The sequence below is a fragment of the Spermophilus citellus genome, assembly GCF_964194105.1.
Source record: "Spermophilus citellus genome assembly, chromosome: 5".
In the NCBI taxonomy this organism is placed as follows: Eukaryota; Metazoa; Chordata; class Mammalia; order Rodentia; family Sciuridae; genus Spermophilus; species Spermophilus citellus.
This window is the reverse complement of record NC_138186.1, coordinates 52566983-52637933: the sequence shown is the minus strand read 5'-3', so window position 1 is coordinate 52637933 and position 70951 is coordinate 52566983. Positions and strand designations below refer to the sequence as shown.

The following is a 70951-nucleotide window of genomic DNA, read 5'->3' as shown; positions in this document are numbered from 1 at the left end:
CTCATTAATCTAAATAATGTTTAGAATATTATTTAAGATAAACTTTTTTTTGGGTCATAGAATAGAAATATCTCGCTGTCTAGTTTTTGAAATTTCCTTCAGGGTGGCGCCGTATAGAAATTGACAAACATTTTCATTTGAACCTATTGATGTGGTTCCCTGATAGTGACAGGGATGAAAACCAGCAATGAAAAAAAATGTGATTTTCTACAATATGGTCTTCTGGTTTGTGCTGGCTGAATCATTTGATGTACTTTCAAGTTTAATTTCCTGCATAACATTAATAAATAGTGTGTACTACTACTTTCAGTGATCCTATTGTATCCTTGAGAATGGCCTAGAGAACCTCATCATAGCTCAGTATTAATCAGGGTCATAAAACTATAATTCCTCACCTGTTTTTGTTTTTTTTTTTTGTATAGCCTGTAAGCCTTTTAGAATGGCATTTGCTGGGCATGGTGGTGCATACCTGTAATCTCAGCAGCATGGGAGGCTGAGGCAGGAGGATCACAAGTTTGAGGCCCACCTCAGCAATTTAGCGAGGCTCTAAACAACTTAGTGAGAACTTGTCTTAAAAAAAAAAAAGAAAAGAAAGAAAGAAAGAAAGAAGAAATGGCTTGTATGTTTTTAGATGGTTAAAAAATGTTTTTTAGAGGAATAATATTTCAAGATGTGAAATTCATATGAAATTCAAATTTCAGACCCACACACAGTTTTCCTGGAATATGGCCATGCTCATTTGTTCCGTGTTATCTGTGGCTGCGTTCTGGCTCCACCGCAGACTGGGACAGTTCTACAAGAGCTCACTCAGGCTGGGAATATTATCTGGCCCTTGACAGTAAAGCTTTGCCAACTTCTTGGTATAAATGATTCAATCAACAAATGTTTACAGAGAAGGACGGGCTGCTCTGGTCCCCAGGGGCACCCAGTTCTGCAGGGGGACAGTCACACACGGGGTGACAAGCGCTGGCTGGCTGAGGCCTTGAGCGGCCCTGGGAGATCTGGGAAGGAGCTGGCCAGGGAGAGGGGTGGGGAGGCCAGAGTGGCAGGAGGAGAGTTCTGGGCAGAAAGCAGCATGTCAAGGCCAAGAGGGTCAGGGCTGGTTGGAGGGCCCAGGGGGCGTGTTTGCATTATATTTGCATCTTGGGCTCATTTGTAGTTGGACCGAGTTTAATTTGCATAGGAATGAAATGGTCCATTGTAGGCAGGGTCAGGGGAGGCCAGGTCATTGACTGTTCAATAGCATCCACTGGGCACCTCTAAGGGTTGAGCGCAGGCAAAGATACAGATCTGTGTCCTATTGTGCTGGTGGGCTGGGGAGGAAGGCAACAGAGGAAACCGATTTCCACTAGAATGAGTAGCTGCACTGCCACTCCTTTCCAATCACCTCCCTCCCAGCTACCTGGTCATTTTCCCAGCCTCCCTTGCAGCAGAGACTGGCCACATAGCTCACTTTTGGCCAGTAAAACAGGAGAGATCTACTGAGAAGCATCTAGGAAAGCTCTTCAGATTAAAGGTCCACACACACACACACACACACACACACTCACACACACACAAAAAAGGTGTCCTCATAGGACACCATCACTTTCCCTCTCTTGACTGTCTTTGAATAGGATTGTGTTGGTGGCCCAGCAAGATCTGTGGCAGCCATGTTGAGATCATGAGGTCATGAGTATCTGGACAAAATTGGTCCTTGTTGGCATTGCTGAACTGCTGTACCAAACCTGGAATTACCTACCCTCAGGGTCTCCTAGCTACACCAAGTCCTTATGTGTTGTTACTGCTTAAGCCAGGAGTTCTCGCCTTCACTTGACTTTTACCCTCTGGGGGACATTTGGCAATGCTTTGAGACACTTTGGGTTTTGTACTAGCATTTAGTGAGTAGAGGCCAGAGATGCTGAATATCCTTTAACACACAGGACTGTTCCCCCCCCCCAACAAATAATTACCGAAATGTCAATAAAGTGGAGGGGTACAAACTCTGAATTCTTTGTGGACTCAGAGTGTGAGAGCTTGACCAGAGACATGGGAAGGTGAGCAGGACAGTGTCCGCCTCACAGGAAGCAGGAGTTAGAAACTTGTAGGCTTTACCTGTGCGAGACAAGCTCCAGGAGAACTTGCACTTTATCTGTACACACCCCATCCCAAGGCGAGACCTCACCGTGGGTGCCTCTAAAGCTCCCAGTACCGGAGTGCCCCCGGCTCGGTGCCCACAGGAGTCACCTCATCGAAGCTTCCTAGCGATCGCACAAAGAGGGCACCATTTATTCCCGTTCAGAAGAACAGTGGCGCGTTGAGAGGGTGGGATGCCTTGTAAAGACGGTCAGGTCTCATTTATTATTATTAATTATTAATTATTATTTATTAGCAGAGGCGCCTAAACACTCTCCCCCTGTACATCCGCATCCTTCCCTCTCCAGCTTTATATTGAAGGGGTTGAACAGAACCCGCGTTTGCAGCTGTGCGTGGCCCCTCCACGCGGGGCCGGAGACACCGCAGATTTCGCACCGCTTCTCGTTACGGTGCCTGGCGCGCCCCCTGGGGGTGGAGGCGGGTGGCGCGCCGCTTCTCCACTCGGAGACGCCCCTGGAGCCGGGCTCCACGTGTAGCCGAGGGAGGGGAGATTCGGGGAGCCACCGGCTGCACAGGCGGGGACAATCCCGGGACACGAGGCCCTGGATCGAAGTGGGGACTCATTGAACGCTTCGGTCATGGGACCTACGTTAGGTCACTTTGTTTGGCAACCGAAAGGCCAAGGTCCCAGCGTCCCAGGCTCCCCGCGCCCCTTTCCGGAAAGCTGCGCGGGTTGGGGCGCGCGTCCCAGGCGCGGGCTGCACGTCGCCGGGAGGATTCCGGGCAGGGACTGTGGCCAGGCAGGGAGGGCGTGGCCGCCGACCTGCTCTTTGCTCTGGAGTCGCCAAGAGCCACAGCCTGATTTCTGTGTGTACATTCCTTTGCGTGGATGGGGACAGATCTCTGGGAGGCGGAGAGTGTCCCTTGTGAAATCCCCAGAACTGCTCCTGAGAGGCCCCCTCCCCCGGGCCTGTCCTCTTACCCCAGACCTTCATTTCCACTCAAGGCCAAGGTTATCGCCTGCCTGCTTGTCGCACACCCAGGACAGGCAGAGGGCAAATAGTGTGTCTCAACAAAACCACAGACCTGGGCAGGGAGGCGGGGGCAGTGGGTGACACGGAGAATAGACCACTGTTGATTTCCGTGTCACTGGGCCCTTGGCAAGTTTCGGGTTGACTGTTACAAAGAGCACGGAGGCCAACACTAGGAAGTGTGGCCTGGGGACAGGTGTGGGTCTTTCTGGGTCCTAGGGGTGGACTTGCTGAGTCACCGTGTGGGTGTCTATCTGGGGGCTTTTGCCACTCAATTTTTCCTAGTAAGGGTATCACTTTCCATCCCCAGCATCGTGGAGCTAGGCCGCCTGCTCCTCCCGGAGGCTGGCTCTGTCAGTCTCAGAGTGAAGACATAGTCCCCAGCCCTTTAGTGCATTTTAATTTAAATATTATTATTTTTATGATTTCATGGTGCTGAGGATCTAAACCAAGGACTCACAGTAGCTAGGCAAGTGCTCTACCAAGGAACTATCCCCCCATAGATTCTTTTTAATAAAATATTTTGTTTTTAGTTGTAGATGGACACAATATTTTATTTATTTATTTTTGTGTGGTGCCGAGGAGCGAACCCAGGGCCTCACCCATGGGAGGCAAGCGCTCTACCACTGAGTCACAACCCCGGCCCTATATATTCTAATTAAATGAAATTACACAAAATATTCCTCTCTCAGTCTCTCCTCCCTCCCTCTGCATCTTTCCTCAGAGAACTAGGTTGGGAACTGCCCCCATTAGAGGCCCCTCTGTGTCCAGCAACCTGCCCCAGGACTGCACACAGAAGGACCGGGTGCTTGCTCCAGGGCTCTGCTGTGACCGGGTTGGGATTCTTCATACTTTTTGAACAAGGGGTCCTTGGTGCTCGTTTTGCACAGGGTCTTGCACATCATGTAGCTGGCTCTAGCCCCAGGGATAGGCAGCTGCCAGGTCTGTCTCTAGATCCCCCAACCAAGACTTGTCTTTGACAGGCGTGGAGGACAGGTCTGTGAAGCCCCTGTAGACCCGGATGAGAGAGGGTGCAGAAGTGGGTGCAGAAGGCCTCTGAGGCCCTGACGCTCCTCCCCCTGTGCATTGAGGGGGGGGCAGAGGGGGGTGCTCACGGGAGGGGGGGTGCGGCTTTTGCCTGGAGGTGGAACTGCTGGGTCACAGGGAAGGTGCTGCACAACCTCCCTCAAGGTTTTGGGCCTCTGCACTTCCATCTGCTTCATTTTTATTTATTTATTTGTTTTTGTAATAAAATACATAGGACATAAAATCGACCGTCCAGCGGCGTTAGGAACATTCACATTGTGTACAACCATCTTCATCGACTTCTTCAGAACTTGTCCAGGCTGGAGCTTGGCGCAGTAGTGCACGAATGTAATCCCAGCGGCTCAGGAGGCTGAGACAGAAGGATCAAGAGTTCAAAGCCAGCCTCAGCAAAAGGAAGGCGCTAAGCAACTCTATGAGACCCTACAGGGTCTCATTAAATAAATAAAATAGGCCTGGGGATGTGGCTCAGTGGTGGAGGGCCCCAGAGTTCAACCCCCAGTATCCACCCCCCCCAAAAAAAAGAACTTTCCCAGGCTCCTACACTGAAAAATGCTGCCCTCATTAACCGTGAACACCTGTTCTCTTCACCTGGTTCTGGGATTTTCTCAGCGTGGTTCTGTGGACTCCATAAGGGCAGGGCCGGGCCAGGCCTATTCCCCTCTGAATAAGACCCAGCACACAGAGCTTGGAAGAAGTGGCCAACACAATACAGTTTCACTGAACAAATAAGGTATGGAATACTTCTTAACCCTGTTTGAAGCCTGGGTCAATACTCTAAATTCCGTGCTCAGATGGTGTCCAGCACACAGCTGGATCTAAAACCTGTTTGTTGACAGAATGAATGAAGCGTTAGTAATTCTTCTACCAATAATGAAATATTGGCCCTTTATTGAGAACTTACCCAGTATTTATTACTTTTTATTTATTCATTAATTTTTACACTATCTCCAAGACCTGAAACTGAAAGCCACTGGTCAGTCATTCATGTGTTGCTGGAGATGCTGTGGCCCTGGAATGGAACCCCCCAGCTACAGCCAGGCTGACGGGTTAGATTTCTAATAGTTTTAACTTTTATGTAAATATGAACTGTGTGTTTGTTTGTTTGTTTTGTACCAGGTATTGAACCCAGAGACACTGAGCCACAACCTCAGCGGTTTCTATTTTTTATTTAGAGGCAGGGTCTGGCTAAGCTGCTTAGGGCCTTGCTAAGTCGCTGTGGCTGGTTTTGAACTCTTGATCCTCCTGCCTCAGCCTCCTGAGCCACTGGGATTACAGGTGTGCTCCACCGTGACTAGCTGTGAACTGTTAATACGTAGAAAGGATTAGAAAAGTGTCTGGCAGTCAATACAATTTCTTTTTTTTTTTTCTGTCTGCATTATCGTTGTCTATAATGATAGGATTTGCAGTTTCATATTGGTACATGCACAAGATGTACCAAAAGATATAATTTCATTTTCTTCTTTTTCTTTCTTTTTTTTTTAAGAGAGAGGAGAGAGGAGAGAGGAGAGAGGAGAGAGGAGAGAGGAGAGAGAGGAGAGAGAGAGAGAGAGAGAGAGAGAGAGAGAGAGAGAGAGAATTTTTAATATTTATTTTTCAGTTTTCGGTGGACACAACATCTTTATCTTATTTTTATGTGGTGCTGAGGATCGAACCCAGTGCCCCGTGCATGCCAGGCGAGCGCGTTATCGCTTGAGCCACATCCCCAGCCCTCTTTTTTTTTTTAATATTTAGTTTTTAGTTGTAGTTGGACACAATACCTTTGTTTTATTCATTCACTTCTTTTTATGTGGTGTTGAGGATCGAACCCAGGGTCTCTTGCACTTTCGAGGCGAGCACTCTACCGCTGAGCCACAACCCCAGCCCTCAATTTCTTCTTTTTCTTAAAAGAATTTCACATCTGGCTGTGCCTCAGTTATCTGCTGAGGCAATTATTTGTTTTATAAGAAAAGCTCAGAGATGTAGTGTTCTCTGCCTGAGGTCACACAGCTGGCAGATGGTTCCAGGTTTGGGCCACCCCAAAGCTTGGTGCCTCCATACTCATTTTGCAATGAATGCCTCCCCAGGATAATTAACCGGAAGGGAATTCCTAATAGTTATCTTTTAAATTTATTTTTTACACTGTTTCCAAGACCTGAAACTGAAAGCCACTGGTCAGTCATTCATGTGTTGCTGGAGATGCTGTGGCACTGGAATGGAACCCACCAACTACAGCCAGGGTGACGGGTTAGATTTCTAATAGTTTTAACTTTTATGTAAGTAAAACTAGTTTTTCTCTTCTGATTTTCTGAAACCTGTATGCACTCTCCTCAAAAAAAAAAAAAAAAAAGACACTACAGAAGGTGGATATTTAACTTTTTAAGACTTCTTCTTAGACTGTTCTATCAAGATTCCTGGCAGAAACATGCCCAGGGGTAGCAGGGTTTGGAAATCAGCTTCCAAGTCCAGGTTTTTGCCTCCAGGGTAAGACATATATGCCCTGTGTCAGTGACCTTTCCTTCTAGATCCTTCATCCCCATTGGTCTGCAGAGCAAACCCAGGTAGCAATGCCACCTCCACCTGATCCCCACCTGTGTGCCCAAGGAGGGCTCGTTCCCAACTCCGCAGACTGGCTGCCTCCAGCCAGGTCAGTTGTTTCCTGGGCACTGGCTTCTCACAGGGACTTGGGTGCAATAAGGAAGTTGTCAACTGAAACTGTTTTTTTCCAGGGTAGCTGAGCTAAGCCTCCAATCACTGGAGATCGGGAAGGAGCCCTGGGATGGGCGGTAACAGGTGGAGGCAGGTGGGCTGGCCCTTGGCTCTTGGGATTGGCTGGGCATGAGCTCAGCTCCCAGGAGATAGTATATATAATATATATATTTATATGCCCAAAGCACCTTGGAAAAGTTGCCAGCCGCAAGAGCAGCATCTTCTCCCTGGAAGAGCTGAACTTGACCCTCATAGGATACAACTCCCAGCTAACAGGGAGCTTTGCCAACACAGAGCCCCTGGTCTGCAGATCCCAGCTCAGGGTGTCTCAGCAGAGGAGAGACTTCCGTGGTTCAAGGTTGGTTGAACAATGCAGTTTCCTCGGGGGGCCAGGGTACTGGGTCCTGAAAGGAGGATATACTAGGAATTCAGAAGCAGAATTGGGTCTCACTCAGGGTCTGACTTCTTGGGTTTCTTTGTCCTTCTTGGCCCTCAGTTTCTTCTTTGTATAAATGATGGAGCAGAGTTTAATGATGTGATGCCTATGGGCTATCACTCAAAGAGCTCTGAACTAACTTGAACTTGAAATCTCTGAGCTCAAGGCCCTGAGCAAGGAATTTCACTTTCTTGGGCCTCAGTTTTCTCCTCTGAAGAATGGGGACAGCACAGAATCCCTCTCTGGCTGGCGTCCCCGAGAGTGGTGTGGAGGTGGAGCTACAGACGGTGTGAAGGGACCTCATGTACATGGGCGGGGCCCTTAGTACCTACAGCTGCATTGAGGTTCTGTGGTCTCTTTGGTTCTTGGAAGTCAGGCAAGGACAGGGAGGCCTTAGAAAAAGAACTCTGGGACCTGCTGTTCTCTGTCAGGGTCTGGGGCCAGAGGTGGTTATAAACCATCACCTTGGCGCACCCCTCAGGCAGCCTGGCACCACCATGACTTAGAGGACGTGATGGCATGGGAGGGGGTGGATGGAAGAGCCAACCTGTAGGCTGGATGGAGGGGCAGAGGGATTGTTTTGGAGTTCCTGGCTTTTTGAATGACACCCCCAGCCCTACCCCAGGGGTGCCCCACAGTGCCCAGAGACTCTTGCTGGTAAGACATTCATTCTCTGGAGCATCACAGGGTCCTGAAGAGATGGAAATCTTTTGGAAAACAAGCACTGGGTGATGAGTGTGTTTGGTGGTGACAACCAGGAGCAGGCAGATGGCCAAAGTCCAATCCCTCCCCCTGACAGTCCCCCGGGGCTGCTCTGAGGCCTCCTGCACCCTGAGGCTGTGCGCAGGGAGGTGCTGTCTGCAGGTCCCACTGGTCCTGCCGAGGCTGGGTGATGGCGGGAGCCTCCGTCCACCCGTGCCGGGGCCCCAGGTGCTTCAGTGGACAGGGACAAGCTGGAAGTCTCTAGGAGAAGGAATGCAGATGCCCGAGGGGCCTGGTAACGATTAAGGACTCACCAAGAGATCGGGGCCATCAGGTTGATGGGTTGGCACAGAGGACTCCAGGGAGTCAGCCACCACTGACAGCCTAAGGGGAATGTACCTTGAAACCAGGTGGGCCGCCCGTGGGCCGCTCTGTCTGGAAGGGCCGCAGGTCCCAGGGCAGGAAGTACTCCAGGAATGTGGCAGGAATGTGGCATGGAGGACACCCGCCGCCGCCGCCGTATGGGTGGTGGGCTGGATGCTGCACAGGTCCCTTTCAACTCTGGGAGCCTATGAGGGGCCCACAAAAGAGAGGGGGTCTCCTCAGTTGTCATCATCTAACACCTGGGAGGCAGGCGTGGAGGGAAGGGATGACGGCCTGTCACCATCCAGGTCTGCCATGGAGCCTGAGGGGTCCCCTGGGAGCCCCTGCACATGTGGAGGGTGAGAGCTGCAGATGGGGGCACCCTCGCAGGAGCCCAGGTTGAAGGCCTTGTGCTTGGACCAGCCCAGCTGTCACCCTGGGGGTTCTGAGCACGAACAGTGAGGGCGGCTTGTGGCCCTGAGAAGGAGCCCGTGAGTGCCAGGTGTTTGCCGGGGCTTTGTGAAGCTCCCCTGGGCCCGGAGTCTTTTTCTTTGGGGTGCAGGTGTCTGGCCCTGGGCACATGTGGACAGGTAACTGTGTGCACAGGTTCCACAGGACACATGTGAGGATGTGGTTCTCCATGAAATAGAAGATTTGCTCCCATTAAGTCTGTGTGTGCACAAGGGTGTGTGTGTGTGCACACAGGAGGCCCCTTAATGTACAAGGGACTAAGATGGGACTTAGAATTGGGAGAACTGCACTTGGGTCCCAGCTCTCTGCTTCCAGCTATGGTCTTGGGCACATCTCCGTCACTCGGGGCCTCAGTTTCCCACTGCAGCCAGCCGTTGTCACAATGTTGACAGATTAAATAAGAAAACGGAGCTGAAAGGGCTCCTGGGCAGAGCTGGTTTGTTTGCACACGTCTGTGCGCGGTTTATTCATTCTATAAACGTGGGGGCCTCCCCAGCCCGGGGACACAGCAGGGAACCCGGCTGGCGTGGGGCCTCTCTGGTGGAACTCGGGGCGGTGACAGATGGCAAGCTTGGTCCTGTGATTATTCCATCACACTTGGGGCAGAGAAAATCCGAGATGCTCTGAGTCCATGCACGTGTGTGGAGGGTAGACTCTGGCCCACACGTGGCGTGTGTGCCGCACGCAGTCCTCTGGAGCAGCTGTGTGGGTGTGTGGCAGGTCGGCTGCTGCCCCATGTCTTTGTGTCAAAGGACAGGGTGGAGGGAGAGTGATAAAATGACTTTCAGTTGTTCTAGAGTGGCTGGGCTGGCGCTGCAGCAGCCAACAGTGTGTGGATGAGGTCAGCGCTTAAGATAGAAAATCAATGAAACCCAGCTGTGTGTTTGAAAAAAAAAAAAAGAAAAATAGGTGAACTTCCTGCTGCAGGTCGGCCGTTTCTCTGTTGGTCTGTTGTTGTTGTTGTTGAACGTGTCACTGGTGTGATGTCATGTCTTAGGAGTCCTGTGATCTGCGGATCACTCGGGTATTTCTGAGCTGATTTGGACTTTGCTCTGAAATCCACTCCCTGCCAAGGCAATAAACATGTTTACAAGAGCAGCCGGGTTTCCACACGAGGAGGGTGTGCTGCTGTCTCGGGGTTACAGGTCTGGGCCAGGGTGGCCTTCCCCCACCGTCAGGCCGAACATGAGCCCCTTGGACACAGAAGAGAGGTCTCAGAGGAGGAGCAGTTAGAGAGGCAAGGGAGACCTGAGCTGAGCTTGGTCACAGTCACCTGGGGAGAAGAAAGTGGATGTGAACCCCCCCTTGAGGGAGGATGAGGAAGGGGAAGGAGTCACTGGGTCTGGATGGAGGAGGCCTTGGGAGATCCTGGGACACCTCATCACCAGGGAACTTGCATAGCTCAGGCTGCAGGTGATCCCCCTGCGTCTGGGGCTGCAGCAGCTCCTGCTCGGCTCTCTCCTCATCTTCTCTCACCTCCCTCTGAATTTAGGACATTAGGGAGCAGTAGCCGAATTAAGGCGGTTTTCTTGCAAAAACATCAAGAAGGAAAACCGTTTGCGGGTGGAATTTTACTGATGCTCAGATTAGAAGTAGCATCATGTGCTCTGAAGGAAGTGGGAGGATTCTGCCCTCACCAGCAAGGGGGAAAACGTTTCCATGGTGATGACAGCCTTTTTCAAAGAGCGCTGCGCCTCTCCTCCCCTTAGCAGGGTAAGGATGCTCTGGCCCCCTGTGGGATGGGCCCCCTTGAGCCAAGTTAGCGCAGGGAAAAGAGGGGCTGAGCCGAGCACGGACATCCCGTGTGTTTGGCTGGTTTTATAATCTCATTATTGAACAGCTCCTCGGCCAACCCTGTGCAATTTGCCCTGATCATAGGAACATGCAGAAAAAGCCGAGAGAACCTGACACTGTTTAGTAAATATTCCTGACTTCAGCTTATTTGAACTTAAAATCAAATGGCCCTTCAAACGAAATTTACTTTCATTTAAGACCATGTGTTACCAAAGAGGAGGACAGGAGGGGACAGAGCATGGCCTTCTGCAGTGCTTATCTCCCCAGTACCACCTACTGGAAGATCAGAACATTCTCTTTAAGGCCTTATGCTGCACCCTGACCAGGATTGTATCCCTAGCTCCAAGCAAATTCCCAGTGCATTGTGGGTGCCCAGGACATGTTTGCTGAAAGAAATAAATGGGAACAAAGACAAATATTTTCCTCTCCTTATCCCACCTGAACTGTATTATGGAAGACTAGAAGGAAGCCAGCCTCTAAGGTGTTCAAGAACATTAGTCAATTTCCATGTAAGCAGAGGCCTGTGTCTCTAAAGTCTTGCATGGATCCCAGATGCTCCTTTTATTAAAAAAAAAATTTTTTTTAGTTGTTGAGAGACCTTTATTTATTTATTTATTTATATGCAGTGCTGAGAATCGAACCCAGTGCCTCACACATGTGAGGCAAGTGCTTTACCACTGAGCCACAACCCCTGCCCCCAGATATTCCTTTTAAGGAACATTAAACAACAAATACAGCCTTCCAAATTGCCTGCCTCATCCCTGGCCCGAGTTCTCATTTTCTCCAAGGTAAACCACTTTTTTTGGGAGAATGGGCGGGTACCAGGGATTGAACTCAGGGGCACCTGACCATTGAGCCACATCCCAGGCCTATTTTGTATTTTATTTAGAGACAGGGTCTCACTGAGTTGCTTAACGCCTCACTTTTGCTGAAGTTGGCTTTGAACTTGCGATCCTCATGCCTCAGCCTCCCCAGACACTGGAATTATCACCCACTTTTTATGGCCAGCAATGTTGGGACACCCAGTGGCCTCTGACTGCGGCAGTCTGGGGCTGCAGCAATGTCCAGTCCTTGCTCCCCAGACCGGGGCTGGAAAGAGGGAAGCCACCCTGAATGTCACTGTCACCTTCCAGTCTCCCTGTGCTTCCCTGGTTCTTTCCTACCCTTTGTGCCCTCCTCACATTCCCCTGGATCCTGCGCAGATGAGATCGAAATTGTAGAAGCCTATTTTTTGCTCCTGTGCTTGCTGGACGCGTACATAGAAGGCATTTTAGAGTAAATGAATCAGTTGGTCAAGGCAGGGGATGTGGCATAAATGCACGATTTATATCTCATGCTGCTAAATAGTCCTTAGTCCGTGGTAAAGCCACAGTCCCAAAGCAGAGGAGGCAACCTGGGGACCTAACTCCACGGGCATCCCTGGCAGCTCAGGTTCGGGACTCAGAACCATATTTTCTTTTTCTTTTTACTTCACCAAAGGGCAAAAGAGGTTCTGGGCAACTTTGGAAAAATTGGGAAGCCCCAGGAATTTCATATTAAAGACACCTAAATGAGGTTCAGTGGGCTCAGCCCACCTGCCCAGGGTGCTTCCAGGAAGAGGGGTCTCTCAGCTTTCCAGTGGTAGCTGCTTTGTCCCAGGGTGGAAGGAGGCCCCTTGGGGGCAGGGGAGGGACATGTTCGGACATGTTTCTAAAGCCCCGTTGGCTGCAGAGGGCAAGTGGCTGAGAGGACAGTCCAGAGTTGGAGGCTACCGTCCAGGTCAGCACAGATGGGGGGCTGGACAGATGTGCTTTGAAAGTGAGGCCTACAGGCTTTGCTGATGGGCCCAATGTGGGAATGAGAGAGAGAGAGAGAGAGATAGAGAGAGAGAGAGAGAGAGAGAGAGAGAGCAGTCAGGGACAATTTCACATTTTGGGCCTGAGCAGTTGGAAGCACAGAGATACCATTGACTGAGCTGAGATAATCCTGACAGCAGGCGGCAAGTCTGGGGCATGTTTCAGATGAGGACATGAGTCAGCCGTGGCACGAGGCACACGTGAGCTGCCTAAGCAGCCGGACTTGGCCGGACTCCAGCGGCATTTGTTCCCTGTTGCTGCTGTAACAAAATTCCACTAACCCAGTGGCTTTGGGACAACCCGGATTGTCTGCAGAGTCCAAATCCGGGGTCCAAAGTCAGTGGACTGAATGAAGGCGAGGGTGGGGCCCTGTCCTCCGGGGAGGCCCTCCAGGTGCCCCTGACCAGCCGTGAGGTCTGGTTGTGTCTTTCTCCTAGAGGTTGTTGAGGACTTTAAACAGGATAGCAGCTTTGGGAAAGTGTCACCTGGAGGGGCTGACATGGGCCACAGGAGCGGCAGGTTGCGTGGGTCTTCAGCACTGTTAGCTCACCTTGCCATCTCCCTCTGGCCTTTCCTAAAGGGACTGTTTGTTTTGGTTGTAGCCCGATGGAGACCCCAGGGGGACCACAGAAGCCCTTGGCATGCAGGAGAGTCCAGTCTCTGGACAGGCCTCAGGCGCCCAGGAAGGACTCTGGGTCGGGGAACTGCCAGTGCCTCTCCTTTTCCACCACTCCCTGCCGGAGGCCCCTTCGCCGCACGTCCAGCGACGGGGCCAGACACTCCGGGATCCCAGCTCAGTCTGCAGAGGCCCAGGGCACCGTCACCACAGCCCTCACCCTGGAGGGGATGAGGGGGCTTCTCCCCAGTGAGCAGAGGCCCCAGCAAGATGTCAAGAAGCACAAGGCCCAGAGGCGGGCCCAGCAGGGGTGGCTGAAGGCCGTGCTGAACTTCTTCTTCCTGAGGGCAGGCCCAGAGGAGCCCAGAGAAAAGGCCAGCAAGAGGCCCAAGGGGAAGGAGGAGCCCACAGAACTCCCAGACAGCCCAGGAGAGCCGGCCCTCAGGACGAGAGCCCGCCACAAGAAAGCCAGTCGCAAGAGACACAGTCATAGGAAGCACGATGCTGAGGACCCGGAGGCAGGGCTGCCCAGGACAGAGGCTGCCTCCGTGGAGGAGGCTGACCCAGGCCCAGCTGGCAGTGGTGAGCTGACCGCCTCTTCCTAGTGACCCCTGCTCCACCCCAGGGGGCTCTCAGCTCTGTGGCCGAGGGCCTGAGGTCAAATCCCTGGAGGGACGTCTGTTCCCCCACCGGGTGGCCTGGGGCTGGTGACTCTCCCCTCTGAGCCTCCCTTTTTTTTTTTTTTTAATTCACAAAATGGAGGTAAAATATACTAGCTGTGGTCCCCACAAAAGTGCTAGTGAGCGGAGTCATTATTAAGCACTATTGAGTTTGAGGATCACAGATGAGGACAAATGGGAAGGTGGGGGCGGGGAGCGTGTCTCTCCCCCCTGGTCCCTATCTGGCCACCAGGGTGCTCCTTCTAGACTTTGGTTCTTGGATGGGCTTGAGCCAGTGGCTGTCCCCTCCAGAGCCTTTTCTTCCTCTTGTGTGAAATCAGAGCTCTGGTCTCTGAGGTGACTTCCTAGCCCGACTCCTAGGACGCGGGGGTTGATTGTCACCCATACCTGGAGGGAAATGGTGCTTTGCCTTTTTTTTTTAATGGGGAGAAGAGCCTCCAGGGAGATCCCAGATCAGAGGGGGACAATTGAGAGGGACGACTGGGTGGAGGTGGCCTCTTGGGAGATTTCAGAGTCTTGGGTTCAGCTCCCAGATGGCAGCCACAGGGCCTCATGTGCAGCCAATTCTGCGCTGTTTTCTCAGATGGATTCAGAAAGTCACAGGAACGTCACCCACGTGTCCACTCCCACGCTCACGCCCACCGGCTTTCATCTCTATTCCAGGCGGACACGCACACGATTCTAATCTGCACCCATCCTTGCCCATCGAAGTGGGTGGTGCCGGCTTCTCAGGCGTTTCTCCCCAAGCCCCGGTTTCCCAGCCAGAAGAGCACCTCAGGAAGCCTGACCGTGAGTCCATCTATAGTGTCCTTTCGGTCTGTGGTGGGGGGGGGGGGCTGTCACCAAGTGAGGTGGAAGGCTCTGCGTGGTCACTGAGACCTCAGATCTCCGTGGCTGATTTCTCTTGCCTCTTCTGCGGCTTCTGGCCACATTGGCTTATTTTAAGAGTCTCACAGAAGGGAGTCTGGGGATTTGGAAAGGCTGTTGGCAGAAGCTCCTGCCTTATGTGTTAACGAGAGTGGGACTTTGTTTTTAGTCTCAGAGTTTACTTTATTTTAAAAATACATAGAACAGTAGGGACCGGGGGGGGGGGGGTGCAGCTGGGTGGCAGAGACCTCGCCCTGCATGCAAGGGGCCCTGGGTTCAGTTCCCAGCACCTCACACAAAAATAAAAATGAACTAAACAGAGAAATAAATAAATAAAATAAAAATATATTGAAGCGTGGTAGGAATGTGTGTCAATGCACGCTTGTATTCCCACAGTTGTCTGGCTGTGGGCTTCGGAGGTGTAGGTATGTGTAATTTTGTTGTGGAACCATTTTAGAACAAAATGATCCTTCATCTCTAAAGACTTAAACCCGCACCGTTAAGAAATAAGGGTGGCGTCCTAGGCACCTACAATATCATTATTGCTTCTTATAAATCAAAAATGACCCCCTGTTCATCTAATTCCCTGTTAAAAATGGCCATATTTTAAAAAGCTAGAAAATGGAGCCAAATCTGTGCTGTTTTCTCAAATGGATTAAGAAAGTCACAGGAACAGTCACCCACGTGTCATCTGTCAAAGAATAGCTAGCAGACACTGAGCTAGTTATTGTGTAGGGTATTTAGTTATTTCACAGCAAATTATTTTCTCACCCTAGAGGGAATCAGCTGATTGATTGAGGAAATGAACTAGAAGCCAAATGGGATTCATGAGTGAGAGGGAAGTGACTGAGGGGTGAGAGAAATCCGCAGGTGGCCCAGGGGGACCTGTTTTCATCTCCTGTATAAACCCCTCGGCTGGCAGCCAGCAGAGGACAGTCTGGGCACACTGCCCTTGAACAAGGTCACCAAAGGAAATAATTTCCATCGTTTTTGGCTCCTCCTTAATGATTTGGGCCTTGGGCCGAGACCTGGACACAGTGGCACACGCATACCTGCAATCCTAGCGGCTCTGGAGGCTGAGGCAGGAGGATTGAAAGTTCAAGGCCAGCCTCAGCAATTCACTGAGACCCTGGCTCAAGATAAAAAATAACATAAAAAGGCTGGAGATGAGGCTCAGTGGTTAAGCGCCCCTAGGTTCCATCCCTGGTACCAAAAAAGAAAGAAAGAAAGAAAGAAAATGGGGGCTGAGATATAGTGGAGGCATCCATAGGTCTGTGCCACACATCCTGATGTCCTTCTCTCCTTCTCCTTGGTTAGAATAGGGAATTATCATTTTCCCCACTTGAATTTTGCAGGGTGGAGGAAGGTCAGTATTAGGCTTGCAAAGTGTTTCCAAGCCCTGCCCCTCATTGGATGGCCTCTAATGGAGGCAGAACAGGGATTATGTCAACCTTACACAAGGAAAGAGAAGAAGGCCCAGGGAGGGTAAGAGACAGCCAAGGTCACACAGCTCGCTGAACTCAAAGTAGATGTTCACAGATTTGTTAGTAGGGCACAAGTGGAATGCCTGGAAGGCTGAAATTTCCTGCATATAATATCATGCTTTGGGGCAGAATCCTTCCCTTGGGGATCCTCCCACTCTCTCTCAGGACAGCTCCTGGAATGTGGTGCTTTCCCCCTTCCAACCCGAGGAGCTGTTTTGAGAGGCCCCTCCCCTGATCCAGAAGGCCCGAGCTGGTCTCATGTCCAAGAGGGTCGTGGAAAGTGCTCTTTGTGCATTTGGAGAAGGTGACAGGGCATGTGCTCTCTTCCAGAAGATGCTGTCATCCAGAGGATCGTGGAATTGCTCAAAAAAGTGGGAGACCAGTGGGAGGAGGAGGTGAGGGGCGAGCATCTGTGCACAGCCCAGGATGCTGCTGCTTCTCCTGGTTCCAGCCCCACCTGTCCTTCCCGCCTGCCCTTGCACTGTCTGAAGCCTCCATCTGCTTCTCCGGCTCAGCGCTTCCCCCAGCCCCCTAAGTGCTTGGCTGCTCCCCAGTTTTCCCGGGAAGCTCTCCCTCTCTTGGTACTTAGGGATCTGACTCAGTTTCTGTTTTCTTTCCAGCAGCAACTTCAAGTCCCTCAGCTAGAGGTGGCTCTTCAAAACCCCTCCCCGGTCTGCAAGAGGAAGTCCCAGGAGAGAAAGTCCAGCCTCAAGAGAGCCTTTTCTCTTAAGAAGTACGGCCCCGGCCCCGAGGAGTCCAGGAGAGCAGGGGCTGCCGATGTCCCCAGTGCAGAGGCCCGGCCACCCAAGAAGTCCAGCTTTCTGCCCATGTGTGTCGGTAGCCACCGGTCCTCCATCTCTAGCAGCCCTGGTGAGCAACTCTGGCAGTTGCCATAGCAACACTGCAGTTGCCTCCAGCTCTGGAACCTTCCCAGGGCTGGGATTGGCTGCTGGAGGGCCATGGTCTGTCCTGAACTGTGTGGGACGGGCTGCAGAGGACAGGGGGAACCCCAGCAGGCCGCCGCTCCTCTCTCAGGCCCGGAGCCCACTCAGCCCTCCAGGGCACTGTGTTTGGAGGACCCACCATTCATGTCTCACAGCCTCCGCCTCCTCCTGCTGGGGGGGTGGTGGGGGGGCGCACAGGATGTTCAGGAAGGAGATGGAGCAGAGATGCAGGGCGCCTGAGCGGTGCTTTCCTTGTCCTCCCATGTCTCTGTCCTCACAGCCATCTTAGGAATTGAGGTTATTGTCCCCATCTTACAGATGACAGAATGGGGTTTAGGGAGGCAAGGTCATGTTCAAGGTCACCTGACTCATTAGCACAGAGCTAGCAGGAGAAAGGATCAGATAGATTGGTCCTTCCTGGGGGTCGGAGAGGACCAGCTTCATAGGGGGTGCTGGACCAGGGGGATTACTGCCCAGAGAGGAACGGGTGGTGCTCAACACCAAGGAGTGGTCCAGAGGTGGGCACCTGGCCTCGGGGAGGGAGCTTCAGGCACAGTGATTCTGACTGTGATCCTTGATTCATGCCATAGAATTAGGCCCCTTCTCTCTGGGGATCAAGTGAACATGGTGGAGGGGTGGAGCCCAGGGAGGGAGGCAGGGCCCCCAAACCAGGAAGGCCCGCTCTCTGAAGGCATAAAGGCTTGGAGCTTGGTCTGGGCCAGCAACCCTGGGACACAGCCCAGCGCCCAACTCACCTGAGTGGCAGCAGGGCCTCAGTGCCAGCTGCCAAGGTACCACCTCAGAGTCAGGGCCAGGTCCTGGCCTCTCCGATCCCTGAGACCATTCCATTCTGCTTCCCAGGCTTGGAAGGACCCGAGGTCCACGAGGCCCTGTCTGCAGATGGGGAGGGCCTAAGTCCCTCTGAACCGCCCACCCACGCCAGATGCCAGGGACCTGTAGAGGAGCTGCCGCTGGACAGGGCCTCAGAGTCCAGTCAGTATCCTGCCCCTTTCCACAAAGACCCTCGGGAAAATGCTGGTCTGACTCTTTCACTTGCAGAAGAGAAACTGAGGCAGAGAGAGGCAGTGGCATGTTCAGACTTCCCATAGAGCCACCTTGGGGCCCAGGGCCCAGGGCCCAGGCCTGGATCAGGCTCCTGTTACATGCTCTCTTAAGCATCCCAACCATCGACAGTTGCAGTGAGGACACGCATGTGGCCGAGGCAGCCAGTGGGCAATGGAGGAAAGCGCTGTCCCTGGCAAGGGCTCCACAGATGGTGTGAGCTTTAGGCCCCGCTTTCAACCTGAGTTCTGACCCCTTCTAGTTCTATGAAGTGGACAGATTGCTTTGTCTCTGACTCAGTTTTCTCACCTGTGAGATGGGCTGATCACAGAATCTTCTTCCTGGGGTTTCTAGAAGTTCTAAATGAATTCAGGCCCACGAGGTCTTCAGGGCAGCCCCTGCTCACAGCCAATTCATATCAGTGGGGTCCATTGTTATTAGGTGGGCCAGCTTGGGAACAGAAAAGGATAGGGAGTGGGTGGGACGGGAGGGGGGCTGTTGTGACTTTACTGTTGGCAGCCAGGCCTGGGCTTGTATCATGGTCCGTTCTGAGCAGCTGAAGATGCTGAAAATATCTTTAGGATCTCTACTTTTGCTGCCCAGCCTGCCTGGAAGGGAATTAAGAAGGCCTGGCTCTTCCGAGATGAGGGGTGCAGGGTGAGGGGTGTGGGGAGCAGGCTCAGGTGCCTTCTCAAGAGTCCAGAGTCCCTAGTTGGTGAAGGAGAAGGGAACTTGTTCCCAGGAAGCCAGCTCTGCCTTCTGAGGATCTCATGAGCACCCCGAGGGGCTGGGGTGTGAAGAGGTTCACCCAGGGAGCCCTGGTGTTGGGCGACATGGAGGCTGAGCTCAGAAGACTTCTCTAAGCACTTTGGTCTTTTTTTTTTTTTTTAGACAAATTCATCCAGAAGATCCTTGCCCTACTCCAAGATGCCGAGGAGCAGGAGGGACAGCAGGTGAGGACCCCAAGCTGCCCCTCTGGCTCCTTTCAGCCCCCTGCCCGCTCCAGACCACCCTCACTGCTCTTCTGGGGGTCCCCCCCTCCAGCCCGAGGGCCTCTTTCCCCAGCTCACCTGCGGTCTCCTCCAGGTCAAGGCCCACTCACTTTCCCTCACCTCCCCCACAGCAACCCCAAGTGCAGGAGGTGGAGGTGGCTGTGGAGAACCCGGCCCCAGTCTGCAGGAAGAAATCCCAGGAGAAGAAGTCCAGCCTCCGGAGAGCCTTTTCCCACAAGAAGCACAGCTCCAAGGAGCCCAGGAGGGAAGGGACCGTCCCAGAGGCCGGGACACCCAAGAGGCCCAGCTACCTGCCCTTGTGTGTGGGTGGCCACCGGTCCTCCATCTCCAGCAGCTCGGGTGAGCAGGCCTGGCGTTGCCATAGTAACAGAGGCTTCCTGGAGGGCAGGGGGTGGCCTCTGTGTGGCCACGGCCATCTTGCCTTCTGCTCTCTGCTCTGGGCAGAGGAGGGGTGTGGGGTGGAGAGGAGTGAGGACCACTGATAGGTAGAAAGGGGTTCCTTGGCATTTATGGAGTGCCTACTATATGCCACTGTCATGCATATCTCATGTAACCAGCTCACAGCCCAGGGGGATCCGGCTTAGGACCCCCATTTGACAAAAAGTGAAAGTGCAGTTTGGACAGAAACTCAGGCTTCTTTCCTCAATTGCTTCATTCCAGACGGAGGCCGAGGGCTTGGTGTGTGGAAGGAGTTAGTTCTCTGGAGAGAGCAAAGGGAGCTCTGTGAACTCCTGCTCGCAGGGCGGGGTGGTCAGGGGACTTCCCGAGGACCTGGGAAGCAGGGCCCAATGACCATAGCTTCTGGTGGGCCTAGATGCAACTCTATGGGGGAGTCTGATTTGGGTGCAAAACACTCACCCCGATTCTTTCGCCCTCAGATCCAGAACATTCTGAGTTCCAGGAGCCTTTGGCTGCCGAAGGATTCCCAGCAGCATCCTCCCAGACCAGAAGCCACACACCAGAAGGAGGACCCCCGCCGGAGGACACGTGTGAATCTAGTTAGTACCACCTGCTCTCACCTGGGCCGGCTTCCTGGGTGCTTCTCCTCTGCATGGACTCACAGGCTGAATAGGAAGCAGTTCCCAGGAGGGAGCAGAGGGTCAGCTGGGAACCACCCCAGGAGATCCCGGAGCAGGGCAAGGGCAGGGCTCAGGTCGAGAGACCCGGCTGTTCTGCGAGCTGGAACTTGACCTCCTCACGTGATCACGTGAAATCCTTGCTTGCCATGGTCTCCGGGGGTGATATCCTGGCAGTCAGGCTCTCCACGGGGGGGGGGGGGGAGCCCTGATTTGTGGCCTTTGAAGATTTTAGTTGTATCAATAATCCCTGTGGCCGATTTCCAGCTGCCAACAGTTTGCAGTGACTGCTCCATCAGTTTCTGCACAGTTTCAGTGACCTCCGTGTGAGGCGCCCAGGCCACCACGCCACTAACCGGGTGGGTGGGGGCGTTCCTGCTGCCACAGGAACCGTGGTGTGTCTCCTGCTTGCATTCTGATCAGCTGCTTTTATTTTTATTTATTTCTTTGTTTTGGGCACCAGGGATTGAACCCAGGGACACTTAACTACTGAGCCACATCCCCAGCTCTTAAAATTTTATTTTATTTTTTTTTTAATTTAAGACAGTGTCTCTCTGAGTTGTTTAGGGCCTTGCTCAGTTGGTGAGGCTGCCCTTGAACTTTCAATCCTCCAGCCCCCTGAGCTGCTGGGACTACAGGCATGTGCCACTGTGCCCTGCTGATTAGCTGCTTTTAGTCCAAGCTTCCATTCCTGACATTGGGAGGCCTCGGTTTTCCCATCTGTCAAATGGAGCTGGATATGGTGATAGGGGAGGCAGCACAGGTCAGAGACCCTTCTATTTCTCTGGAGCAAGCCCAAATAAAGCTCCCACACGCCAGTGCTGGTTTAAGGAAAGATTTTCTTTGCCTGTCATAACTCATCTGTGCGCCACGTTTTAAGATAATGTACTATTTATATTGGAGGACGGTTGCTGCAGCGTTTGATTGTGGGGACCGGGGTGTCAGCCCACATGCAGTTCCTCACCCTCCCTTCCTTTCCCTAGAGGAGGGCATCATCTGCACCCTAGTGGAGCTGCTCCAGGAAGTGGATGGCGAGCTGGGGGACCAGGTGAGCACCCCTCAGCCCTCCCCAGGTCTCATCTACCCACTCTGGGACCTGGGTTCAGTCCCCATCTCTGGGTGGTCTTAGACATGTCTCTTAACCTCTCTGAGCCTCAGTGTCCTCTTTTGTAAAATGGGGGATAATTATCTACTTGACCAAGTTTAATGCCTACATAGAAAATGCCAGAATGCAGGAGGTGAGGCAGTGTCTGTTTAAAATATCACAATGCTCAGTGGCTCCTCCCCCACCAGCTAAGACCTTCCTAGTTCAGATCTTCAGCCCACGTCCCACCACCCTGCAGGCCTCCTTGTGCCCATGTCCCTCCTGCCCCTGGGATCTCCTCTTCTGCAAAGTCCCACCCCGTCCCAGGTCTCCATTCCCCATCAGTGTCTCCTGGGATCACCTAACAAATCATCTCTCTATACCCAAGTCCTTGTCTCTGGTCAGCTTGGGGGGAACCCCAGCTCCCGTATACCATCATGAAGAAGTAACTGGCTGGAGGAGTCAGGGGAGTCCCAGCCATCCCTGCACTAGACATTTTACAGACAAGATCTCCATCCTCCCACGGATCCTGGGGGTCAGGGATATTACTCTCATTTTACAGATGACCCCACTGGCTCAGGAGGTCACAACTAATCAGGGTCAATTCTGGGTCCAGAGACCTGTGGACAGGTCTGGATGTGGGGCAGCAGGGGAGGTGAGGGAACTTAACTGAGGGGCCCAACCCAGCTACGTGGGCTGGGGACGGTCCCTGTGGGCAGCACTAATGGCCTGATTTCATTTCTGCTTCCAGATTGGGCGGCACCCCAGCTTTAAGAGGTTTTTTTACGAGTTCTCGGACTCCACCCTCAGGAAGCTGGTGGCCACCCTGCGCAGACGGAAGACTCACTCACCCGGTGGGGCCAGGAGCCTCGCCCAGAGACCCTCCCCATATGCCTTTGGCTTGGTCCACAAATTCGCTGGCAGCCACAGCCGCACCATCTGCAGCCTCATGGGCTCCCGGGGCCACTGCGTCCAGCATAACTTCACCCAGTTCCTGTCCAGGGAGGCCCAGCCGGTGAGAGAGGGCGGGGAGACAATGACAAATAGGACAAGGGACGACAGGGCGTGGGCCTCGGTGGGATCTGCCTGCTCTCTTCTCCCTTGTGTACTCTGTTCAGAACTTGCAGGATTCAGTTCCAATGTCACCTCCTCACTGAGGCAGTTCTAAAACACGACCCCCCGCCAAAAAAAAAAAAAAAAAAATCACTGATTTTGCTCCATGATTAGTATGGTCTTTATTCAGCACTGGGCGCCAACTGTAGGTACCTTTGCACATGTCTTAACTAATGACGTCTGCTCCCTTAGCTGGTCTTATTATTTCATAGGTTCTGCTCTTGGCTTCCCAGTTCTAGGGTTATAAAATTTATATAACAAAAAGGGAGGTTCAATTTCAGATAAGGGTGCCCGAGGTAGACCAGAAGGCTCTGAGGGCTGCTCAGGGCTCAGGAGTGCAGGTGTTTGAGGGAAGAGCAGCTTCACCTTCTGGTGGCCTCCGATCAGCAGGTCTCCCGTCCCCTTTTCCAAGGTCCTTCAGATCGCCCGCTTACCGTCACTCCACCCAGACTGAGTGATGGTAGAAGCTACTGAGCGAGGTGTGATTTTGGAAAAAGCAGATGTTATCTTTGTTGGTCTTGGACAAACCGGCCCAGAACTGCTAGCTGGAGGTCCCCTGGGCAAGCAGTCCTTTTTGCAGTGATGTCACCATCACTCAAAATGCATCTGTCATTGGTCATCCTCTCTTGGAGTTGCCTTTAGAAGCCCCTGGAGAGGGCCCTCTAGAGAGCCAGTCCTACTGTGTGACAGTTGCGTCTTACCAACGCTCTGCTCCACGTGGCTGACTTTCCTGTGGTGACTCCTTGTGACTTTAGACCTCTCTTCTCAGCCTCACTGTCTTCTCTGGAGAGTGGGATGTTCTGGAGAATTTGCTCTCTAGGGTGGGCTAGGGAATGGCTCATACAGAATGATCTCAGTTCTTTGTCAAAGATACTGTGGGAAGATGGGCTCAGTCGCCCTAAACCCGTCCTCTGGTTTCACTCACTGTTCATTCATTCATCCTTCATCCAACCAGCAAGTATTAAACTCAATCTGCAGATATTGACAGGGACCTGTGTGCTTCGCTGTGCTAAGTGCTGCGAGGTGCTCGGGAAGGTTCTGCCTTCAAGCACTTCACGTGCTCGTGGAAAAGAATGTTGACTGGTGACGACATTAAGTAGCAATCAGAAGCCAGAGTGTCAATGAAGCCAGTTGGTCCTGGGAGGCTTCCTGAGAGTCGAGGCTGGGGAGGCTGTAGTGAGAGGGAGGATAGGTCAGCTCTGGAGGCAGGAGACAGGAGGCTTAGGCAGGAGAGGCTACAGGAGCAAGGACCTAGAGGTGGAGCTCTTGCTGGTGTTGGTGGCAGCAGGTGGTCTACTGTTTGCAGAGAGGGGCCGACACAACATTGAGGTATGGCTAAAACTTCTGTCCTTCTCTTCCCAGAACATGCCAAGTCCTGAGTGTCAAAGTCCAGATTGAAAGCTGTGCCTTATGCTCAAATGCCCTCGAACTAACAAACTGATTGGCAGCTTTCATTGGAGGCCCTGAAGATGCTCCGTGACGCCCCGATCTATGCTTTACCAGCAGGCCCGAGACAGCAACCGACGACACTGTGCACCATGCACCCTTGTCTGAGAATGTACCGGGCCTTCATCCACAGAGCTGGAGGCGGGGGCTGTGTCGGGGAATCAGCCCCAAGCTGGGAGTCAGGAGGCCTGGGCTCCGCCTGCCGAACCTGCCCCCGACCTAGCAAGGCCCTGTGTGCACCAAAGATTCTAGTTACCAAGAGGAGGTCTATTGACGTTTCCCCAGATACTAGTTTTAACCTTTTCTTTTCTTTTTTTTTTTGGTACCAGGGATTGAACGCAGGAGCATTTAAGCCACTGAGCCACATCCCCACTCTTTCTTGATCCTTTGTTTTTGAGACGGGATTTTGCTAAATTGCTTAGGGCCTTGCTAAATTGCCGAGACTGGCTTTGAACTCTTGATCCTCCTGTATCAGCCTCCTAACCGCGTCCAGCCCCCAAGATATTAGTTTTAAATGAGTTTTAGTTTTGGAAATAGTTTTTATTTAATTTCCAACCAGAACATCCCCATGCATTAAGCAAATGTGCATCTATGTGTAGCACGTCATTTACTCCATTCACCAGTAGCTTAATGCTCTTGGGGATTTCCAACCACCTCCCAGGAGGGCTCTGCAGACCCTAGATAGGGGCGGTCTATAGACGGATGAACCCCTGGTCGCTCAGAATCCTCCTAACCCTGTGTCCTATAATTAATTCTATGACCAGAAAAATGAAGTTGATACCTTGTACCTCTCCCATCTTATAGGTTTGCTAAGAATCAGAAAATGGATGTGAAAGGTCCTGAAAATTACATGGTACCGTGTCCATGGAGGATTTTTTTTTTTTTTTGTACCAGGGATTGAACTCAGGTGTGCTTTACCACTGAGCCACATCCATGGCTCTCCCCCCCCCCTTTTAAAAAAATTTGAGACAATGTCTTGCTAAATTGCTCAGGGCATCACCTAGTTGCTGAGGCTGTCCTCAAACTTGTAATCCTCCTGCCTCAGCCTCCTGAGCTGCTGAGATGTTATTTTTATTATAGCTACATGTGAGTAATTTCCAGGAAGTGAAGGGCTTTGAATTGGACTGAGATGGACAGTTACCCAGGTGTGCACTGCTCAAGAGGACCAGACCCCAGGAGGTACTGTCACAGCCGGAGCCTGCAGATTTATAGATTCATGATGACAGTTTTTCAGCGGATGGAAGTGAAATGTCTTGTAAGGGGCTTGTTTTGTGTTTGCACAGTGATGAAGTGTGGGGGCTCTTCATCCTACACAACTGAACAGATCCAAAGCTTGAGTCCCATGGATCATTTGCTTCACATCACATCTCCCTGCGGGCCTGACAGGGCTGCAAACAGAGACCTGACTCCCTTGGACATGGCCTGGGACACGTGGCCATGGGGAGAGGACACTAAAACTTGGACAGCAAACTTGGTGGATCAAATAGCCCTGTTGGGCCTGTGGCTCAGCCTGAGGGGGCAGGGGAGGGAGGAAAGCCCAGGGTAGGGGGGCTCTGGGCACTTGGAGGGGACTGGCCTCAAACCTAAGGCCAGTTCAGCCAGATGTATTCTGTCTGGAAGGTTTTTACTTTTTATTGTTGTTTCTGAGGAGTGTGGGGGTGGGGTGGGCTATTTATGGATTATTTATGCAGCAGCATTCAGGAACCCCGCGGTGCAGAGCCAGGTGGAATCGAGGTCAGGAACCTCTGTATCTAGCTTCTCATCAGGAGCCATGTCTTTGGGCTGTCGAGTGGTTGGTGTGAGTCTCCGATGCTGGCATCTGAGCCTCGTTTTTGTACTATATTATTTGATTAAATAAAGAAGTTGGCACAGAAGTGTGATCTGGATTATTCCAATGGAGGCCAGGCAGATGCCCTCCTGCTGCGTCCTTGATGATTGGGTGGGGACGAGGGACTTGTCCCCTGCCCCCAGGCTTCTCTCTGCACCCTCTCCAGGTGTCCCGTCCTTGGGGTGACAACTCACTGACGCAGAAAAATAAAGGGTCCTGGGCTGGGGTGTCAGGAGACCCGGGATTTAGTCCAGCAGCCCCAGACTGGTGACCTTAGGGGCAGGACATGATGTGCCCTCTGGACCTGACATTCTGCCACTCCGTGGCTCCCACGGTGGCAGCTCATTGTGCGTCTGGGGAGATCCAGGTTGGTCTCGAGTCTACATGATCTCTCATCCGTCCTGCACTCTGATGCCCAAATTCTGTCACTTAGCACCAAAATTTTTGTCCAGAAAACATGGTCTCCATAGAAAGCCATCGAATCTCCTTTTCCCTCGGTGACGGACGACACAGGATCTACTTCTCTTCAAACCCTTGAAGGCTCAATTATACTCTAAAGAGATCAGGAGAAGACAGCCTTGAAATCCTCACCTCAAAGAGGAGGAAACCAAGGCTCAGAGTGGGCGAGTGACTGGTTCAAGGTCACACAGCCACCCACGACCCACCTTGGTGCCCTCCACCATCTGATCCATTAGATCACAGATTCAACCCACAGTTACCCAGCACTTTCGAGGTGCCGGGTGCCATGCTGACACTCTGGAATACCAGACACAAAGAGGTGTGGCCCCTGTCCTCGGGATGCTCATGGACCCACTGGTTATGGGGATTTTGTGACAGTAGGAATACAGGGGGGTGGACTTGGTGGAGGTGATGCATAAGGACGGCCTCCCTCGCTGTACACCATGGCCAACATGCTGCTGCCTTGAGAGTCCGTCAGAAGGTGGACGAGTGACCTCAGGACACTGTCTCTGAGAAGATGCCCGGGGAGGCGGTGCTCCATGGTGAGTCCTGGACCATGGGCTGGGCAAGGGGCAGCAGGGTCAGGCTGGGCAGGGTGTCACTCAGCAGCCTTGGAAGACAAGACCGCGCCTGGCCTCGGCCTTGACACCAGCAAGACCCCTGGTGTCCAAGGACAGCACAGGGGGTTCACCCACGGTCCACGAGCGTTGCTTTATTTATTTTGGGGGGGCATCAGGGATTGAACTCAGGGGCACTCGACCACTGAGCCACATCCCCAGCCCTATTTTGTATTTTATTTAGACACAGGGTCTCACTGAGTTGCTTAGGGCCTTGCCATTGCTGAGGCTGGCTTTGAACTCTCTATCCTCCTGCCTCAGCCTCCCAAGCTGCTGGGATTACAGGTGTGCACCACTGCACCCAGTGTTGATTAAAAAAAAAAAAAAAAAAAAAAAAGATAAAAAGGAGAAAGGAACAAATGAGAGTCACCAGCTTTAGCAAATAAAAGTCCAGGGTGCCCAGGTAATTCTGAGTCCCAGATAAACACACGATGGTCACGGGTAGGGACAGACTTCTAAAAACGACCGATTTGGTGTTAATCTGAAATTCGAATTTCATACCACGCCCTGTATTTTGTCTGGCAACACTGAAAATGATGGGAGAATAATTCTCTCAATTGTCTTGAAATCAGGGAAATAAATCAAAGCGAAGGCAAATCTGCAAGGGGATTTATTGATCCTTTAACTGCTATTGAAAGCATCTAGGCTCTAAATACAGAACGAAGACAATACTCATTAGTAAGTTCAGTTCTTCCGAGTACCAAGGAATAAGTGTTCCCCAGAAGACAGAACCCCCCTTCCCACGCGTCACCTGCCTCTGGGCTGCTGAGAACACAGAGGCCAGCCTGGACGAAAGGCCGGTGGCCAGGAGGGCCACTCGGGGGGACCCTCCTCTTCTCTGCCACACAGACCCCCAGCTGCTCCCTTGTCTGGGCCACAGGAGCAGCCAAGGAGGCAGAGGACACACAGTCCCGGGACCCAGGCTCTCCTCGGGCTTCTGCATCGGGCATCTGGTCCCTGCAATGGCCCCCGCCACAGCCCCCATCTCAGTTCACATCCGCACCCTCCCTCCCTGGGCTCCTGGGCTCCCTGGGTTTTGCATTCCAGGATTTGTTAATCAAACTCGCTGAGAGCAGCAGGAGGCGGGGTCTGGGCTTGTCCTCTCCCACTCCAGCTCCCGTTTCCTCTCCGGGTTCACGGCTTCCTACTTCTGGACAACCCCCTCCACCACCAAGGGAGGGCTTCCCTAGCCTGGGTTCCACCAAGGACATGGCTTCCTGACTCATTCCCCTGGGGCAGCCCTGACTAGTGGCCAGGCCCTGTGGTGGCCAACCTCGTGTAAGGAAACTGGAAATGTGGATTTATGCTAAGCCCGTGGGAAGCTTCACTTTATCATTCAAGGGTCCTTTGCGGCTCTCCTGGGAGGTGATGAAAGGGTGTCTGAAACATTATTCAGTGTATAAAAATTTGAGTGGTGCTTGGTGTTTCAGGAAGAGGTGGGGGTGGAATGGTCTCCTGATAGCTGAATACGGTTGTGCGGGTGGTACACTGTGCAAGGGTACGGTGCCGTATCAAGGAGGTAGGCAATTCATAGGCATAGAAATGTCCTTGGTATTGGTACAGTTTTCTAGCAGTTGACAGTCAAGATCTTGTTTTAACAAAATTCAATATAGCAACAGTCCATCGGCTGACAGTCAGGCTCGCCAGAAAGGGGTGTCATCTCTTAGTTTCCGAGGTGCTGTATAGGCTACTGTTGTCCTTGACCATGACCAGGAAGGGGAAGGTGGGGGCAGAAAGGAAGTTGGATTGACAGGATCAGGGGTCAGTGGAGCAACCTGGGAGAGGACAGGCAGGGTCTGGCCTTGGGGACACCCAGAGGGATGCCACACCTCAGGGCGGCTGTGTTCCTGGATCCGGCTGGGATGAGGCCTGTAGGTGACCCAAACTATGTCGGGCGTGGAGAGCAGAGGGAAGTCCAGGGAGCAGGGTGCAGACCTGGGGGAACACATGTGAGAAGAAACAAGATACAGATGGGAAATAAGTAGAAGACCTAAGTTCCAAGCCTTTACCTGTGTGACCTTGGGCAAGTCACTCGCCCTTTCTGGGCAATGGCAAAAAGACCCCTGCAGAGACCATCTCAGAGATATGTCTGGGCGTAGACTTACATATTCTTGGATAATTTTCAAGTCTGTGGTTCTGCTGGGGAGCCCTGCAGTGACTCCCCAGAACCACATGGGAAGCCCAGCCCATTAGCAGGCGCCTGAGCCAGCCTGGCTTACCCCTGCCCTGGGTCAAGTTCACCTCCAGGCTTCTCCCTGCCTCCAACCTCGCGCTGGGAGTAGCTGCTTACAGACTGTGGGTTCCTGGCTCAGGCCACCCTGTGTGCCTGGAATGGCCCCCCTGTCCTCCATCCCCAGACTGGCTCCTCTTCCTCCTCCTCCTCCTCCTCCTCACCTCCTCCAGGAAGCCTTCCTGAGACCCTCCAGCTGACAGGATGAGCTGGCTGCATCTCCTCTGTGTCCCCTCCCATCCTAAGCCAGCGATTCTCAAACTCCATTGAGCTCAGACTCACCAGGTGACATGCAGACTGCCGGGCAGCCCCAGGTTCTTAGCCCAGTAGGTCTGGGCTGGACCCAAGGTCTCCCAGGTGCCATGGCTGACCCGGAGATCCATCATCCACAGAACCTCTGACCTCTAACAGAGGCCCATCTTCCTCCAATGAACTGAGCACAGACCATCATAGCCTCTATGTCCACCAAAGAATAGGGATTAACTGAAAGTCGTTTGAGTAAATACAAGCCAACAAGCCTGAGGGCGCTATGAAAGAAAACTACACCGTATCTGTAATAGACAGGCTAAAGTGGACTTGTGGCTTCAATGCACGCTGTTACTGGATATGGACCACGTGTCAAGTTCAGCACAGGATTGGTACTGCAGGTGCCGCTGGACCTAGTCCAGGATGAAGCGATGCCCTGCAATATTTTACTTGAGTGAGGCTCTGCTGTGTGATTTCCTCGATGCCTTCACCCCTCTGAGCCCGCCCACCCCACAGGGTTAAGATAATTGAGTGTGAAACAGAGTCCTGGCACTTGATAACCGTTCAACACATTCTTAAAAATCCTCACCAACAGGAAGCCAGCGCCTGGCCCACCAGATATGAAAGCACTTGAGAAGCTCAGTGGTGTCCAGAGGCACATGCTGGTGACCCAGGAACGGGCAGCCAGGCCAACAGGACAGGCCCAGACACTAACGACAAGTCAGCACAAAATATAGGTGCTGTTTAAATCAGCAGGGAGAGAACAGATTGCCTAACTAAGTGGCTCAGAGATGACTGGTCAGCTAATTTAGGGGAAATTTAAGGGTGTTAGTTTTCACCAGTCAGTTTGAAATAAAATTAAGATTGAGACAAACTGGGTGCAGTGGCACAAGCCTATAATCCCAGCCATTTGGGAGGCTGAGACAGGAAGATTGCAGGTTCAAAGCCAGCCTCAGCAACAGTGAGGCCCTAAGGAACTTAGCAAGACCCTGTCTCTAAATAAAATATAAAATAGGGCTGGATGTGGCTCAGTGGTTGAGTGCCCCTGAGTTCAATCCCTAGTATCACAAAAATAAATAAATAAATAAACAAATAAATGAAGATTGAGACAGGTGCACATCTCTTATCTAAAGCCCTCGTGGGCAGATGTGCTTGGGAACCAAGCTCTAAACTTTAGAGAAAGAAAAACAGTGCTTTGGTAAAGTGTTTTGTAACTCCCCCATAGAGTGTGGGAGCACCCCACAGTGAGTCACATTATCATTTCTACAGGCAAGTTATGAAAATTCATACCATGTGGAAGAAAGGCCACAAATAATTTGACCTCTGGCAACAGTGAAGATTTTGCTATCAAGAATGACCACAGGTGATTGTTTTTTCAGAGTATCTTCCATTTCAGAATTGCAGGTAAGGGACAGTGGACCTGGGATGCCTAGCATTGGTGAGTTTGCATGTAGGAAGATCTACTCTCTAGTTCATTTGCTGATGGGAGTGTAAATTATTATAATCCCCTCAAGGACGATTTGGTCATACCTTTGGTCAACCTTTGGTCATTTGGTCAACCTACCCCAAATATAGACTTTTTGACCCAGCAATTCCAGTTCTAGAAAGGTACACACCAAAGGGACAGTTGGGTATGTGTGTCCAAGAATGTGTTCAGGGGGACATTTATCACAGCAATGTCTGTAAGAGCGACAAAATGGAAACAACCTAAATGTCCATCTGTAGGGGATCCATGAAACAGACAATGATACACTCACACCAATGGAATACCACAGATCCATTACAGACTTGATAAATCTATATTTGACATGGAAAGAAGCAGCAATATACCATTTAGTCCAAAAACAGGCTATAAAACATTATGTAGCATATGATGCCATTTTCATAAAAATAAAAAGTACATGTCTGTCTGCATATGCTTAAACTATGGAAGTTTTCTTCACCAAAATATTAACATCTGGGTGGTGGGGTTTCTGGAGATTTTTTACTTTCTATTTATGCTTTTCTAAATTTGTAATGAGAGCATGTTGTTTTTAAAACCAGAAAAAGTAATAAAATTTCTCATCCTATAAAGAGTGAAGGTATTAAAAAAAATAGGGATAATGTCTTTCTCAAGTGACGCTTAAGCTGTGCTAAAATAGAGTCCCCCACACAGAGTCTGAGTGGGTGGCTTGTCTCTGTGTGTTCTCCTTGTGGTCAGAGACCCTCTCTCTGCTCCTTTCTCTTGGCACCCGAGGTTTTCAAGCTGCCTCAGACTCCCCAAATGTCCCGCACAGGCCTGGGCACTAATCACAGGACTTGACGCGTCTTTGGTAGCCAGAATGACACAGGATGCTTGCACATTCAGCTTCTCATTTAAGTCCCAAATAACTGAGGGATGAAGTAGATCAGGTAGAAAATGAGATTCCCATTGAGTAAAGTGACCAGCCTAATGAGGGCCAAACCCTGTGACTTCTGACTCCTGGGCCAGTGTTCCTACCACCCTGTACATCAAGACACCAGGCACAGATGACTTGGATGGGATCCTGGCTCTGTCACATACCAGCTGCGTGGCTTTGGACATGTTATTTAATGTCTCTGTGCCACAGTGTCTGGAACATAAGTACTGTGTACATTTTAATTATTATTATTGCATTCACATTTGAATAGGGGGAAATTCAATGAAAACCCCAAGAACAGGCTCTCTCATGTAGGAAATCTGGGGAGTCTGGTATAAGTAGGAGGAATTGGGGGCAGGACAGGTGTCCTCCTTTTCCATTTGCAGCCTTCAGGCTGTCTCTTAATGGGGGGACAGTTCTATAATCCAGAGTAGAAGACTACTGAACTTTTATTGGAGGAGAGACGAGGCAGAAGAGGAAAGCTGATCCCCATCTCCACCTGCTCTAGGAGAAGAGCATGCCTGGACTGACTTTGGTCCTGGGATGAAGGGGACATGGAACAGAATCAGTGTGGACCTGTAGCCTAGGCAGAGCTATCCAAGTCAATGGATAGACCCAAGGAAGAAAAAAAAAATGTTTGTCATTTTAATCCACTGAAATGGGGTTGTTTGTTATGCAGCAACAACTGCCGAATACAATCTGCATCAGAGCATGGATTTGCACGTCTGATTAAACAACCACACTGATGACTGGCCTCTCTCCTGTTGCTGGCAGGGTTATCAGCAGGGACCAGGAGTTTATTCAGAACTAGCCCATGAATGAGACCGTGTCACTTGTGATTGCAGCCTGGGAGGAAATGAGCAGATATCTCCTCTCAGATCCCTCCCCATTCTCCTTCCCTGGCTTCTCTGGAGCTTCTCTTTTCTGCCCTAAACCAGGCCTTTGAAGTTCAGAGCAGCGAAGGTGCCTATAATTAAGATCACCAAAGAGGAACTCGCCTCCAGGCAGCTCATCCTCATCTGTGAAGGAGGCTGCAGGCACCTGGCCCAGGGCAGTCTGTGAGACTGCAGCAGACTGCCTGCTTCCTTAGAAGACACCTCTATCTGCAGGTTCATCTACTAAGGGAGCTCCGGCCGATCGCACAGTCCCCCTGCCTAGCTGCGGTTGGAAGAGAACTGGCCCTGGAATCAAGGAGCCTGAGTCTTGGCCTGGCTGGTCCTCCTAGCTCCAGGGGTGCCCTACACCTATGATGGGCCTGCTTAAATTCCCATGAATGAACTTGACCTTGAGCTCCTAGAGACAGAGAGATGAACCCTCAAAGGTCAGGGAAATCTTGAGGCTGGAGACAAAGGAACAGAGCGAGAACAATCCCAGGCACCAATTCCATGACCCCAGGAACCTCCAGTTGCCTACAGTCCTGTCTGCTCCCTGCCCACACTGTAATCCAGAAAGGGACCTGAGGGTTTGCCCCACTTCCTGAACAGCTCTGAGAATCCCCTTCCTACCACCTGCACCCCCCACCCACCAAGTCCATATTTACCCAGACTCTGCTATGGGCTTTGGACTATGAGGGTAAGAAGGACCCTCATCCAGCTGAAATCCTTATGCCTCCCTGGGGACCCCCACTCGGGACAGGGACAATCAGGAAGGATGTTGCTTTGAGAAGCGATTCACACAGTTGATTGCATTCAACTCTCCTGATCTTATGAGCTGGTAGGTATCACCCCCATTTGGCAGATCAGGAAATGAAGGCTCAGAGAAGCCAAGCGTCCTGACTGTGGCCACAGAGTGAGGCTGAGGCAGAGGGATTTCTTGTCTCCAAAGCCCAGTCACCCTGCCCCCATGCTTCTAGAATGTTCCTGAGGCAGTCTCCAGAGCTGGTCCCCAGGGATTTTAAAAAAAAACATAAGAGGCTCACTGCACTTTGCTGCCTGGTTTTTTGGCCCGCGGTTGCCTCGGAAAGCCTTTTCGGGTGCTGCTTGGTTTTGGTTTGTTCTTCTTGAATACCTTGTTCACCCAGTTTGCATCCTCAGCCGGGCTCTCCCTGGGCAAAGACAGGAAGTAGGTGGTTTGTTAGTGGCCCATACCACATCCATCACTCTAGGGTCCTGCTGTAGCTTAGGAGGAGCACCCATGGGGTGGCCGAGCACCAGAGATGCCCAGCAAACACTGATGGATATTGATGAATATTTACCTAACATCATGCCAAGCAGGCCACTGAGACTCAGACTTGTATTCACTATTAGATGGAAATGCAGACGTTTAAGTGATGTGAACACAATGCAAAATCTATTCGTAAGCTCAAAATCATTACATTTATACAAACTCTGTCAAAAAGTTGTAGAGTTAAAATTAAGCATAATGAGGCGGGCAGAGATGGCTTGGTAAGTTGGATCCCGTGAGGGGTACAACCAGTGACGGTGAGGCTGCTCAGGCCCTGCTCTCCAGACCTGCAGCTTCCAACCCTGGACCTGGCCAGTCAGGGCTGTCCCGGGGGGGATGAAGTTGTGGGTGGGATGGGGAGAAAGGTGCTTGACTCACCTCTGATTTCCCCTGGCGAACCCAATTGCCATCCAGCCAGCCAGGAGCCCAGGTAAGTAGCCCCCAGGGAACATTAAAAAAATATGGGGGTCTAGAACCCCAGACCCTCTCATGATTGCCGTAAAGATAAAAATTCAGTCTGCTGGACACACTGGACAATTCACACACACTCTAAGAAGGGCTCCCCTCAATCAGACGGTGCAGGGGCTGCGGAGGCCAGCAGGATGCTGCTCCCCGCTTTGAACTGTGGCTCCACCGACAGTAAAAAACCGGGCGCGTCCGCGCGCTGCACCCACAGGGGCGTCCCCGGTGTGCAAAGGAGGGATCCGAGGAGCACAGCGTCCTCCACGCCAGCGAGCTGGTGCCCACACGGCGGAGGACAGAAAGGGACACGGGAACCACGCAAGCCAGAGCAGGGTCGCCACGTCCCGGGGCCGCGGCCTGTCGCCTAGCGGGGCCCCTTGCCCTGACCCGAGGAAAGAAGGCGCTCCCAGGGAAGGCACTTACATCCCGCGAGGCCGGCTGGTGGTTTCCTTCCCGGGGACGAGGACGCGAGGTACCGCACTTTGGGGATTTGCAGAGGCGAGGGGAGCTTCAGGCAAAGCAAAAACACAGGAGACGTGAGCGACAGGGGGCCCTGGCGGGGACTTGGGGTTTTGTTTTATGCCAGGGATTGAACTCGGGTGCGTAACCACTGAGCCTCTTCCCCGGCCCATTTTATTCTTTTTTATTTTGAGAAAGGGTCTTGCGAAGTGGCTCAGAGCCTCCCTAAGTTGCTGAGGCTGGCTTTGAACTTGTGATCCTCCTGCTTCAGCTTTCTGAACCACTAGGATTACAGGCATGTGCCACTGTAATTGGCACTTGGTCCTTTTGAAATGACAACAGTACGTAAGCAAGAGTGTTAAAAAAAAAAAAAACCCACAGTAAATTCTCTTGTTCTCAAATTCCCATATTTAGGACCAATCACATTACTAGATTTGGTAGAGACCCAGGGCAGCAGCTGTGGAAGGGCTGAGGCTGACCCTTGATGGGACATCAGGGATGACTCCCCCCAGAAAGCAGCAGGTAGGGGGAGTCTTCAGGAAAAACCCCTCAGAGGGGCCTGGACTCCCATCACGGGCTTCAGAATGGAGAATATCGATCATGACCATCACTCTTAAGCAAGCTCTCTGAATGTTTTCAGTGAGGATGGGATGCAGGCTAGCCGAAGATAATTGTGTGGTAGATATCAATATAAGTAGTATAAAATATAGATTTCCCTATCTGAAGTTCCTTTGCTAGGGTCCTCTGGGATGTCCCTAGGTGTCCCCAATCTATTTTTGGTGAAGCTTGCCCATTGTTTATAGATTTTCCTAAGGCCATTTGCAATTCTGTCCCCAAATAACACCTGAGCCATCACTGAATCACTGAAGGCACTGAACCCAAGGGGGTCCCCTCTGCCTAACTCCCACAGATGGCTGGGGATGTTGCTGTAAGGCTCCACTGTAGGTTGTGACAGATTTTCAGCTTTGGTACTTTTGCCATTGAGGCCAGATACTTCTTTGGTGTAAGAGCATCCCTGTCCTCTGCCTACTAGGTGACATCCAAAAATATCTCCAAATATTGCTAGATGCCTCCTGGGAATAGGATCACTTCTAGCTGAGAACCAACCACTGGCCTGTCTGTGCAGCCTCAGCATGAGTGAAGAAAGCCAACTCAGGGCCAGGTCTGCTCAGGCTCTGAATTCAGCCACCTTTATGCTCAAGGGTGACCAGCTGCAAATAAACACATTATACTGGCCAGGTGCAGGAGCACACACTCTCAGCAGCTCTGGAGGCACGAGGATGGTGAGTTCAAAGCCAGCTCAGCAATGGCAAGGCGCTAAGCAACTCAGTGAGACCCTGTCTATAAATAAAATACAAAATAGGGCTGAGGATGTGGCTCAGGGGTCGAGTGCCCCTGAGTTTAATCCCTGGTACCCCTCCCCAAAATGCATTGTACTTTAACAGGAAATTAGAAAGCATGTAAAATCCTTCAATTTTTCGACTCCTAAGACAAAAACAATAAGACATGTTTTTGTCTTATTGTGATTAAAAGAATAAAGGTTAATCTATTCCAGAGAAAAGGGGTCACTTCTGACTTGGGGTAGAGCCCCAAAGAAGCAAACCTTGATAATCTGGGCTTTTAACTATGGAAGTTTGGCTTGGGGACTGTGAGGACCACCTGTCCATCCTCTGGGCTGCTCTCCTCCTGCCCACACCCAGGCCACCCTTGGTGGTCACACGCATCTCCTCTTCACTCTGTATATGCCTTCCACTTTCTTACTCTGCACCTGAGCCTCCTGAATATGAATCTGAAAGCTCTTTCTTCTCCATCCCATAAACCACAATTATAAAAAACCTGTTCATTTAGCTCCTGTCACCTCCAAGAAGCCTCTCTTATTCTTATTCCCCAGAGAGAAGTGGTCAGATTTTCTATGAATACCCTCCAATGTGGGTTTTGTTACTTATGGGGACGCATGTTGTCCCTTAGGCTGGAGAGATTTTATGGGGGTAATGAAGCAAAAACAGTTCATCTTGGTAGCCCCATAAGGTGTTTTCTCAAACTCTCCATAGGGAACAATTGGTTTTAAAAAATTATTTGTGGGACTGGGATTGTGGCTCAGTAGTAGAGCACTCGCCTAGCACGGGCGGGACCCGGGTTTGATCCTCAGCACTACATAAAAATAAAGGCATTGTGTTGTGTCCATCTACACCTAAAAAATAAATATTTAAAAAAATTATTTGCAATCTTTAATGGGCTGTATTCTTGTAAACTACAATCAAATGCATTAGTAGAAAATTGATCAAACTGTTGGGGCTCTGCACTCATTTCATAGTGACCTAGTAACAGTGCGGAGGCTGGCCGCCATCTGTGGACCACTCCTGAGTATCACCGCCCAGCACCTCACAGGGGCTTTCACCATTAAATTCCACTGAAGCAGCCCTGCAGCAGTTCAAATGGGAGTGGGCACAATCACAACAGGCTGGTGAAAAAGACAGAGAGCCGAACCCCACCCCGTTTGTGACTTAGTAAGTCTGTGGTTGGACCTGAGAATTGTCATTTCTAACAAGTTCTCAGATGATGCTTTCTAACTGGTTGGAGGGACTACTTTGAGAATCACAGCACCAAAGGAACAAAGAGATGGTGATCGCACTGCCCCCTTGTGGTGGTCTGAGCTCATAACAAGCAGAGCGGCTAAAGCTTGCTGAGAACTCAGACAGGAGAATGCAGTGGGCAGCCAGAGGGGTCCCTACCTTGGGGCTGTTCTGGGCCCAGTTCCTCCACAGGTGGTTGTGCAGGTGACGCTAAAGGAGAGCCTCCAGGCGATGGTTGTGATGTCCCCGCAGCTGACGGCCCCAGGGGTGGCCTGGGTGATGTGTGTGCCTGGGAGGGTGGTGAGCTGAGTGGCAGTCCCGATGGTTGTATCTGCTGCCCAGGTGACACAGGTGACAGCTCAGGTGGTACAAAAGGCAGTGGCGGGCCAGGTATTGGGCTGGGTGATAAGTGCCCAGCTGAGCCCGAGGTTGGTGGCACAGGTGGCAAATCATCTGGAGACAGTGGTAGTGATGAGGTCTTTGGTGGTGCAGGTGGATGTTTGAACGTAGGGACAGGTGGAGAAGCAGGTGACTGCACAGGGCAATCGCATGTGGACTGGGGAGTCTTCACGGGTTGGGGCGTAGGCGGGTGGCCATCCCCACCGGCCCCCTGGGGACGAAGCTCTGAGGGTTCCTCCCGCCGGGTTGGGGGGCTCGGCTGGCTGCGCTCAGGGCACTCATCGCCAAGGGCGAGTTCTATCTGGCAGTACACTTCCACGCGGGGGAACAACACTGTCCTGGACGGGGAATCCAGGTAGGCAGCATCTGGGGAGAACAACGCCCTGAGTCACAGGCAGCCTGAGGAACCCCGACATCACCCAGCATCTGCAAAAACGGTCCCCAAGTTATCTTCATAAATGGGACTAGTGCGCTCAACGGCCTTTCTCTCCTTACTTCAACTCACAGTGAGAAAAATAAGCATGATTCTCCCTGGATCCGGGAGTCTACAGTCTAGGGTGGGGAGGCAGACACCGCCCAAGTAGTCTAAGAAAAGCTAAGAAATAAACTGTGGCCCTTAGTTAATAATGATGTATCAATATCCATTGGTTAATTGGAACAAATGTGACATATGGTGTATCCTATTACATATATACCATATTATAACATTTAATGATGTGAGACTTCAATAATAGAACCGGACACAGTGGTGCAATCCTGTAATCCCAGCGACTCCGGAGCCTGAGGCAGGAGGATCACAAGTTAGAGGCCAGCCTGAGCAACTTAATGAGACCCTGACTCAAAAAAATAAAAAGGGCTGGGGATGAAGCTCTGTAGTAAAGCACCTCTGGGTTCAATTCCCAGTACCAAAAATAATAATGATAATCATAAGAAGAGGAGGAGGAGGAGGAGGAGGAGGAGGAGGAGGAGGAGGAGGAGGAGGGTGCACTGAATCTCCCTGTACTATTTCACATTTTTTTTTGGTTTTGTTTTCATACCTGGAATTGAACCCAGGGGTACTTAACCACGGGGCCACATCTCCAGCCCTTTTTTGTATTTTATTTAGAGACAGGTTCTCATTGAGTGGCTTAGGTTCTCACTGAGTGGCTTAGGGCCTCACTGCTGAGGCTGGCTTTGAACTTGAGGTCCTCCTGCTTCAGCCTCCCAAGCTGCTGGGATTCCAGGGGTGCACAATCTCACTCAACCTATTTGACAATTTTTCTATAAGTCTTAAACTATTATACAAATCATTATTAAAAGGGGGTATGGGAAGACAGCTGAGCAGACACTTCACCAAGAAGACATGGATGGCAAACAAGCAAATGAAAGATGCTTAACATCGTTAGTCATTAGGGAACTGCAAATCAAACCCCAGTGATACCTCTGCACACCTACTGGAATGGCTGAAGCTAAGTGACCCACCATACTATTGTGATAATCTGGAGAAACTGGAGCTCTCACCCACTGCAGGGGGGTGGGGAACGGAAGGTGGTACAGTGACTTGGGAAGTAATTTGGCAACCTCTTAAAAGTCAAACACATATTCTGGTTATAGATCCAAAGGCACCAAAAACAGGATTCTAAAGAGAAATTCATACCCCTCATGTTCATCACGGCATTATTCACAATAAGGAAGGGGGAACACCTGCGGCCCATCAGCAGATCAATGGATAAGGACAACATGGTACAAACGAATGGCTCAGCCTGAAGGTGGAAGGGAACCCTGCCAACCCGAGGATGCTGTGCCAGATGACGTAAGCCAGTCACTTATGTCACACTATCTGATTCCACATCTATGAGATATCTAAAGTAGCCAAACATGTAGATAGTCAGTGGCCAGAGGCCGGAGGAGGAGGAACAGAGGAATCGGCGACCAGTGGCTATGGAGTCTCAGTTTTGCAAGATGAAGAAGTTCTAGCGTTCTGTTGCACAACAATATGAACCTGAACTGTGTACTTAAAATGGTTTACAGTTATTTTTCCACAGTTAAACTCTATGTGGCACATGCCTGAAATCCCATCGACTCAGGAGGCTGAGGCAGGAGGATCACGAGTTCAAAGCCAGCCTCAGCAACTTAGTGAAGCCCTAAGCAACTCAGCGAGACCCTAAATCTAAATAAAATACAAAAAGGGGGGGGGGGGGCTGGGGATGTGGCTCAAGCAGCAACTCGCTCACCTGGCATGCGCGGGGCGCTGGATTCGATCCTCAGCACCACATAAAAATAAAATAAAGATGCTGTGTCCACCAAAAACTAAAAATAAATATTTTAAAAAAGGGGGTGGGGATGTGGCTCAGTGGTCGAATTCTTAGGGCTCAATCCCCAGTACCAGAAAAAAACAAAAAAACTATATGTGTTAAATATACACATACCACACAATCCAGTTTTCCATTGTTTACCCAAGAGAAATGAAGATGAGTGTCCATATGGACACTTATGGACAGTATTTAAGCAGCTTCGTTCATAACAGCCCAAATCGGGAAGGAACCTGACTGTCCATCAGCCGGCCAATGGACCAGCAGCTATGGGTGTGCTCACAAGGTGGGTGGGAAGGGAAAGTTAAAAAAAAAAAAAAAGAGTGAAACTGTTCCTATTTGCAAGAACATGGGTGAACCTTGGAATACTTCTGCAGAGTGACGGAATCCAGATAAGAGAGAATTCGATCTATCAGATTCTATTTATCAAAATTCTAGAAAATGCAAATTCCCCGGTGATGACAGAAAACAGTCCAGGGATTGCTAGGGAAGGACGGTGGGGGCAGTCCTGAAAGGGCGCCAGGGGACTCGGATGGCTGGCTGCCTTGATTGTGGTGATGTTTCCACAGGGTGTGTGTGTGTGTGTGTGTGTGTGTGTGAGAGAGAGAGAGAGAGAGAGAGAGAGAGAGAGAGAGAGAGAGAGAGAGAGAGAACGTATCTTATTGTGAGAGGGAGGAAGGAGGAGAGAAGCGGAGGGAGGGCTGGGCATGCAGGGTGTCCCATGGGCGTTTAGAGGTGGCGCCCACCGAGTGCCAACCTCGCCCCGCGACCTGTCCCCACGGCTGCGTGACAGTGTGGCTTTTCGAGCGCGCCAGCGCAGGGCGGGCGGCTGCAGGGGAGGCCGAGGGTGGGGAGCCCGGCAGCAGGAATGGGGAGGAGGATGTGAGCCCTTGGGAGGGAGGAGAAGGAGGACGCGAGGAGGTGACACGGGGAGTTGGCCGCGACACCTTTCGGGATGTGGCTTCCTGCCAGAGGTGACCCCCATCCAGAAAGCAGCCAGGCTGCTCCCCAGATGGCAGGTGGCACCAACCAAAACGTCTCCGGATGTGTCGGCTCCTGTTCACATCCAGGGCCAGGAGGAGAGCCCAGTCCCGCCCGGGCCGAGGAGCTGGTGCTGGAGGCAGACTGCCCGAGAGCAGGCGCGCATGCGCACACTGGAAGAGAGAGCCCGGTACTCAGTTGGGAGCCTGCGTGAAAAGTTTTCCTGCCTGGAGCTGAATCTGCTCCTACTTGGTGTGATCCCAGGGCCACTGGAGACTCTGCCACCCTCTACTGAGCTGCCTCGAGTGTTCCGGGGACGCCTGGAATCCTACCACTTGGTTTCATCCGTGGGGTTTAAAGCTGTCAATCAAACCTGTGCAAATGTCCGCACCAGCTGTGGGCAGAGGGTGAGGAGGGTGGAGGGAGTGAGGTCCCTCCAGAGGGTGCAAGAAGGGCCACCGACAAGGGGGCGGCTAATGATGCTGCAGAGACACTTTGTGACTGTCCCCAGGACTCGTCTTGAGAGAAAAAGAAAATACATTCCAGGGGAGAGATGCCACCGTGGGCAGGTGTCGAGGGGGCTCCCGGGCCGGGGACTGGAATCTGCTCCAGGATCTAAGCCCCAAATGGGGGGTCTTCAAACTCCAAGTCCCCCACACCGACCTTCGGAAAGGGTGGAGGTCCTGGGGGAGGCTTGCCACCCCTCCTGTTGCAGAGCTCGAGCTCGGTCACTGAGCCTCCTTCCATTCCCCACCCATACTCCTGGGGTCATCTATGTTTCAGACCCTTGGGCTCCAATCGTCCCAGCTGTCACCAGAATAAATGTGGAGGAAGAGGGGGCTGTCAGAGGGAGTCCACATGAGGTGGCATCTGTGCTTTGGATGGGTAACAAGTGGGCCTTTCACCAAGGCCAGAGGGGGCAGTGGGATTAATTGACTGCTGCTGTGGTGTCCTCAGTAAGTGCCACCACCCATCTGAGCTCTGGTCTCAGGCCTTGTGTGCTCCAATCCTTTAATCCTTCAGTCAGTCTCTGAGCTAGGCTCCAAGATTAGCCTCCTTTTACAGATGAGAAAACTGAGGCCCCAGAAGATGAGTTACCTTCTCAAGATCCTACAGTCAAGTAGGTGTTGGGCTCTAGCACCTAAACTCCACCCTTTGATAAAAAAATATTTTTTTTTAGTTGTAGATGGACACAACACCTTTATTTTATTTTATTTATTTATTTTTAGGTGGTGCTGAGGATCAAACCCAGTACCTCACACATGCTAGGCAAGCACTCTACCACTGAGCCAAAACCTCAGTCCCTAAGCTCTTTTTAAAAAATAGATTAGGAAGCAAAGGTTCAGAGAGGGAAAGTGATTTTCCCAAGATCACACAGTTTGACATGGGAGCAGGGATGGGAGGGACCCAGGGCTACTTGCCTTCTGAGCTCATGTACTGTCCAGTTCTTTCCAACGTCCTGGGCCCCCTTGTTAGGAGAAAGGATCCAGGAGAAAGTAAAGACATAGGGCAAGAGGTACTGAAAAATGTAGGAACTACTTTGAAGAAGGAAAAAAAAGTGAACAAATCCTAGAAAGAAAATTCCATTGAATCCTTAATCTCATCCCTGAAGGTTTTTGGGTTTTGCAGTCCTGGAAAAAGAACCCAAGGCCTGGGCGTGCTAGGTGGGTGCTCTGCCTCTGAGCTACATCCCCACTCCTTCTTATTTTCTGTTTTGAAACAAGGTCTAAGTTGCCAAGGCTGGCCTTGAACTCGTGAGCCTTCTGCCTTGGCCTCCTGAGTCCCTGGGATCACAGGCGGGCACCCCTGCTCCTGGCTCTTTTCATTTCTTATAACAAAGACATCTGGTGGCCTTCCTGGGGCGAGAGCATTTCACACAGGTCCTTGGAATCATCCCACCACCCTGAGGATGCACAGAGGGACACGAGTGCAGGGACCACCCTTCCGGACCAGCATAGGGCAAGGCCTCTCCTCTCTGGATTGTGCTCCGTCTTCCATGAATATCTCTAGTCCCCTCTAGTTCTCAATAACAACATGACCTTATTGGAAAGACTAAAGTGGAAGAGAAGGAATGGAATGAAAAGAAACTTCTCCAGGGAGACTGGACTGTGCAGCTCCTAGACATGGTTCTTAGACTCATAGGTACCCTGGAGATGCCTCAGGCCCTGTCCCATGATCAGACCCACAGCCCCCTTTCCACGGGGGTCTGATCCTTATTTGTGGCCACAGTGACCTTTGTCAAGCCCTTGTCTCCATTTCCGTCTTTCCAGGCCACAAAGGTGGGGCACTGTCCCTCAACTCAGCCCTTCCTCTCCAGTCCTCCACCTCCCCCCTCCTGGGGTCCCACAGGTACTTACTCAGCCTCCTCAAATACATCACTGTGTCCTCGTAGCCTCGGTAGTAGTAATCCTGCAGGATCTGGGGGTGGGCACCAGAAAATAACCAGGCTGCAGCGATCAACAGAGCCATGGTCCCCTCTCCACCAAGAGCAGCCACTTGCATTGCTCCTGAACTTTACTTGTGGGCTCTTCAGAGTGTACTCATCCAGTGTCCCATCCCTCACCATCTACAAGGAACCAAGGAGCAATTCCTGATCCTGGTCCCTAGGCATGCCGTGTTAGGGTGTCCCTCCCCTCACAGCACATCACCAGCCTCCCCTGGCAAGAAAGGGTGAGAACAATAGCCAAGCTACGGAACCAACCTAGGTGCCCTTCAACAGATGAATGGTTTAAGAAAATATGGTGTATATACACACAATGGAATATTACTCAGCCATAAAGAATAATGAAATTATGGCATTTGCCAGTAAATGGATGTAACTGAAGACTATTATGCTAAATGAAATAAGCCAATCCCAAAAAGCCAAAGGCAGAACGTTCTCTCTGATATGACTCACAATAAAGGGGTGGGGGACAATAGAAGTACTTTGGATTAGACAAAGGGGAATAAAGGGAAGGCGGGGGATGGGAATAGGAAAGACAATAGAATGAATCAGACAGAACTTTCCTCTGGTCATATATGAATACACAACCAGTGTAACCCACACCATGTACAACCACAGGAATGGGAAGTTATACTCCTTGTATGTCTGATATGTCAAACACATCCTACTGTCATGTGTAACTAAAGAGAACAAATTAAATTAAAAAAAAATAAATAAGGGGTGAGAAGTTCCTGGGAGTTTCAGAGAAGATGCCTTCAGGCCACATGAAGAGGAGAATTTGGAGTTTGGGTTCAAGCTCCAATGTGACCTTTTATTAGCTGTGTGACAGGAAGCCCCTCAGAGCCTCAGTTTCTTCGACTGTAACATGGCGACAGTAATAGCATCTATGCAGAGGATAGATGGTGGGGTGATTTCCTGAGGCTTTGCCCATCAGGGTTTTTCTAGTCAATTTCTGGGGCTTTGCTGGCTGCATGGTCTCTGCCACATGCTCTCCTTCTGTTATTATTATTTTTTTCTAAACAGAACTTTAAAAATGGAAAACCACCCACAGCCTCGGGCTGCACAGAATCAAGGGACAAGCTGGTTGAGGCCACCTAGGCCCCGGCTTGCTGAGCCCAGCTGTGGCACCCTGACGTCAGAGCGCAGGCGGTCCCCCCATCAGCCCCCCGCCGTCAGTGCTGCTGACATGGCGCTGCGCTGCAGGGGAGGACGCTGGGTTTGGAAGAGCTCGGGGCTGGGGTCGCCTGTGGCCAGCCCCTGGCCAGGATGCAGGCTCTTGGAGGAAGTGGGTGGCTCTTCCAGGGGAGGTGGACCCTGAGTGGCCCACCCCACAGCCATCCCACCCCGGTCCCGCGCTCTCGCCCCAGACCCCTCCTGCCCCTCACCACCAGGTCCGGGGGGAAGAGGGCGTGGGTCATGCGGGTGATGTTCTCCAGGGAGAACTGGAAGGAGCAGTTGAACATGCGGAAGTCGTGGAAGATGGCCGGGCAGTCCCGGGGACAGATGTCCTGCTGCCCGCTGAAGGTGGAGATGGTGATGGAGTCGGTCCAGAAGGAGCAGGGCTGCATGCCTGTGAAGCCCCCGTCGATGTACCTCTGGGGGAGTGAGACATGCTGTCTGAGGCCCCGAGTCTCATCCCCCACCAGGAGGGCACCAAGGGATTGGGACCATGGGACAGCAAGTCCAGAAGAGCCTTAGGGACAAGCCTTGAAACCAAGATGCTGTGGGCCAGCGATGTGCCCAAGGTCACTTGGTGGCTAAACGGTGGCCTTGGACTCCTAGCCCAGTGCTCGGACCCTGCTCACCCTCTGCTCAGGCATCTGAATGGTGCTGAGACGGGGCTCCCAGGCCTGAGAGTGGGAAGCTAGAGACCCTGCCTCCCGGCACAGCCTGGCGGGGCCCAGCCTCACGTCCCCTCCCTCTGGGGCTTCTGTTTCTATGAACTGAACAAAGCAGGACAAGGACAGAGGCTCGGACACTGGGGGGCCTGAAAAGGAGCTGTCTGCCACCTAGGGCCTTCCCTGAACCTCACTCTCTCTAGACAGAGGAGGGCATGGGTTGGGCCCTCACTGTTCAGAGTGTGGCTGGTGACCCAGCAGCACGAGGTCCCCGGGGGCAGGTTAGAGGCACAGACTCTCGGCCCTCCCCAAACACCATGGATCAGAGTCTGGCTGGTTTTATGAGATCCTCCTCCGAGGGATTCAGAGGGTCGCCAGAGGTTCTCTGGGCACCGGCTCACAAAGCTCCAAAGATCCCCATCGCTCAAGTTCCCAGGTCCCAGAGTCCCAGGATCCGTCTGTTGAGTCTGGGAAAATCCGAAGGCCGAGCCTTGGTTTGCCGGCTCTGGACGGCTGGTGAGCCCAGACAGCAGCCGCGCCCGTCGGGGAGGCTCATCTTAAAACCCCGAAACCACCGACGTGGGGAATTCAGAGGGGAGACACTTTGCAACTCGAGACCACCCTTCTGCCTTCCCAGATGTGGGTCACAGGGATGACCCCAAGGTACCCTGGGTCCCGCTCGTCCCTCTCAGCACTAGGAGCACTCACCACGCCGCGGTAGGTCGGGGGGATGAAGCCGCAGTACACGGGGACGAAGCAGCTGCAGTACAGGGCCTGGGGGGAGAGCAGGGCTGAGGTGTGACCGGACCTGGAGATGGGGGACTCACCTGGAGGCCACTGGTCAGTTGGCCACCCCCAGCCCCACTTCCTTAAGCCTGGGGCACAGGTGCTAGTCTGGGAAGCAGAACCTGGCTTGGCCCTAACTAGCTGGGTCCTTGGTGACCTCCTTGGTCAATTGGGGCCTGATGACCCAGCTTGAAAGGGAGAGAGTGGCCTCAATATCACCAGGACCCCAGGGGATGCCAACCTTCCCTGAATCCAGTGGGATTCAGTTACCATTAACCCGCATCTGCCCTGGGCCAGGCCCTGGACTCAGAGGGGTGGAAATACTCACAGACAGGGAGGAGTAGGGAGGACACAGTGCAGTGGGGTGACAGGTGTACACAGGGAGGTGAGCATAGCTTTTTGGCCCCAAAGAAGGATGCAGAGCAGGGCAGGGCAGGAGGCGATGAAGGAAAGTGCCCTTGTAGGGAAAGCAGGGCAGGCAGGAAGGAAACCCAGACAGAGGGCAAGCAGGTGCAAAGGCCCTGGGGCCTGGCTTGGGTGTGGTCTGCTATGGTTGTCTTGGTAGGAGCAGGAGGTGGGGACAGGGAGAGAAGATCATGGCAGTAGGAGATGAAGTAGGAATGTGGGCCTGAGAGGGCAGGACTAGAAGAATACAGTGATAACCCAGGGGGACATGAGCTGTCCGTTGCCTGTTCGCCCCAGGATCGGGCCAGGAAGAGGAAGTGAGGGTGCGGTAGCAAGGCCCTGATTGGGGGAAGGAAGGCCCTGAGGCATAGCCCCTTTGTCCTGAAAGAAAATTGGGCATATTTGCTGCACAGCCCAGCAATAGTGATTCATAACTAAAATCTGAATTGGTGAGCTCAGCGCGGTGGCTGTCGGGATGCGTGTGCAGTTTCCAAGTGAGAACCCGGGAGTGGTAACCTCCTGCCACGGGATAGTGCAGGGGGACACGGAGGGAAGCTCTGCCTGACCGTTTCCACAAACTGGGGGTAATTCAGGAGGAGCAGCGACCAGGCCGGGTGTCCTGAAGGAGCTCCAGGATTAGCCCAGACGGCGGGGCGCGCAGAGGGGAAGGACAGCAGAGCCCCCAGGGACGTGGGAGTCCAGCACGGGGCCGCCTGGCTGCCCTTAGGTCTCTCTGTGTCCGTCTAACGAGGCTCCTGGCAGAGGAGATGCCAGATGGGAAGGACAGCAAGGACCGGGAGGTGGGAGGAGAAGGAAGGAAGGAAGTCGGGGGCCACCCGGGCTGTGCAGAGCTGGGCGGCCTCCTCCACCCGACGTGGCGTCCTAAGTCCTGGGCCTTGCCTCGATGAGCTCCTCCTTGGACGTGTACTCGGAGACCACCACGCTCTCTCCGTCCGTGAAGCGGGTGAGGCCCACGTGGAGCTTCCCGGAGGCGAACTTGTAGGAGTCCTCGGGCAGGACCTTGTACAGGAACTGCCGCATCATCTGCACCATCTTGCAGGATGGGGACAAAGGCCCCAGGAAGAACCTCTTCACCTCGGCCAGACCCTTGTTCAGGAACCTGAGGTACACTTCTGTGGGGGAAGCAGAGGACAGGGGGCGGCTTCACCCAGGGCCTGTGGCCAGCGGCCAGGAGAGGTCCTGAGTGACCTCTGATAATGTGAAAGCCTAGAACAGAGAAGGCCAGAGCTCTCGGGAATGGGCCACTGTGCGTGTGAGCAAAGCCCCTGGACCCAGAGCCCAAGGCTAGGCTGTGACAGAACCCGACCCACACTTCCAGCTCTCTGACCGCGATCGGCTATGGTTGGCTTGGTGGGAGCAGAGATCATGGGAGTAGAGGATGCCAGAAACCTTCCAATCAGAGGCTGCGTTCTCTCACACTCTCTCAGGGTGGAATCAGGGTGGAAATAGCTCCGAAAAGGATTGCTAAATCTTTTAAACAAGTTTTTTTTGGGGGGGGTGGGTAAGGAGGGTGGTGCTGGGGATTGAACCCAGGGCCTCAAAGGGCCCTGTGCATGATCAACATGTGCAATAAGCCAAAGTGCCAGACCTTTAACAAATATTTGATGGTAAGACGGCCTCCACAGAAGACCTTTCTTAAAGTTAATGTCATGTCATAGCTACTTGGGAAGCTGTGCGGTTGTGAGCTCTCTGTCACAGGAGGTAACCAAGCAGAGGTTAGATAAGCACCTCTGTCGGAGAGCTTATTGAAAGGCTTCCTGCATGGGCAGAGGGTGAGGAGTCCTTCCAACTTTGAGATTCTAAAGGCACCTTGCAACATATCTCCAGGAAGTCACCACGGTGTGTCCTTACTCTCCTGTTCATCCATAGAGCAGCTGAGCCAGAGGGGTTAAGTGAGTTGCCCCAGGTCATACCCAGCTGTGGGAACAAACCGAACAGGGATGCTTCTCCTCTCATGATTTCCAATTCACAGCTTATTCCACACCAGTCCTGGGGATGGGCAAGGTAAGACACTGCAAGACCATTTTATAGATGTGGAAACGGAAGCAGAGAAAAGCAGGCCAGACACCAGGCAGTAGTTTTTCTGACTCCAAAACCTAGTCTTTGAAAACCCCCTGGGTTCTGGAATGATCCCAGGGATGAAGAGGCTGGGGGGAGCCTGGGTTGCCATGGTGACGCCCTTCTCTTGCCAGCATTCAGCATCGCACCTGCATCTGTGTAGTATCGACCGGCCTGAGCAAGCAACCCCACATCGCAGCCATCACCAGGGACAGCGCTCCCGGGAGGTGGGGAGCCCTGCAGTGCCAGCCAGCTCAGCGTCACCCTGTTCCGACAGGTGCAGTGTTTCCCCCCAGGGCGGGTGTTGCTGACTCAGGGGCAGGTTATGAAGCAGGTTTGGACACCACGCTGTTGGGTCACTGAGATCTCTCCTGCAAGACCGGTTGGGATAGGGAGTCAAACCAGGTTGGGGACACTGTTTTTGGAATTCTTAATGAGCGTCTACCACCTTCAAAGTTCAATGACCTTTCCCAGTGCCTGGGGCCAGGAGCCCTGATTCAGCCTGGCTTCTGGCAGAGGCACCACTGGGATGGTTGAAATGATATTTGTTCTTGACACACAGATCAGACCTGCTCATGATGGAAAAAATAATTTTAGAAAATGCAGATAAGCAAAACAAAACAAAACAAAAAACACCAAAATGTCTTAGAATTCCTCCACCCAGAGATTACCACTTGGCCTCTCAGACTCTCGATTTTATTTTTATTCTAACTTATAGGAAGCCATGCTATATCCACTATTTATGATTTGCTTTTTCCAACCAATATATTGTGTTTTTTCCCAGTCAATAAATATCTACTTATAATGTAATTTTAAAAACAGTGAGGAAAGCTTTATAAGATTATACCAGTATTTATGGAGCAGGTCCCCTACAGGGGGTTTGGCTAATTAGTTTGTTTCCTTTTTTCTTGGCTTTTTGACCTTTCTAAATAATGCTGTGATGAACAATCTCAACCTACATTCTTTGCCCAAGTCCTTAATTGTTTTCCTGAGGATGAATTCCTAGAATGCTGGGTCAAAGGTATGCATTTTTAATACCTTGCAAGGCTTATTCAATTGTGGCTTAGTATGTTATTCATTTCCTGTCAACTCTCAGCTATTCAGGGGTGGGGGCAGGTGACAGGAAGCAGCCAAGACAATGGAAACAGTATTGACGTTCCCAAAGAACTTATGTCTGAAAATGGTCCAATCTGGAAATTAGCAATGCCACAGCCCGAGCCAGGTGGCCAAGGGGGGATGGAGAGGCAAGATGTCTGATTTTCCCAGTCTGGGGCTCGGCTTCAAATTCTTTCTTGCTGCTTACTTGAGCCACGAACCAAAGGATACCTTTCTCTCTGCATCTTTGTGCTTCTCTCCAAGTCTCTGTCTCAATCTTTGGAGTCTCTAACTGTATCCCCTGGGTCTCTTTCTCTCTTCTACTCCCTCCTTTCCCCCTCTCTTTTCCCACCTGGGGGAGAAATAACTAAATCTTCTGGTCAGACAGTTCTCCATTGGTAGAAAGCAAGTGTTCAGCACAGCAATTCCTGGGTTCTGAGAGGAGGGATAAATTTAGCTCACTTCTCTATGCATCTGTGTGCTTTCCAGAACCTTCTCCCACTTAAATGCCTCCTTCCAAGCTGCAGGCTGCCAGGCTGTGGGATGCAGGGACCCACAGTGACCACAGCAAGATGGGATTCAAAAGTAGCATCCCTGGCCTGATGTGTCCTGGTCAGGAAGCTCAAGATTGGCTGCTCACAGCCCCAGCCTACACTAGTCACGTCCATTTCTGCTCCGAGGAGATTCTCCCTCTCTTCTCAATGGCTGCCACTGTGCTTTGCCCATAGAAACCTTCCCTCCAGGCTGGGAATCCCCCAGGGGCCATGCTCTCTGTGCCACCCAGTGTCCTGGGACATTTTATGGGTGCTCAGTGTGTGAACAAAGGAAAGACAACACCTAAGGGTGACGGAGATGTTCCCAGGGAAAAAGCTACTGGACTTAATCACCCAATAAAAGCTTGGAGCAAGGTCATCCCTGATAGATGGATAAGCAACAGAATTAACTAAATAGATCCGTGTGACCGACTCACCAGGTTTTATGAGTCTATTGTGCCAAGAAACTTCAATGGAAAAATAAGGAAAGAAGATGCGGGGTAGGGAGATTTGCAAGGGCACTTGGGTTTCAACCACTCGGGAAGTTTCATTCTTTTCTGTGACCACATCTATTTCTTGGAAAGAGCTCAGGCAGATTTGGTTCCAGTCCCAGCTTTGCCACATGCTATCTGGGTTGAACAATTTTATTCAACCTCAATTTTGCTATCAGTAAAATGGGGGATAAGGATCCCCACTTTACTGGGTGATGAGGCAGACAGTTTTTAGTAAGTATTCAATATTGATTAGGCCAGTGATTCCCCAAATGGCCATGGACCAGCCTGCTGGATGTTTCTGACTCTGTACCGTCTAGTCCGAGGGGCATGGAGGGAGGGGGTGCTGTGTCAGAGCAGCACAGCCAGTTGGCTGCACCTCCTGTTCTGTCAACCTGGGGGAGTGTACAGGCTTGGTATGGGAAGCGGGGGCTAGAAAAATCAATGAGAGGGAAGAAAGGGGATAGGAATAATCTGGTATGTGTTTATCTTCTTTAAATGTGCAATGCTTCTCTTCTTTACAAGGGCAAGAATGGGCTCTGTCTCATCACCTTCTTATCCCCAGCATTCCTGGGACATAGCTAGGCACTTAATAAACACAGATGTATGCACGAATAGGGAATAAATAAATGTCAGCAATCAAGGACCCTGAGGTCCGGAAAGAGAAGTAACTATTCGAGATGAGTTAGAAGGTAAAAGCTGAGGGCTTCTCTTCCCCGCCTCCACACGGCCTGGCCTCCTGCTAAGTGAAAAATCCTAGAAAGTCTGGCATTTGGAGTCTGGCAATTTAAGCTGCTGGGTATCCTGTTCCCAGGGCCCGAATTAGGTCTGCTGGGCGGGATGGATCTGCGGTGGAGGATGGGGCTGCAGGGCCCCAGGTCTAGGTCTCAGCGGACTGGTAACCTAGCAACAGCCTCCAGCTCCTCCAATCACCGCAAGGCACCACACCACCCGCTCGCTCGCTCCCCCCACCTTCCGCATACCCCCCCACCCCCGATAGCAGCCACTGATGCGCGCAGGGGAGGTCGGGGCTCAGCAGCCCCAGGGGAAGGTGCCTGTGAGCAAAGCATTCCCAGGAAAACCCTGGAAACTCTCGGAATCCCTGCATGGAGAACCTGGGAGGCTGCGGTTCCTACCTGTTCCCAAGTTGCAGACTGAATTCTGCATTTTCCTGTGGGTATATCTTGACTACCCATCTCCTCTATAATAATAATTATTATTATTATCCTCACAACAGAGGTTTGCCCAAGCAGGCTTTCACATTTATAATCTGTTTATCCTCACAGTGACATCTAGCCCCTCAGGGGCAATGACCTCAGTTTATTCACATTTTATTTCTACCTGACACTGTAGAGGCATGGATTTAAGAACAGTTTGGCTTAAAGCTACAGTGTCACTACTGGAAGGTCCATAGGCACCTTCTGGGCAGCAAGTAGTCAGGGAGCCCTTCGTTCAAAAGAGATCTAAAATGGAAACCCAATATATACAACACCCGGACACATGACTTCAGGGGTGAAGCTAGCTGGGGTCCTACACCCTGTCCCATCGCCCCTCTCCCCTCCTTTGGAAGTCCCTCAAAGGCCAATAATTTTAAGAAGCAAGGTCAAAACTACTAATCCAGACTATTTCTCTCATTTTACAGATGGGAAATCCAGCCCAGAATGAAGGTTAAATTCAATAAATATTGGATGAATGGATGGATGGATGGATGGATGGATGGATGGATGGATGGATGATGGAGAGACCTTAGGTTACACAGTCTAGGTTGGCAGAAGCAGAACTAGAATTTATGTGTGAAAACTAACATTCTCCTGTTCTGTTCTGAACGCACTATAGGCTTTAGTCAAAAGTAAAACAGCTCTGACCTGTTTATTACTTACAACAAAATGAAATCTAAGCAATACTTTTTGTGTGTATGTGGATAGCAATAATCCTCCACACAGGCCTGACTAAAAACTTGGATTATTCTCCTGTTAGGTTGCAGTGGGAACAGGAGCCCCTCTGGCAGGTTCACCTCCTGGGTTTCCAGCAACCTGTCTCCAGGCCTCTTCCCTACCTCAGGTACCACCTGTCCCAGGGAGCCTCCTCCTCAGAATCCAGGCACAATCTCCCCACATTCGTTGCACGGGGTCTTAATGATCACTCCAAAGCGAACCAGCCAGAGAGGGAGTGTGTCTAGAAAGTTCTCTGGGAATTCATGATATTCTTAGGGCCCTTGCCCCTCTTTTTTTCTGCTGGTTTTGGTTGGTGGGCCCCGAAGTCCATCTGGGCCCAGATTCTCCCCAGACTCCTGAAGGGACACTGGCCCGAAGCAACAGCTGAGAATTCGTCATCCGCCTACTCTTGGCATTCCTTTGTCTCGTGTGTGCAATCAGGGACCTGCAGGTGAACCTCTGCCATGCAAGACGTCAACTCCGAACACCTCCTCACCGGGGAGTCTCTCTAATCAGGGGCCACTGCCAAGATAGCCCAGGCCTCCCTGCGGAACTCGGGTTCCACCCTCTCCCACAGCTCTGATAATTAGGGCTCCTTTTTTGCTGATGGGAGTGATTGACAGCCACAGCTGCCTGAGGCTTCTGTTGGGGGGATCTGCTGCCCATCTTTCAGCCCTCACGAAACCACTGGCCTTGGTCCTACCTCGGCTGCTTGCTGCTCTCCAGGGCTCCCCTTTTGGGTACCTCCTTGGTGCCTGCCACTGTGCCAGGCTCTGGGGCCTCATCACCCCATTGAATCCTCATGACACTCCTTTCAGGTAGTACTGCAGTTATCTCATCTTCACAGATGAGGAAACCGAGGCTCAGCTGATCACCTGCCCAAGGTTATGCAATGGGAAAGCCGCAGAGCTGGCCTCCATGTCCCGAGGGCCCCAGAGCCAACGCTGTTCCCATGATAGTGGGCTTCTGCCACCAGGGACACTCCCTTCATCCCCCAGAGCCTCCTGTTCCCACTGTGAGATGACGGCCCGTGGGGCTCTGCTCTTCCAGGGTTTGGTAGGGTCACCTCCTTAGGCTGCAGTGGTCCTGGAACCTCTCACTAAAGCACCAACCAGAACCCAAATCCCATCTCCTCACATGGGCTCCTCAGGCTTAAGGCCCTTTCCCAGCTCAGCTCAGTGTCTTCTCTGATCAGAAAGCACTTTGTGCAAAATCCCTGCCCCACTACTTTTACTTTTTTTGCCATCTCTCAGACCTTGACCTCAGCCCAGCTTGAGATGGGCCTCTTCCATAAAGCCTTCCCTGGTCTCCCCACTCTTCCTCTCTCCACTTCCCCTGGACAATTCATCTGGTGCTTGTAATTCGCACAGTTTATCTCAGGCTGTCCTGAGCCGACTGTCCTGTCCCGACTGTCCCGTCTCTGGCCAGCCGCATTCCTAGAGTGTAGGTCAGGGCTGATGGGAATCTTTCCGGGGGGAGGGGGCTCAGGAAAGCCACTTGGCCAGGGTCCAGTGGGGCAAACCACAGAGCCCTTCGTCCATCAAGCCTGCTTCTAACTCTTGCCCCCCGTGAATGGACATAGACCCTGGGTTGGGCTGGGAAGTGGAGGTTTCCTTATGTGGCAGAGTCAGGAGGACAGCGTTGGGTCCCTCTCAGGACCCAGGAGTCAAAACATAATTGCCACAGCAGCCCAAGAATTCTGGAAGTTTCTTTACCACTTGTTTATGTGTTTTGCCCACAGAATAGGAAACGAAGCTCAACTGTCTTTTCAGATTTGATCCCAAAGTGAAGCAAAGAAAACAATTTTTAAATATTTATTTTTTAGGTGTACATGGACACAACACAATGCCTTTATTTTTATGTGGGGCTGAGGATCGAAACCAGGGCCCCACTAGTGCTAGGCAAGCGCTCTACTGCTGAGCCACAACCCCAGCCCCAGAAAATAATTTTATTATAATATTAAGTGCACTGGTTTAAAAATGAATGCACTAAATGCAGTATGGGGTCCTGGGTTAGGTCCAGGGAAAAAGAAAGGCTGTTGGTAGAAAAACAGGTGAAATTCTAATAAAATCTGCAGAATTGGGGCTGGGGATGTGGCTCAAGCGGTAGCGCACTCGCCTGGCATGCGTGCGGCCCGGGTTCGATCCTCAGCACCACATATAAACAAAAATGTTGTGTCCGCCGAAAACTAAAAAATAAAATATTAAAGTTCTCTCTCTCTCTCTCTCTCTCTCTCTCTCCCTCCCTCCCTCCCTCCCTCTCTTAAAAAAAATCTGCAGAATAGTTAATAGTAATGGACCAGCACTGGAGTCTTGGTGTTGACAGGTGTACTGTGATTATTTCAGGTGTGAACTCAGGGAAACTAGGTGTAGAACATACAGAAGTTTGCGTTCTTACTTAACTTTTCTGTAAATCCAACATTATTTCAAAATAAAAAGTTAATTGCTATGGGCTGGGGCTGGGGCTCAGTGGTAGAGTGCTTGCCTGGCATGTGTGAGGCACTGGGTTCAATTCTCAGCACCACATATAAATAAATAAAGGCTCATCAACTATATATAAGTTAATTGCTATTAAATTTTCAAAAAACACAGATAACAAGCAAGGCTGTTATATACACAGCGCCTGGTGCTCAGATGCTGATGCTAGGAGCGTCTGTGCCCTAGGGAGGTACTTTCCAAATGGATGTTCCTACTGTGTGACCGACATATGCAGAGCTTTACCAGGTCTTCCATCCAAGTTCTAATACATACAAAGGATTATTTGGGGGAAATACACCTTTATCCATTTGATTGAAGAGATTTAAATGCATAAATGTATAAATGAGTGAGTTAGAAGACACTGAACCCAGTGTGGTTATAACCACACAGTGACACGATCTCTATAGCATTTTATAAAAAGTCCTTGTTGTATTTGTCATGCCACTTTAGTTCACTTTCTTGACCAATGTGTAAAGGAATGCTTGACCTCTAGAATTTAGCAAGAAAGCAATCATGGGGCTGGGGCTGGGGCTCAGTGGTGGAGCACTAGCCTCGAATGTGTGAGGCACTGGGTTTGATCCTCAGCACCACATAAAAACAAATAAAGATATTCTTTCCATCTACAATATATATAACAAAATAAAGCAATCATGTTGCTTAACAAAGCAACTTCTGAAATCGTGATTAGAGAAGATGTAAACCCTAGAAATTTAGAGGAATTCCCGGGGCTGCCTCTGTGGTATAAACCTGAGAAGATGATTTAATCTCTCTAATCCCTATTTCCTCATTTGTAAAATGATTGTAAATGCGGTACCTGCTTAATAAGGTTGTGAGGGAATTAAAATAAATGGTGCGTTAAAGCAGTTAGCACAGTACCCAGCACATTCTAAGTGCTGGAGATTCTAAATGCTTGGTAAATAGCTATTATTACCATGACGCTAGAATGTGAATGGGAACAGAATATCTTTTTTGCAGGAAAACACTGCCATCTCAGGCAGATAAATAACTCTGGCTCTGGGGATGATTTTTAATGAAGACATTTTGATTCTGAAAGTGTACCCAGCAGCCAGGACTGAAATCCAAGTTACATCTGGGACACACACACACACACACACACACACACACACACACACACAATCAACAGGAATAAATGGAGATTCTCATTCATGTCTTAAAGAAAACTGGAGAGACTTTCAGCCTCAGCAATATGGTGGGCTGAGCTAAAAGGAACCTCCGCAGCTTCTGGGAAAGCAGCTAAAAGCTCAGATTAAAATAAAGTGCAGGGCTGGGGATGTGGCTCAAGCGGTAGCGCGCTCGCCTGGCATGCGTGCGGCCCGGGTTCGATCCTCAGCACCACATACCAACAAAGATGTTGTGTCCGCCGAGAACTAAAAAATAAATATTAAAAATTCTCTCTCTCTCTCCTCTCTCACTCTCTCACTCTCTCTTTAAAAAAATATATATAAAATAAAATAAAATAAAGTGCAAATAAAATTGCAAGTCATGGTTGAACTCATAAGAAAGGAAAGAAACGAAGATGGACCAGACAGCTGGTACCAAGAGAAGGAATGACGTGCCTGGTGACTGCGGGGCTATGATTGGACCAGAAACTGGCAGGGCCGGGGAACATTGGTTGGAAGCTGGGTCAGGAGGGTGGGGTCCAGCAGACCTCTGCTTGGACCTGCCCACGCTGCTGGACCACTGAAAGGCACCAGTGGCTTTGGGTGAAAAACCAGTCAACCCCCCAAAACGGAACCCCCCAAAGCTGCATGCCAGCATTACATGGAGTTTAGAACTTAAACTAATAACAACCTCCGAAGGAATTAACTGGAAACTTGGTCCCAAATTGGTGATGACCCTGGGGTGCCCCACTTGGGCCCACACAAGCCAGCTCTGATCCAGCCTTCCACCGTCCAGACCACACAGAATTCCTACAGAAAACCCAACTCCTCTGGCAGATGAGCTCACTGTTGCAGGTTGGATTCTAGTCATGATGGTTGGTTTTAATAGATTTTCTAGGATATGGTTCAGTTCAGTTTGAAAATGTTCTTTACCTGTGCTTTGATTTCAAGATAATCGTCTTTCCACTTGCTGACCCACGAACTCAACATCCGGGTGTCTAAAGCCTATTGTGACTTATTTTGTGACTGATATTGGCATGGCATGGCACCAGAGGTGCCCACTTTTTGTCCCTCACTGAAACGTCTGAGTTATCAATGGGGAAACAGAAGGCAAGGCGGGTCACTGGCCACTCAGGGACCCTGGGCACTCAGTGGCAGGGCCAGAACTTCGGCCCTACCCTCTCCCTTCCTGAGAATTGGGTTCTCCATCAGACCTGTCAGTGTCTCATTCTCCAACTGAGGGACAAAGACAGGCACATGGATGACCAGGGAGAGGAATAACCAAAGCCAAGGTCCCCAAGAGTCACTTGCTCTTCCCAGCACCCTCCCTGGAGGCCCACTGGATGCACTGCCCAGTGTGTACCTGAGCCACCAGCCAATGACAGTAACTTCAGCCACGCTTGGCTCCAGGCCCCGGGAGGCCTAGGATGCCAGGAGCTGCCTGGGCAGCACTGGAGCCAGGTTGGGGGCTGGTTAAGACCTTTGCCGTGTCCTCTGCCTCCAGGGAAGGAGTTGTGCTGGGTCCTTTGGGGCCCCCACGTGCGGGCTGGGGCCCCCACTGTCCCTGACTTTGCAAGGCTCATATGAAGCCTGTTTCCTGTCCAGAAGAAGGAGCTGGCTTCCTGAGAAGGCAAACAGGTTTATTTGTGTGGCCGGCAGCGAGGGCACCTGCTGGCCTCAGCCTGGAACTCTCTTCCCTCCACCCACCTCCCAGAGGCCGACCCCGACCAGCCCACCTGAAACTGCACCCAGCATCACCTCCCACTGTCACCCTGCCTGGTGTCTCCCGAGACCCCCTGGCCTTCTGTGTGTTTAGTTGTCTGTGGCTTGATTTCACCTACAGAAGGTCAGCCTCCTGAGGGCAGGAACTACCTGTTCTGCTCAGGGCTGGATCCCCAGAGTGAATGGATGAAAGGCCCATTTCATCATGGCCAGGTAGACAGAAACGGACCCTCAGCCTCTGGGCACCTTAAAGGGATTAGGGCTCAGAAAGTGGTGCTTTGGGTTTAGTGTTCGCCTCAAAATTCATGTGTCAGAACCTTATTTCCTCAATGCAGCAGGGTTGGGAGGTGGAGCCTAGTGGGAGATGTGTGCGTCACGGGGGCGGAGCCCTTATGAACGGATTAATGTCTTTATTGAGGGATGGGTTAGCTATCTATCTGCAGAGTTCAGCCTCTTTTTCTCTCACACACTCCACTTCCCACCGTGAGTTGAAGCAATACAAGGCCCTTACCAGAAGCCAAGCAAATGTTGGCACCATGCTCTTAGACTTCTAGAACCATGAGCCCAAATAAACCTCTCTTCTTTATAAATTACTCAGTCTCAAGCGTCTAAAAAGTGACTGAAACAAATGCTTTTCAAACTTAAAAAAAAATGCTAAAAGATTTTCTTTAAATTAATTTAGAAAGAGACTCCATGAATGAGATAGACAATAGCAGGTCTATATTAAGTTGAAGCCGGGGCTTCAGTTGTGTCCTCCTCCTGATTTTCTTCCCCATACACAGAACTCTGGGACTCCTTGGAATAACAGTTTGAAAACTATTGACCTAAGTGAGGTCCACTTCCATCTAGTCACTTCCTCTACCAGGGTCTAAATACAATCACCAGAAAAATGAGGGAATCAGACCCATGGGCCTTCCTCCTTCAACACCCTAGGGTTATATGTCACGTCTATAACTGAAGAATATTCTCCGAGAGCCAGGCAAACCCCAAAATAGGAATCAGAGCGATGCATTCGCTGTCACTGCCAACAGACGGCAATCAAGCAGCTCTTGTTCTACGAGCAGCATGTGGGAGCCGTGGGGCCCACCAGGTCTGACTGATCAACCCTTCATCTAGTCGATGAAACGAGACAGAACATTTGAGGCAATCAGAACAGGACAGCATCCAGTGCTGGGGATAGGTGGACGGATTCTGTGGGCAAACTGGACATCACAGCAACGAGAGAAGGAGCCGGGTGAGGGGGTGATGTCAGCCCCCACGGGCCCACAGACTGGCTTGATCCTGTGGTTGCTGAGTCACAGTCTTGGCCCCAGGAAGGGGACAGAGTGTCTCCATCATTTTAGATTGCCAGTTATGGTTTGTGACAGAGACTGATAGCTGTCCCCAATGTCCACTCTCCCCTCCTTTTAATGAACCCCCAATGTCTGGCTGGACTCGTGGCTTTCCAGAGCGACATCTGCATTCCCAGCCTCCTCTGCAGTCAGGTAGGGCCCTGTGACTCAGCTTTGGTCCCTGGGATGTGGGCCTCCAGGATGCGCATCACCTCTGAGTCCTGCCCAGGGAGGGAAGGGGTGTGCCCTGTGTGCCCTCCCTTTCCCCTTTCTGACTGCTGGAATGAGGACATGGCCCTCTGGGACCCCAGGAAGAGGCCACACCTGTGAGCGAGGTGATGGGAGGGGACTGGGTCCTGACACTGTGCAGCGGCCACACCAGCTGTGGGGGGCTGAGGACAAAGTCTCCAGGGCCAAGAGAACATAGAGGTTTGTTATTTTGTTCTGTGCAATATGTTTAAAAATTTTCCATATTAAAAAAAGTTTAGGGGCTAGGGTTGTGGCTCAGTGGTAGAGCGCTTGCCTAGCACGCATGAAGCACTAGGTTTGATCCTCAGCACCACATGAAAATAAAGATATTGTGTTCATCTATAATTAAAAAATAAATATTAAAAAAAGTTTAAAAATGGACATGAATGTTCACAGAAGCATTGTTCATTTTAGCTAAAAGTAATAATCAAAGCAAATGTCCATCATCTAATGAAAGGATACATAAAGGTGGTATGTCCATTCAATGGAATATTACTCAGTCATGAGGAGGATTAAAACACTGACCCCTGCTACAACCCGATGAACCTTGAAAACATTATGCTAAGTCAAAGAAGCCAGAAATAAGACCACGTATTATATGACTCCCTTTATAATATATGTCCAGAGTAGGCAAACTGGAAGAGACAGAAAGTTGATGAGTGGCTGCCAGAGACTTGGGGGAATGGAGGAGTTAAGAGGTGACAGCTAAAGATCATTTCTTTTGGGGATAACTTAAATGTGCTAAGATGGATTGTAGTCATGATTTCACAACTTTGTGAATATGTGAAAAATCACAGTGCTATATATTTTAAAGGGGTGAATTGGATGGTATGTGAATTATATTTCATTCAAATTATTTTTTAAAGTGGTGGGGGAAGGGGAGAGACAGAGAACAGCCACAGGATCCTCTGTACCACACCACTCCACAGTTCCTCAAAGCGGGCTGTGTGGGATGGGCTAAGGGGACTTTGGAGGCCAGCATTGGGCCGGCTCAGCTAGAGGACCTGTCAGAAACCCATCCAACCCAACGCTGCTATAGAGAAGCTGTTTTTCTCGACCCTGAAAAAAATCTACTTCCCATTAATAATCAGATCCAGAGACGTGGCTGGTCCAGTATGTGATGGGCTGTTCCATGAGAGGCCCCCCCGGCTCACCTCCACAGCCTGCTCAGACTCACGGAACCTCGCCCAGTGAGAGAGCTTGGCTTTCCAAAAAGGACTTGGTCTCCCCCTTGACCGCACATGGGCACCACCTGGGGAGCCTTCATAGACAGGGATGCCCAGCGCTGCCCCAGATTACTTAGTGAGGGGAGACCCTGGCAGTGGAGGTGATTCTATGTGCAGTCAAGATGGAGAAGCATCAGGCTGGGGCTCAGCGGCAAAGCACTGGCCAAGCGTGTGGGAGGCCCTGGGTTCGATCCTCAGCACCACATAAAAATAAATAAATAAATAAAGATATTGTGTCCATCTACAGCTAAGAACTATTTTTAAAAATCTTTAGCACGCATGAAAAAATAAAAACTTGAGAAGCAACAATATAGGGTCCTGACAAACAGTTTTCAATGACCAGAAAAGAATGTCAAAATTGTGATCCAGAGTATGCTAACTATCCTGTCACGACGGCTCCGTTTAGACTTATGCTTACTCAGCCACAATATAAGCAAGGCTTTGTCACTGTGGGTTTCAGGCCGTGAGCTGGAGACCTTGGATCCTGGGGCAGTGGCTGGGGGCCTTGCAGCCTGCTCGGGCCTCTGCGGGGCGTGGCTACTTTCTGGAGGCTTTCCCACCTGGGACAGCCGTCCCTGGGCCCAAGCCCACCTCTCTGAAGCCCCAACCTCAGCTGACCTGCTCTGTCCCCCACGCAGTGACACCATGCTGCCGCACCGAGTGGCTTTGTCATGTTGTCATGTTGTCCTGCTGCGTTCTTGCTCAGAGGCCTGGGTTCCTGCCCAACCTGCCTCTACCTGTCCAGCTTCCACTCACCCTCCATCACTAGCTCATCAGTTAATTCCAGGCGGCTTTCCATGACTGGAGGTGTTTGCTTATTGCTCTGCCTTTTAATTTTCTAACATCCAGTTGGAACTTTGTTGCGGGAGGCTTATTTGGTGGCTGCCTTCAAGTTCCAGTAGGCTGTCAGCACCTTGAGGACAAAGCAGTTTCATTTGGTTTGACATGTTTGCATCCTTGGCAGGACCTAGTATATGCTCAACTATCACTGTGGAAAGAAAGGAGGGAGAGAGCAAGGTCTTGCCATGTGATTTATATGGGAAGAAATGGACAAGCAGTAGCTTAAATGGGAATGGGATTTCAAGTCTACCGAATATCCATTCTTCAGTAAGAAAAAAGTTAGTTTTCAAAATGATACAAGTTGTATTTTGGAAAAATACAAGTTGGAGATATTTTTTTTAATTCTAGTTCAGATTGGAAATTTTGGAAGCCCACTAGTTGTCATGGAGACCACCATGTTAATCAGGTGGTCATCAGGTTAATGAATGAATGAATGGACATTTGCTGCATCTCTGGTGAAAACCAGGCATTGTGAACATGAACTGAAATTGAATTCCAAGCATGTATGGTTTTGTCAGGATGAACCCAACTATTATGTACAACTACACTGCTCTAATGTAAAAAAGAAAGAGGGCTGGGGTTGTGGCTCAGCGGTAGAGCTCTCCTCTAGCACATGCAAGGCACTGGGTTTGATCCTCAGCACCACATAAAAATAAATAAAGAAAGAAAGAAAGAAAAAAGAAAACCAGGCACTGTGTTAAGCACTTTACCAAGGGTTTCAAGCCTCCAAATCAGCCCTGTCACAGAACCGGCCAGTCAGGAGATGGACCCTTCACTGACTCAGCTTTCACAGGGACAAACAGCCTCAGGACAGAAGAGCTCAGTCTGGGAACAAAGGTCAGGGATGTGTCCTTGAGGGGATGGACCCTGGAACCAGGGGTTTAAGAATTTTGTTTAAAAAAGAGACTAAGGGCCAGATATGGTGGTGTAGGCCTGTAATCCCAGCGACTCTGAAGGCTGAGACAGGAGGATCACGAGTTCAAAGCCAGCCTCAGCAAAAGCAAGGCACTAATCAACTCAGTGAGACCCTGTCTATAATAACATACAAGTAGGGCTGGGGATGTGGCTCAGTGGCCGAGTGTCCCTGGGCTCAATCCTCAGTAAGAGCGAGAGAGAGAGAGAGAGAGAGAGAGAGAGAGAGAGAGAGAGAGAGAGAGACAGACAGACAAAGGGGCTGGGGTTGTGGCTCAGTGGCAGAGCACTTGCCTAGCATGTATGAGGCACTGAGTTCTATCCTCAGCACCACAGAAAGAAAGAAAAGTTACTTAAGAGAGAGAGAGAGAGAGAGAGAGAGAGAGAGAGAGAGAGAGAGAGAGAAAGAGACTAACTCTGGTTACATGCATATAGCATTACTACTTATGCATAAAATACCAGATGACCTACTGGCAAACTTTCAAAACTCTCGGGAGTGTTCAACAAGGTCCCTCAAAACAAGATCAGTGTGCAAAACCCATCAACCTTCCTTTTATCTGTGATAGTCCATTAGATCTGAAAATGCCTCAGAAAAAAAAAAGAACTCGTGGCAACAAAAACTATAAGACCCTCAGAAACAAATCCAATAAAAGACACAAAATCTTGACTGAAGGACAAAAAGACCAGAATAGAGAGACAGATTCTATTTCTAAATGGGAAGATGCAATTTCAATCAAGATCCCAGCAGAGCGTTTCTCAGGGTAGGACAAGAATAATAGAGGCAGCTGGGCAAGGTGGCGCAGGCCTGAGATCCCAGCACTCTGGAGGCTGAGGCAGGAGGATCACAAGTTCAAAGCCAGCCTCAGCAACTTAGGGAGACCCTGTCTCAAAATAAAAATAAGACTGGGGATGTGGCTCAGTGGTTAAAGCAACCCTGGGTTCAATCCCTGGTACCAAAAAAAAAAAAAAAAGAATAAAGGCAATATTTGCAAAATAAAGAAGAAGGAATAGGAAGGGCTTGCCATACGAGATGTGTCCTTATTATAAGGCTATAATGTTTAACACAGTGTCATTTGGTGCAGAAATTAGGCCCCTTAGACAATGGAAACTTTGAGAGAGTCCAAGGACAGTCTCATAGGAATGCAGGCTCTTGAACACACCTGAGGCAGCGTTCTAAGTGAGCGGCAAAATGAGGAATTGGGTCTTTCCCTCATCCTACCAGCAAAACAAACTCCCGATGGATGAACCTAAATAGGAAAGACTTAAAGATTTTTGAAAGACAATGTAGAAGCAACCATGTAATGAAGGTTAAAAAATACAAACTGTAAGAGGAAAAACTGGGTCCATTTGACTTTGTGAAAATTTCCTGAGTGACAAAATATAGCACAAAGAAAATGGCAAGGTTCATAGTAGGGAATCTAGGTGTAAGGGCTACAGCTGATAACCACTGTAAGAATTCATAAGGAATACCTAGAAGGTAAAGAAAAGGGTAACTCAGGAGCAAAACCCAAACAGGGCAAGGTCATGAGCTGGCAAGTCACAGAGGAGGAGAGTCAATGAACAGAGAGAAGGCTCACGAGCAATCAGGAAGCCAAATCCCTAAGATCATTCCAGGTGTGTTAGATTGACACAAAGCTTTCCAGTCTGACACTAGCAAGGAAAAATGACTCTGGGGGCGACAATTAGAGCTCCTACAGGCTTCTTGGGGTTAAATTGGTACAATTATTTTGGAGAGTCATTCAGCTAGATGGAGCTGATCCAGAACCTGCTGTCTACACAGCCAGCATGCCCACCCTGACATACCAGCATGACTTAAAGGGGAGAGTGTAGACTCCGGCCAGACTGGGTTCAAATTCCAGCTTTTCCAAGTCCTGCTTGTACGACCTCAGGCAAGTGACATGAGCATTTCATGATTCAGTTTCTTCCTCTATAAAATGAGATAATAACTGTTTGCACTGCAGAGGTTGTTGTGAGGACTGAAGGAGTTAACACGCCAGAGACAGAGAACAGCGCCTGATACAAAGGAAGGGCCAGTTACTAGTAAATTACCCGGGAGTTCAAGTGCCTGAACGAGGCTAGAGGGACGTGGATGAGTCTCACGGGCCCTGAGTCGGGGGAGCGAGGCCCACCGTACCTCACCCTTCCCTGAACTTTGCATCATTAGGAGCAGCACACATTCTGGACTTTGATCCCACAGAGAGGAGGCCTGTCCCCAGGTTTCAGTGAAAAGTTTCCCTGTGGCCCACTGTTGTCACAGGCTGGTCCATTGGGTGACAAAGGCACCAACTGCTTCACAGAAAACTCTGTGCTTAAAAATGATCTGGGGGCTGGGAGACAGCTCAGTTGGTAGTGTGCCTGCCTCACATGCACAAGGCCCTGGGTTCAACCCCCAGCAACACACACACACACACACACACACACACACACACACACACACAAGATCTGGAACAATCCACGCTGATAGCACAGGCCACAGGAGGGGGAGTGGGATTCGGGGCAGCAGATTAACAGAGGCTTTCTCTCCATTCTATATACCTTCCTGTTGTTTGACTTTCACTTATTCCTTGTGAAAGGATAAAAATAAAATATCATCTTGCACACACGAATGTCAATGGGCATGGCTACAGTTCCAGCCAGCAGAGAGTGAGGTCCTAGCAGGGAGGCGCCCTGCTTGCTCTGGGGTAAGGCTGCTACCCCTTCCTCCTCACCGGGTGCAGCTGGGCCTTCGGCAGGTCTCACTGGCTGTCCCTTCAAATCCAATCACTCTGGCCGTCCTCCTGGCCGGCCACACTCATCCCTCAACTTAGTTTCTACCTTGCCCAGCTCAGAGAGTGGACAGGTCCCAAGCGCCTGCCACATACCAGGTGTTTTTATGGGCCGTTCACTCACGTGAGCCCACTGAATCCTTACACAGCCCTGGGAAGGAGCCATGTTCAGATCTGCCTTCTACAATGAAAAAAACGGAGGCACAGACAGCTCTAGAACTCCCTTCCAGGTCCCAGGTTCCAGAGCAGCAGGGCTGGGGCCCATCTGTAGAGCACATGCACATGCTCTCTGCCACCTGCCCACGGTGTCTGCATCCCAGCATGCCAGTGCTCACAGGAGCCAGAGTAAGGTCAGAGCTGGCTGCTGTGGCCACCTGAGCTGGCCCCAGATGCTCCTCAATCCCCCCTCCCTCTGTCTTCCTCCACCCCCCAACACTAGCCTCTGGGCTGTTTCTTTCTTTGCACAGGTCACTGCTTGGATGTCACCTCCCCCTAACCACTTATAGCCCCCAGCTAAGTGCAGTGGCAGCCTGTAATCCCAGCCCTTCTGGAGATTGAGGGAGGAGGATCACAAGTCCAAGGCCAGCAATTCAGTGAGACCCTGTCTCAAAGTAAAAAATAAAAAGGTCTGGGGATGCAGCTAAGTGGTAAGTGACCCTGGGTTGAATTCCCAGCACTACCATTACAACTAATGATAATAACGATGTAAAACAAAATATGGTCCCCACTTTATCCTCTGTCCCTATCCTGTTATAATTCATTCTAGATTCTATCACTTCCTGACATTACATTAGAAGCTTTCTTGTTTGAATGCTTATTATATTTCTTTTTTTTTTCTCCTAGAATTTCGGCTCCACAAGGGCCTGGAAGGTGAGCAAATGTCTCTGCTGCAGCACAGTGGCCAGGGGGCCCTTGGGAGGTGTCTGCTCCAGGCGTGGCTCTGTGGTCCTCCCTCTGGGTCAGCAGTGTGGCCCCTTCTTTCTAAGGACCATGGATCAGCAAGACAGAGGATGAAGTGAGAGCTTCCATTTTCTGCCCTGACCCCTGATTTCCAGTCTCTCCCGTCTGGTCCCCTCCTGCCCTGGCCCCCACCTTCAGGTTGCATTTTTCCAGCCACCTGGAAAAGGTGAAAGATCCATCCTCACCTGATAAGTCTGAACTGTCACCCCTCCCAAGGGTATTTGCATTTGAAAAGAGGCCACCAAACCGCACCTGACTGTGTCCTGGTGTAACTCCTTGTAACCCCCCTTTTGTTTCTTGTGGTGCTGGGATTGAATCCCCGGGCCTTGTACATGCAAGACAAGCACTCTACCAACTGAGCTCTATCCCCAGCCCTTGGCATGACTTCCAACACAGGATATTTGAGAGCAATACTGTCTTTCCCTCACCCAGGGCCCTGAGTCACAGAGTAGCTCACAGGTAAGGACATTGAGGGAGAAGGAGAGATGCTGGGTCCACGCTCACCCAGCGGGTCAAACGCTGTGACCCTGCAGACATCAAAACTGCTCACTGTCCCGCTGACCCACCTCCTCCTTTCCTGCCTCCCAGGCCTGGCTTTGTCCCCAAAGCATCTCCAAAGCCTCCTCAGGCTCTGCTTGGACGCCCCCCTCCAGGCTTACCCATCTCTATCCCGCAGATGACCAGGGCTGCTATCACAGCACCCGCCGACGTCCCTGCGAAGCGGTGGGCTGTGTCCAGCATCCGAGGCGCCAGATCCCGAAGGGCATCCACAACCCCAGCCTGGTAGTAGGAGAGGAATCCACTGCCCGAGAAGGAGATGGAATGAGGGGTGTCTGGGTCCCCCTTGAACACTTGTTCTTCCATTGCCTCAGCCTCTGGCCTCCCACAGGGAAGAGGGACCACCGTTCAGAGCCTGCTTGCCTCAGCCTGGCCTGCCAATCCCTGTGGGAACTCGCTGTCAGCTTCCCTGCCAGCCCAGAGCCTGGAATGTGGCCGTCTCTACTGGGTTGGCCCAGGCACCCACGGGTGGTTCAGACAGCCACTGCCCGGGCCTGTTTAACTCTGCCAGGTGGCAGTCTCAAAGGTTGGAAAGGGGTCTCTGACTCAGGATCAGGTGCAGAAGGTCCTCCAAATCCATGAGCAGGGTCCTGGTCCGGCGACCCTCCGGCTGGCTTCACTGCCTGGCTGGATCCATCTCTGGCACCAGCTCCCCAGCCTTCTGCCTGTCTCTGGAACACCTAGGAGTGTTCACGGCTCCCTGCACAGGGCCATGCCCAAACAGGAGGATGCCACTCAACCCTCCGCGAGAGGCTTTACACACCCAGTTGCAAAACCTCTGCCAGTGGATCCGCGTGCGCCTCCCTCTTGGATGTGCTGCTGTGGTGTAGGAGTCACAAGCCACCTCCCTCCAGGACAGCATCCCCTCCCTCCAGAGGCAAGGCTGCCAGTGTGGGACACCCACCTCCCACGCTCCTCCCGCCCCTTGTCCCTCCCTGGCTCCTCTAGGCTGTGTGGTTTATGGGATGTGCTTTATAATTATTTTTATTTGTTCTTACATAAGCATCGTTTTATTTATCACTTGTTTCTTCTCATTCTCATGTTAGGATCGCCACAGGCAAAACTGTAAAGGAAGAGAAGTTTGGCTTCAGGGCTGGGACCACCACACATTTCCACCTCTGAAGTCCTAGACCCCTGGGCTCTAGAGCAGTACTCTCTCACGGAGCTTTCAGGCTACCTCTAAGTGTGCAGGAAGAAACCAACCTGAAATCTGGATCATCCTGAGTCTTTGGGGTGCTCTTCTTCCCGCTTTGAAATGAGAAGCTGGAGATGGCAATATTTAATCCCCAGGATGAACAGCTTGGAAGGTCCCCTGTGGGTCCCCTGGGTCAGGGCAGAGATGTTTTGGCAAGGGAGATGGTGCGTGGGGACCAGGTTAGCTACAGGGGTGTCCTCCCTCCCTGGAGGATGGGTCTTCTTTAAAGGCCCCCAAATTTCACCAGTAAGCACTAATGTGGAAAGGCCACATCTCTCCACCTCTCCACTCCCCCAGACCACAGTGGCAGGGGCAGAACTACAGTGGAGACAGCAAGTCCCCACCCACTTCCAGTGGAGGCTAGCCTCTGAGGAGGAGGAGAGGCCAATGCCTTCTCTGGTCCTGGGAGCTTCACCAGCTCTGGTGTCCTCACGATCTAAACCGGACTTCCACATTGAGGGCAGTGCCCAGGATTCAGTTAGTAGGGCATCTTCTGTCTTGTGTTGATACAATTACCTCAGTTTGGGAAGAGAGCTTTTGATGAGACATGTGTGCAATAGAGAAAATGTGTGTGTGTGTGTGTGTGTGTGTGTGTGTGTGTGCGTGCACGCTCACTCACGCATGCCAGCAGAGATACAAGGCAAACCTCTGGGATGGAGACTGGGAGTGTGACAAGGTGGCCATTGGCTTTCCGGAACAGCAGACTCCCCCTTCCTGGGAAAGTCAGGTCAGCCCCCCTGAGAATCTGTGGGGCAAGGCCTGAGCCCGAGCAGAAGCTCCGCCCCCTAGCTCAGAGACAGACACACAAAAGTGGAAGAACCAGAGCCCCGTCCAAGGCAATCTGTAATTAAGAACTCAATTGTGCAAGGCTGAGGTGGCTGCCGGCAGTTAAGAGGGGAGGAGAGCAGTGTGGGCTGGCCATCAGCCCACAGTGTGAGGAGCTGTGGGCTGGGGGACTTAATGAGGATGGGAGGAGGGACGGGTTGGGAAAGGATCATCATGAGCTCCTTACCGAGGAGGGAAATGTTGAGGGGTGCAGAGTCACAGGATGGAAGGCTCCGCTCCACTGTCTACAAGCAGTGGGATCCGTCTGATTCTCCACACCTGGTTTTCCCAGTCTGCTAAGGAGACAATAATTCCTGTGTTCCACGGTAGTAAATCGGAAAGATAATGGCTGTAAATGCCTGGCAGGTGCTGTGCCTGTCATCAGAGAGTAGTAAAGTTCAAAGCCTCTGGAACCGATGGACCTGGAGATAAGGTGGAATAACAGACTGAAAGAGGAAAGCTGTGTCCAGGCGCCACACGCAGGGGGAGCCTGGAGCCTCCTGGGACAGAGGTGAGAGCAGGGCTGGAGAAGGAAGGAGGGCCGTGGCAGCCAGGCCAGGGTGGCAGCTGAAGGAAGACCAGTTAGTGAAGCCATTGCCACAGAAGACTCCCGGGAGCCGGGAGGCTGGGTGGCTGGGCAGGGTGAGTCACAGTTGATGCTGCGATTTGGGGATTTGGGCCCGAAGGTAGGGAGGGGCAGGCAGCCTTTGTCAGATCTGGAGAAACTGGGGGTGGGGAGTCGGGGGTGGGGGTGATTTTACTTATAAGACTGTCCAAAGTTGGCAACCAGACGTGACAGGGATGGCTCCAGAGTGAGGGATAGGGACACTGCCATTAAGCGGGTGGAGAGGCAGGTGGAGGTGAGCACGAGGTCCCATTGAAGGCAAGATGGCTATGGACAAACATCTCCTTCCAGGTCCTCCTGACAGTCCCAGTGAACCAGAAGCAAGGCCACCAGCTCTACCCGGGCTGTGGTGGCCTGTGTTCAACACTGCTGCAGGGAGGCATGGCCTCCGGGCCAGCAAACCAGGAATCCCCAACTGTACCCATGAGAAGGCCCCCGGGCTGTTACCCTGGACCCTCAGGGTGAGCTCCATGTTTCACGAGGGCTGCTGAGCAACAGGCCTCAGTGTGAGACCATTGAGAATGTTCAGCTCACTTCCCCTTGTTCCTGGTGTCACACTCAAGGCCCTCAGAACTTTGAGGGAATGACATCGAGGAAGAATCACTTCCCGACACTTCTGCATTTGATTTGAAGAGTTGTGTTGTGATCTTCTCAGGTGTTTCTTAAAACCAAGTTCTCACTTCTCATATGACTCATCGGTCACATTCAAGAAACAAGACTGCTTATTGCATATAATTCCAACAAGACAACCCAAAATCAATGCACAGAGGCTGCAGCTGCCATAAATATGAGACTTATGCATAAGGTCTGCGAAGACTCGCGGGATTGCTCTTGGGATTGCTCTTGGCTTTTCAAAGATGGTACATCACCTCCACCTCTGCTCACATCTTGAAAACAGAAATTTAGTGGAGAACCTGGTTGCTACTCGATACAAGAGTGTGAATGTCACAGCATCACCAATCAATATTATTAACAAAAATATTTAACCTGAATCTGAGGCTTAACTTCCTGTTCCCAATATATACCAATTATGAAGGTACAAGTTAAATGCTTCTGGGTTCCAATAATTGGACAAGTTCAGACTGTGGGGAGGGCTGGCAGAAACCATGGCTGGCTACACAGCAGCTGCCTCCTGCCCACTTGTTCCTTGTCTGAATCTCTGTAGAGCAACTGAGAAGGCTGAGACCCAATTCCCCAGCCTCCTTTGCAGCTAAGGGTGCTGTTTTAGTCAGTTTTTTTCACTGCTGTGACTAAAGAATCTAACCAGAACAAGTGTAGTGGAGGAAAAGTTTATTTCAAGGCTTGCAGTTTTAGAGGTCCATATAAGGCTGGCTCCATTTCTCAAGGCTCTGAATGAAGCTAAACATCATGGCTGGAGAGTATGGCACAGGGAAGCAGCTCACATCATGGTGATCAAGAAGCAGAGAGTCCAATGTCCTCCGATGATCCCAGCAGCGATCAAGAACCATTCAAGAAGAATCAAGCTTGCATGTGTGCTTGCTTTCTTGTTCCAACTTTTAGTCCATCCAAGCCATCATCCTATTGGTCAGTGCTGCCCACACTTAGGGAGGGTCTCCCTTTCAATTGGCTATCCCACATGCCAATCATTCCTAGACACACCCTCATTGAT

At 51.2% G+C, this 70951-nt stretch overlaps 2 protein-coding genes across 2 annotated transcripts; one reads left to right on the top strand and one right to left on the bottom strand.

The window, feature by feature from the left end:
- Positions 1–13046: 13046 nt before the first annotated feature.
- Positions 13047–22107, top strand: BNIP5 (BCL2 interacting protein 5; the record flags this gene model as incomplete). Its single annotated transcript, XM_081294979.1, has 9 exons — positions 13047–13638; positions 16418–16482; positions 16711–16957; positions 17893–18024; positions 18985–19046; positions 19217–19445; positions 19985–20104; positions 21166–21230; positions 22018–22107. Coding segments are annotated over 9 exons (1602 nt in total), but the record flags the coding sequence as incomplete, so codon positions are not given.
- Positions 22108–28484: 6377 nt separating this feature from the next.
- On the bottom strand, positions 28485–66982 carry PNPLA1 (patatin like domain 1, omega-hydroxyceramide transacylase; the record flags this gene model as incomplete). Its single annotated transcript, XM_081293749.1, is given in 10 exon segments — positions 28485–28537; positions 28540–28664; positions 33502–33627; positions 34632–34716; positions 37400–38005; positions 43269–43329; positions 44740–44949; positions 45901–45966; positions 47284–47516; positions 66778–66982. Coding segments are annotated over 10 exon segments (1770 nt in total).
- Positions 66983–70951: the final 3969 nt, after the last annotated feature.